The following is a 60,948-nucleotide window of genomic DNA, read 5'->3' on the forward strand; positions in this document are numbered from 1 at the left end:
TCTATGAACAGGATGACATCTGCAGCATCATCTAAATTTTTACAGCAAATATTATCCTGTAAAATACATTTAAAGGATCTAAAAGGTAAAACGATGTCGTGTTTAACCGCCAAAACCTGAACATCTCAGTCCAAGATCGGATGAAAACCATCTTAAATCCAAGCGACCCGTAATGACGTTTACACATACGACAACACTAATAACATGAAGGTGGTAAATTGATAAATCATGCGCACAAATTATCAATTTAAGAGCATGATTTACAAAATTGTGCACACTAATACGTTTTTTCTTCTTCTCTATGACAACTCCTGGGCTCCATACGGTCATGTTTACGTTTCACACATATTAGTCTTTTCTTAGCTTCCATACAAAGACATCAGACATCACGACTCGGCTTCAGAGCCTCCAAAACAAACTCTTTCTGTCAAATAAAGTGATTTTAATTCTGATTCAGAGTTTCAGGAAAGGGACAAAGTAACTGTAGGTACAATGACGATTATGATTAAAAAATAAATAGAAAATAATGGCAATTACAATGTGTTACAAAATATGTCGAATAGTTTACATATTAAAAAACTTTTTTTCTTCTTCTTCTTCTAGCAAATTTGCAGTTAAATAGTCCATAATTTCCAAATATAACATTATTGTGTTGTTCAATTGGCAAAGAACATTATTTATTGTTGCCTCGTCAAGGCAATGTTGGACCACAAAGGGTTCAGTCGGAAAATCATTCATAGAAAAATCGTCAGCTTCAAAAAGTGGTAAAAGTAAATAATTTCAATCTCGGCATCTTTAACTGCATTACACAATGTCAGCTGACTGTTTTTATGTCACACATACATTTGTATGATCTCAGGTTTGTTTTTTTTTTGGTTTTTTTTACAATTGCTTTATAGTTTTCTAACATACAGTATGTATACAGTGCCAACGATGATCCATTATCCAACTAATAACATTAAAATTACCATGATTAACAATTCATTTTGATACACACACGTTCTCTAATGAAAACAGCTGATTATACAGTACATAAACCCGTGTCATGATGGGTTATACATGTCAGACAATTTTTAAAAACATACAAATAGCTTTTCGAAATGGCAGAAAATGCCATGACACACAGCTGTACGCATTTACAGTATGCTTGAAAAAACCCCCAGAGAGGGTAAACCGACAGAGGGGGGGGGGGGGGAAGGTGGGAGTTTTTTATTTTATACATTTCACAGTGCTGAAGGATGTTGGAGACACGATGAACCTCAGCGCTCTCCCGTCTTCAGGTATTAAACATGTCTATTGTACATGTGGGACCTTTATTTTTTTTTTGTTTAACTTGTTTACTGTGTGACGAACTCACCCGCGGATTGTTTTACTCTTGATCCGACCGATCAGTACAAAGAAATAAAAGATTTGACTCACTTTTTTACTTGCCCTTATCTTACATAATTATTGTTTTATGTATTAAAGGAAAAGTCTGATGAAATTCTCTGATTTTCTTATCGTCAACAAATCCGATGAAAAGATCTTTAACATTAAAATTTATCTACTTACAAGTATTGTAATGTGGATTCATACGCCGCTAAAAATAGTCCCCAACAAATGCGCAAGTTCCTTCTATTTGAGTATTTAAAAACAATAGTTAACAGCTGTTTTAGGAAATTTGAAAATGAAACTATATATTTGTGAGGTGTTTTTAACAAGACTAACACAGTGTTGAGTCTTTTCATGGGATTTGTTGACAATAAAAGAAATGTAGAACATCAGCAGTCTTTTCCTTGTGGTTCCCAAACTTGGAGGTTGTATTGGAGAAGAGCAAAACATGGAGAAGTTTGTAAAAAGGACTGTCAATGAATCACCTCTGACTGCTCCAAACGTCAAAAACAAAGACAAGACAATCTGATGAGGTTTGATGCAGACTGTTGGGTAAATCTTGTGTCTCGCTGCTATTAAACCGACCTCCTCACACATCCTCACCTGATCGGGACCAATTAAGAACTCATAAGGTTTTCTTTACGACAGGCTGTCTAATAACCACCGAGTGACCTCATGATGTGATGAAGAGAGTTACATCATCGTCTCTTTATCGATTTAGTTACTAAATGGCAGCGTCAGCTCCTACTTTATCAAATATGCGTGTGATGTCGTGTCTCTGATGTTTCTCCCTGAAGCCTAACGTTTGATAAAAATGTAATAACTTTTAATAATAAAGCTCAAGATAGATACTATTTAAAAAAAAAGGACAGAGCCAGGCTAGCTGTTTCCATCCGCTCCCAGTCTTTATGCTAAGCTAAGCTAAGCTAGCCATTTCCTGTCTCTTGCTTCATACTTAAAGGTGGCCTGTGGAGTTTTTCTTATAAACAAACAAAAGTTATGTTTACATTCAGCGATACTCATCAAAATGCATTGTGTGTACTGCGTCTAATAATTTCCTTCCTTGTAAAACAAATAAAACAACAAATTAGAGGACGAAAACTCCGCAGGGTACCTTTAACTGGCAGCGAAGAAAGCCAAGAAGAAAGAAAGCCAATATTTCCCAAATTAAATTTCCTTCAAGACAAATAATTTAATTCAAAACGGGGTCAAGACATCATTCCTGTAGTATGAAAATCACTCGTTACTTTCGTTTTTGTAGTAAAATGTTACAAACAGGAAAGGATGTGTGTGTTTGTAAATGTGAAAGATCTGCAAAGGACAGGAAAAAGTTTGGGAACCACTGTGATAAAAGTGTCCGTAAACTCCTCGAAAACACATCCAAGCTTCTGTTATCGCCCACGTCAACTAATGAAAAATCTATAAATACGGAATCCTTCAGCCTGTGATTTGTGCTATAGTTTAAAAATGCTGGTCTGCAGAGTCAGTGCCTGTGTGCTGAAATAGTCTTCATAGTCAACAGAGAGTGTTCCTTCTTCTTCTAGACTGTACTGAATCAACTTCAAGGTACAGCAGGAAATGTCAACATGACAAAGATACACAAAAACACACACAAAAAAACACACACACACACTCACTCACACGCATTTATGTACACACACACTCACACACACACACATAGAAGTAGTGGGTGACAACAGAGACGGTGCTGTCTTCAACAGATGTGGGCAGAGTTACAGCGAACAGAGAAACAACAGACTGGACAGAAAAGATGGCTGAAAGCGTTTGAAAGGTTGTCAGTTGTTCTCGAACAGCGACAGCAGGTCGTCGCTGCTGTTGTTGGGAAGGTCGGGGGGGCCCAGGTACGACAGCAGCTCGTCCGGGTTGGTCAGTTCAGGAAGAAGCTTGATGACAGCCAAAAAAAGGAAAAACAGAGGAAGAGAAATTAGTTTCTTAAAGTTTCTGAAAACGCAAAAATTTTAGTTTTAAAAGTCTGGTTTTCTCAAAATTTGAAGAATTACACGTCAGATTTCTGTAAGTGTGAAGGATAAAACACATTTATCAAGCAACTCGAGAATAACCTTTAAGAGTAGCTCTCAGGTGATCACATGATTCATCACATGTACGCTCAGAGCAGCCAATCAGAGACAAGGATGTCATCATGTAACGTCTGCGAGGGTCCGAAGTGATAAACCCGACCCTGTAACTCATTTAATATGTTTCTCAACAGTTCGTAACAGAACCGATGTTGGCAAATTATGTACATGTGCAGGATCGAAACAAATATGGTCTGAATGTGCAATAAAATGTTCCCTTTATACAAGCTGATAAACACTATTAATACAGTTTTATATTCACATTAAGCATTAAGGGTCCTCTAGTTGTAGGTGGAAAAAATTACTTTGCAGATTAAAATTAAATCCAAATTATTCAAGCTGTGCACATCAGATATAACTAATGTCTTCTAGCGCTGCAACTAATTATTATTTTCATGATCAGTTAATCTGTCAATTATTTTCTCAATTAGTTGTTTGGTCCAAAAAATGTCAGAAAATGGTGAAAACTATCGATCAGTGTTTCCCAAAGAACAACATGACGTCCTCAAATGTTTTGTTTTGTCCACAACTCAAAGATAATCACTTTACTGTCATAGAGATTAAAAAAAAAACAGAAAATATTCACATTTAAGAAGCTCGAATCAGAGAATTTGGCCATTTTTTTCTTAAAAAATGACTCCAGACAATTAATCGACATCAAAATAGCTGGCAGTTAATTTAAAAGTAATCGATTAATTGCTGCAGCTCTAATATCTTCAAAGATAAATATGGTAGATATTATTATTTCTTTAACATTGTCACGTCCATATTGCTGTGGATTATGGTGATAAATGAGTCTACAGGTCTGAACATTCAGATTCAGCCTCACAGTTTACTTAAATAGCTCCGGTAGTGATTAACATGTGAAATAAACAACAAATTATACTTATAATGTAAAAATACAAAATAGGGATGAAATTTCAGGAAATTGGTTAAAATGGAAACAAAAATAAAACCAAACTGGAGCAGAAAATAAATTCTGCTGCTGCTGTCAGACCTCTGGAGCTCCCATAAAGTATTTTTAAGTTTTAAGAAGTTTGATAATTAGATTTTATTCTTAGGTTTGCAAGTAAAACTAAAATTTAAAGACTTTTTTCTTTCACTTGAGTCCAATTTTTTACTTTAATCAGTTTGATAAACACGAGGGATAGTCATGTGTGTATATTTACATAACTGATCACATGATCAACAGGATTCCACTCACATCTAACGAATGATCGGCTCCGTCTCCTCCGGGCGCTCCCGGGCCTCCCAGACCGAAGGAGCCATCGGCCTGCAGCCGGGAATTCTGGGTATTGGCGTTTCGCGGTGGCAGCGGGCTGCCGGCGTCACCGAGACTCTGGTTACCATGAACCCCTGAGCCACCGTGCTGCTGGAGGAGGCTGTGGGAGTGTTCCAGCCGCCCAGAATGAGGCCCCTGACGGCGAGGGAAGAGACACACAGAAACAAGAGCCGAAGCTTTATTTCACGACATTTTCACTTTAAATTCACAGTGAGTAAAACACGTGAGGTGTAATCTTCACCACGTTTGCTTCCGAGGCAGAACGCCAGAAGCGTGTGACAGTAGAGGACGAACACTTTGTTCTTCCTCTAACAAACCTTCAGCAGACAGCCGAGCAGCTGCGTGCGACAGGTGGTATGTGGTTTAGTGGTTCGGTATGTGTGTGAGCCGATATATATTCTCAACGCTGTCTCCTTCAGGTTCGGTTAAAGGCTCTCAACTCGACTCACAAGCCAGAAGGAAAAGACAGTCAGTGGTGTGTAACACTGACTAAAAGGCCCCTTTTACACCCTGTGAATGTTGGGTTTTTCCAGACAAAATATGAGAGAAATGTGGTGAAATCTTTGATACGTACTGAGGATTTGAAACCCTTTTCAAGTGCTAAACCTTTGGTTCTCAACCCTATCCGTTATCCAGGTCCCTCACCGCCCCCCCATCAATTAAAATGTGGACTAATTGTCTCCCCTGAATATTAATGTTGATTATTATTCCGTGTTACATCATTAAAAATCATCTCATTAGATGCCAAACAACAGATTTATTTAACTGGACAGTTGGAATATCATTATCATTAGTTTCTCATATGAATAGAAAGTATATTTATGAGTGTTAAACAAACGCAACGGTTAGAAATCTGACAGTCAAACTTTAATTAGGTCTCGTTATTGATCATGAACAGCAGCCAATCAGAAAGCGGTAATTTGGTGCCAAACAAGAAGCTTTCTTATCAATGGTTCCGACAGAAAACAAGAGCAGCCTACCGATGAAAAAACGCAGGAAAACCCTGAAGTCTAATGATCAAAATGTGAAAATGTGCATTTGAATGTTGGAATAAACTGGTGTTAAAAACAGACACCAAGAACCTCAACGCCCTCCTTTCAAAAATACTTCTTCCTGCGCCCCCCGACGTTCTCTGAATCGCCCCCGTTGATAAAACGCTACACTAAACAGTCAAATTACATTTATTGTTATTTACTAAAGAACCACACAGAGAAGAAATTAGAAGAAAAGCGGCACAGCTGTAAATGTTTGTGTGAAAACATCAGTTTTCACATCACAGATGATAAACAATGGCACTAAAACACAGATTTAACAGGTAGACTCTGTTGAGTCTCTGAGACTCTGTTATAGGAGGTCAGTGTGAATATCCTGAGTCGAGGACAGACTTGATTAATTTTTTATCCATTTACAGAAATATTTCGTCAGAGGAGTTTAAAAGTTTTACCAAATGTTATTCAATCACTGATCTTCTTGTTGAGCTGACGACTTCGGGCTATTCAAGTTTCATAAGAGCTCAACATCAGGTCTTATTTAGCAGCAAATAAACAGCGTCTGGGCTCGTTTACATCTGTAGTCTTTATAACTGCTCGGCTAAATTGAAAAATTGCAGTGGAACAATACTGATGGTAATCTGCAACAGGCTTAGTAAAGATCTGAGCAAAACTAGCAGCTCTGTGAGGCTGCACTTACACAATGACACACTGATGATTAGTAGCTGTAATGTTACAGTCGTTTCCCAAAACAGCTGGGCAGGAGGAAATGGTGCATTTCTTTGTGACTATTTTCAACTGTGGATGAATCCACATTTGGTGTTTTAATGGGTATTTCTGGCCGCAGGAAGGTGTGTGTGGGATTGAGTGTTCATTCAGTGTTTCCCCTATAACTGTACAGACCTGGCAGACCACCAGGCCGACGAGAACCCCCGCCAGGCTAAAATAAATCTTTCCTTAATACCAAAAATAAAGCCAAATATCCATTCATTCGGAAATCAATAGCATTTGGGGGTGTCTCTGTGCAGCGCTGTTCCAAAACGTGAGTCAACCTCTTTGTTGTTGCCTTGGAAACTCTTGGTAGGGTAGCTCCCTTAAAGGAACAGGGCAGCGCGTAATGTGTTTGCGTATCGAGTGTGCGGTTGAGCGAGCGGCAGAAAAGTGACGGTCAAAGCGAGCGGAGCAGAAGAAAAGTTTAGCAGTAAGTTGTCAGTCTGGTAGTTAATGTACAGTACAGACTGCAGTGTGTCAGTTAATAAACACTGCAGCTTCTCAAGACCAAGAAAAGTCACGTCTGTTGTTTCCCCAACTGCTGGAAAAGTGAAGGGCGTTAGCTCCAAAGTTGGCGACAATCGGTAAGCCTAATCGTCAACCTCTGGGGAAACACTGATTCATGTTTTTTTTAAATATTTTTTTCACAGAGGAATAAGATATATCAGACCTTGGATACACACTAGTAGATCAGTTCATTGTTGGTTTTAGTCTTTTTATGGGATGTAGGGGAACGAGGGTCAGGTAACTGTGACCTGTACCGATGCCAAACATGTCAGTCCACCGAACCAAAACAGGAGACATCTGGAGATATTAGGAAAGAGGCGGAATACCACACACATGCCTACTCAAATTTGGTAAAAGTCCAAAGAAATGAAATTGAGAAATGTCCTATTCTTCTTCAGAATTTGAGGGTGCCAAAGAGTCTGGCAGAACAGGATGAGACAGGATACAGGATGAGTATAAAAAGGCATGTCACATTTTGTAATGTTGGAATTTTGTCTATCTACGTTGTACCGATGTGAAATAAAAGAGATTCCCTGTCTGGCCCCTTCTGTCTCGACCATCTGATTCCTCTGTCGCCCACCTCTTTCTGCCACAACGGGGATTTTTTGATGATTAAAAAAAAAAAAGAATATCAGAAACATCGTTTGGTGTTTCCTCTTCTGATCAAATCAACAAACCTCTTCTTCTCATTCAGGCGATGTGTGCCTCAGTTTGAGTTACGTAACAGTTACGTCTAACTCTGGCTCTGTATGTGAAGTAAACTCTGCCTTCTGGCTGTGGTCTATTCATACTCTGGCTGTCATTGATGCTTACTCAACCATTAAGGGAAAATGTCCTGAGCGAACAGAAAAGGCTCTGAGCCTGATCTTTGTGACTGCGGCCGGAGGCGACGTCAAGAAAAACAAGAAGAGTATGTTCCTGCGTGTTTGCTCGGACACGGATGATGTAAGAAGAGGGTTTAAAAGGTGTTTCGGTCTAACCTGGTCAGACTGGTAGGAGAGTGGAGGAGGTGGTCCAGAAGAGGAATACTCTCCTAGTGTCGGGGTGCCAGGAGTGTTGGGGAAGTCTGTGAATCCCGTTTGGCTGGAGAAGCCCTGGCTCCCTACAGGACCAAAACAAAACAAATATTACAGAAATATCACAGTCGGCACATAAAAACAGGTCAGTATACACTTTTTTTTTCTCCTCCTGGATAATGGTGACCAGTGCAGCGCAGAGAGAAAAGAGCTTCCAGCTGTGGAGTTTAATAACAATACGACACAGACTGGGGGAGGGGAGGGTAGTCTTAGAAATATCGTTCTGGGTCACCTCCCATCTAAGAGCAGATGATCTGACTGAGCTTCACAGTGATTGTGTGCTGTATGTGCATATGTATACATACACTACAGGAGGTAGAGCGGGTCGTCCACTAATCGGAAGATCTGCGGTTCGATTTCCCAGCTCCTCCAGTCCACATGTCAAAGTGTCCTTGGGCAAGATACTGAATCCCAAATTGCTCCTGAGGGCTGAGTCATCAGTGTGTAAATGTGTGTGAATGATTAGAAACTCTTCCTGAGGAGCAGTTTGGCACCTTGCATGGAAGCATCCGCCATCAGCGTATGAATGAGTGTGTGTGTGAATGTGGCTTGTAGTGTAAAAGCGCTTTGAGAGGTCGGAAGACTAGAAAGGCGCTATGTAAGTAGAGTCAATGTACCATCTACACACATTATCTCAGTACACGTCTTCAAGCCCCATAAAACTTGGTTTCAAACCAACAGTTTTTCTCTATTACATAAATATTTAACACATTGTAGACAATAATTAAATTAAAGTTATCACAGAGTTATTGTTTATTAAGATTTCAACACTTAAAAACTTGGGTTTAGGTTAGGGTGGGTTAGGGTTAGGGTGGGTTAGAGTTAGATGTAGGGTTATGGTTAGGGTTAGGGTGGGTTAGGGTTAGGGGTACGGTTATGGTTAGGGTCAGGGTTAGGGTTAGGGTGAGTTAGGGTTAGGGTTATGGTTAGGGTCAGGGTTAGGGTGGGTTGGGGTTAGGGTTAGGGTCAGGGTTAGGGTGAGTTAGGGTTATGGTTAGGGTTAGGGTTATGGTTAGGGTCAGGGTTAGGGTGGGTTGGGGTTAGGGTTAGGATGAGGGTTAGGGTGGGTTGGGGTTAGGGGTAGGGTTATGGTTAGGGTCAGGGTTAGGGTTAGGGTGGGTTGGGGATAGGGTGAGGGTGGGTTAGAGTTAGGGGTAGGGTTATGGTTAGGGTCAGGGTTAGGGTTAGGGTGGGTTGGGGTTAGGATGAGGGTTAGGGTGGGTTGGGGTTAGGGGTAGGGTTATGGTTAGGGTCAGGGTTAGGGTTAGGGTGGGTTGGGGTTAGGGTGGGTTGGGGTTGGGGTTAGGGGCGGTTAGAGTTAGGGGTAGGGTTATGGTTAGGGTCAGGGTTAGGGTGGGTTAGGGGTTAGGGTTATGGTGGGTTAGGGTTAGGGCTAGGGTGGGTTGGGGTTGGGGTTAGGGTGGGTTAGGGTGTGGTTTCATCAATAAAATGAAATAAAATGATCACCAGTAGCTGTAGTGTATGTGTGCAATCATTTAAAAATACACTATTTACAATGAAAAGTAGCTAAAGCCTGCTCAAAAAGTCATACTTTTTAAGTCTAATTTGCATATCTGTGACATCATGACATAAGTATTTATATACTGTAAAAGTTTTTTAAAAATCTAATTAAACAGTTTCCAGATTCTACTTTGTTCTGTCTGTCTTGCTAACGCTAGCTAGCAGCAGTCTGCTCTATCTGTGCTGAAACTGATTATTAAACTGGATACACAGAACATGTTTCTGACAGTCAATAGCTGTGTGAGAAAACCTGTATTTTATGCGCAATGATGACAGTCTTACAGGTGATGCAGGTTTTTCATTATTTAAGCACAACTGTCTAAAAAATATGATGTTTCAATCCAGCATTTTGCAGAGAAACAAAAAATCGTGAATCCACCCCAAAGCTCGAAAATCAAGATTTCATTTTCATTCAAGGGTCTTAAAAGCTGCTACATCCAGTGAGAAAGTCTCTACGTCGGCGGCAGCAGCGCTCTTTCATCCTGATAGTTTCCCTCCTCAGTCCTACCTGGCCTGTTGTAGTCGGGGGTGTTCCTGCCCCCTGCTGTCAGACTCTGGTAAGGAGAGGACGCCGGACCCAGAGCAGCGATCATCTCCATCACGTTGGGCAGGACCATGTGACTCGGGCTGACTGTGCGGCAGCGTTTCAGCACCGGACCGTCAGGCTCTTCTTTTATGTGCAGATCCGGTTTGACGGGCACCGGCCTCCAGCCGCACACCGGGTCTATGGTGATCTCCTCGTAGTCAGAACTGAAGAAAGACGAGAGAATAACTTTTAAAAAAGTACCTGGACATTAAATAAAGAAAGACACAAACAGATACATCAGATTCACATCAACAGTTACTTTACTTACTTCTGGATGTAGACGAGAATCCCGAGCATGTACTGGTCCACCTCCAGCCCCTCTAGCAAAGCTGTTTTACTGTGAACCAGAGGAGAAAACTTGCTGGTGAAATTGTATGCAAAGCAGAGTGGATTTTGATGCTAAAGCCCATTTCAGACACCTCGTTATGTAAATACAATGACAATTTAACATGTCGTTCATGTCTGAATAAATGTCCAAAAAGTGCCTGAAAAAGCAGTAAAGTCGATGTGACCTCATAACATTTCTGTTTCAACAAGGCAAAAGTCTGAATTAAATGCCATCAGATTCATTTAAAAAAGAAAAACAACAGCAGCACAACATTAAACACACATTTAGATCTGCTTTATTAAAAGCAATATGATACGTTTAATACCCTGTTATCATCTCGTATACACAAACAAAAACAACAACAATCTAATAAACCATGAAACACTGGTGTACTCAGAGTAAAAAAACTGATTTTCATTCTGCAAGTTTTGTGAGATATGAGCTGTTTGTTGGGTTGTTTCATATATATATTTACTGCCTGTATTACTTGTCCTGTTTATGGGCAGCTTTATTTATTAATTGACTGAGTGTATTAATATAAAAGTATTGTGCAAAAGTTTAAAGCACTTTAGATGTTTAGATTCTTATCAATAATGTAACATCATCAGGGACGCAGCATGAAAACAACCCCAAACATCCAGCCAGAGTCATAAAGGACTATGTTCAGCGAGTGTTACTGTTGTTATGGAAGTTTGTTTTTTTTATATGTTGTCTGCTGTGAGCTGTTTGATTTGTGTGTCTTTTGTAATTGTGCGTGAGCAACCAAACTAGTTTCCCTTCTGAGTTAATCAAATTATCCATCAATCTACAGAGGAGGAAAAATAAAAACAAAACAAAAGTAAAACAGAGGAGTAATCAGAGCAGCTTTCTCTCTGTTTCTTATTAATATCCAGCTGAAGGCTTCACATAAAACATGTGAGCAACAGAAACTGAAGAGAGTTCCAACAAAACGTCTTGTTGTTCTTGGCTTGTGCACTGTCAGACTCTCAAACACTCATAACGGACAAAGAAAATTAAACAATCCGTCACTGATTCAGCCTGCAAGAAAACAGAAAACACTCTCCTTCCTTCATATCATTACTGGGCGTCATCCTGGACTCTACCCTCTCCTTCCAGTCACACATCAAATCTGTCACCAAATCCGCCTTGATCCATGGCTTCATCTCAAATCGTCCGGACTACTGCAATGGAGTCCTGTTCGGGGTACCCAGTAAAACCCTGGACAGGCTCCAATATGTCCAGAACTCCACTGCCAGGGTTCTTACCCCACACCGAACCCTGGCAGCACATCACCCCCACTCTCATTCACCTACACTGGCTCCCTGTGACAAATCCCTCCACTCCCGGGCCCCCCCAGTACCTTTCAGACCTCCTCCACCAACACACACCTTCCCTTATATATATATATATATATATATATATATATATATATATGTATGTATATATTCCATGTCTGAAAAGAGTTTAAAAAGGTGCAACGAATCCTTGATACGTACTTGCAGACAGGACATCTCCAGGTTCCTCTTTCACAATTAAGTTGCAAGTAGGACTCCAAGTCGAAACACTGTAAAAACACAGAAATCAGTGTGAGAGAAGTGATGTGCATGAATAGATGTGTAAGTGAATGTGTGTGTGTGAGTGTGTGTGTGTGTTTGAGACCGACCTGTATGTGTCTGCAGTCGTGACCTCTGGCCGGCAGCTGGATTCGTCTGAATGTGATCGGACACTTCAGAGAAACTTTGATGGCCGTCTGCTCTACTCCGTCCTCTCCGTTCAGACCGGGGGTCCCGGGGATTGTCCCGCTACTGAAATTTCTCTTTACTGAAACAAAAGACAATAAGGAGGAAACATAATTATCTCACTGATTGATTAAAAAATGTAATTCTGAACAACTCAGAGCATCTTCTGACAGGTCTCAGTAACGATCTGAACAGTCGTTCCCAAACTTTTAAAACTTTTTTAACCTCGGTACTTTGTAAGAAAGGGATGCTGATAATGTTGCTTTGTATACATGGTATCTATGGTGATTTTTTAGTCACATGACTAATCTAAACAGACAAAAACGTTTGGTGAATAAGACGCAGTGCACTAGAGATGGGTTGTGCGATGGACTTGCATTGAAAATCACTCTGGTCTGCAGAGTCGGACATTATTTTTCATGTATAACAGGGATACTATTAGTCAATTAATTGATTAGTCGATTGACAGAAAAATAATCATTGACAATTTTTCCAAGGAAAAACTGTTTCCTTTAAGGTGTTTCATATCACTGTAAATTAAATCTCTTGGGTTTTGGATTCTTGGTCAAACAGAACAAGTTATCTGAGACTCTGGGGGACTGTTTCACTGTGTTCCAACATTTTGTAGACTAAACGATTAATCGAAAAAGTGGTTTGATAATTAAAATAATTGTACCACAAGCAGCAAAATCGGTCACTTTAACTTCATTTTAATCATCATGTGACCTGAGTCGATGGAATTATTTTCGGTGCAGCGTTGAAAAGAACGGCACGACATATAAGCAGATATAACATATTACACAATAAATAATAATCGCTAATAATATTCCTAGATGATGAAGAGCTGCATGTAACAGCATGTAAGATGCAGTAAATACAGATTAAGAGGCAGAATTCAGAGTCTTTATTGAAACAGGAAAGAAAAAGCTGTTTTTAAACCTGGTTGTTCTGATGGACGAGACCTGCAGCGCCTCCCTGAGGACGGAGGTTGATACAGATAATAAGCAGGACGATATTTCTTTTGTCAGCTTAAATTCGTCGTCTCAGACGGAGTTGTGAGCTGAGATGTATCAGCATTTCTTTGATTTACAATAACAGATATTTTCATCGCTTGCTCTGATCATTTCTGACTGGAAACCTTTAAACCTGCATTAAAGTTTCATTTCTATGGTTTTGTTTTTGTGGTGAATCATTGTTAAAAATACTCAATATAAAAAGGAAATTAACAAATCTTTGCCCGTCCTGAAGGCTCCCACCTCAGGAACCAGTAGTGTTTTAAACATCTCATGCTCTTAAATGAAAACGCTAGATTTGGAACTCACTCTTGGTGATGCAGTGCTCGGCCGGCAGAAGTCTCTTTTTCATCAAACCCTGCAGGACGGACCTGACAGACGGCCGGTGGACCAGCTGTAACACAAACAGATGGGACTGGGGAGAGACAGGAGGGAGAAAAAAAAAAGAGTTTAACTGGGGTTTTATTAGTTTAGTGTAAGACACAAATATGTTGCATTGTAGTTGACTGTGCACCACAAACAGAGACAGTCAGGAGTCATTTCAAGGCTACTTACACAACAGCAGGCTGTTACGGTGATCTGCACGGTGTTACGACCCGGTTGACACACTTGTTTTAGGTACAAGGGCTTGTGGGATGTTTTGTTGTCGCCTCTCTCGATAGACAAAGGAGTGGCGTTAACACTCACCTGACACGGGAGAGACAGGATTCACACTTCATTTATTTTCTGTTTTTATAGTTTTTCCAGCTGCTGTCGAAGTTACAGTACGAGTTGAATCCAAAAAGCTATGACAACATGTACCTTTAACACTGTAACACACTATGGTAACTGGTTTTTTTTTAAATTTCCACTGGTCCTATCTCTGCATGCTGGACACCAGCACGTTCCAGGAGATATGAAATCTCTACAGTACGTGTAGGTGAAGACATATTTCACACAATTAAGCCTTTTGAAGACAAAAACAATGAAAATAAGTCCCAAAAAGCCTAAAATAACCATAAATACTCATTAAAGGGAAACTTTGGTATTTTTCAACCCTGTTTTACCATCTTTTTGTGTCTCAGTGACTAATGGGGACAACGATTTTTGAAACTGGTCCAATATTGAGCGAGAAACAGGCTGCAATGTAATCCTTCAGGGCGATAGCGCCCCGTCGATGTAAGTCCACTAAAAGAGTTTGTTTGTTTGGAAAGAACAATACAGAGAAATAAAACTTTTTTTCATTCTCAGCTAAATATTCAGCCATGACAGAGTTGGAGAGAGGAGTGTCGGGAGGATTTTGTTGCGTTGGAGTACAGAAAGTTTAGCTTAGTGTAATTTAAAAGATTTTCAAAGTAATGGCTGAATATTTAGCTAGATTTCAGAATAAGACTTCTCCTTGAGCGAGACACAATAACAAACAGACTGGATCAAGCAAAAGGTAAATAAAAACATTTTATTTCTCTGTATGGTTCTTTCCTAAATGTTGTCAGACACTTGTAATAACAATCTGAGTCTGTCAGTGGTAAAAACAGCTTTAGTGGACGTACATTGATGGGGCGTTATTGCCGCCGTCAGATTACACTGCAGCCTGTTTTGCGGCTGCCAGCTGCAGCACTCTCACTCAATACTGGACCAGTTTAAAAAACTGTTGTCCCCATTAGTCACGTAGAGACAAAAAGATGAGAAAATAGGGTCCAAAGTTTCCCTTTAAGAACCAGACACCATCTAGACTCAGCAGTGAGATACAGAGTAAAGAGGGTGATGTTTACTTGTACAGATGCAGGCCAGTTGGTGTTCATCTGTCTGTCTTCATGGTGGTAACACTTGAACTGCAGCTCCAGATCCGGTCTGCAGGGGGAGACACAACACAACTATGAGGGGGGGGGAGGAGGCTGGGTGGGGTTATCAAACATTCCTCAATTGTTTTTCTTCAAATTTGTGTCTTTATCACTCAGGAAGACAAACAGGGAGGGTTCTGCTGCTCTGAAAACACACTGAAGCCACATATTATGTTACACTGGAAGTTATAAAGAAGTCACAGCTTTGTATGTGTATGATTGGAAATCAGTGTTTGTACCTCAACATGAGTGTTTTATAGACAGAGTCTCTCAGCTGGAAGGCGTGGTTACTGACAGCCAGGTTGTGCTCCAGTCTGAACGGCTCTAACACGACGCCGTCACGTACGGGGAAAGTCAGACGTAGGTCGTCGCTGGGGTTACCTGGGAGGGGAAAAAGGAGGCGACGTTTAGCGAGTTTCCACCACAGGAACTTCTGAGGAACTCAGGAACTTCTGTTGTGTTATCTGTGTTTATGATCAGAGGAATCAAGGTTTCTGCAGCATTCACCAAGTTACACATAAGACACTTTTAACACTACAGACACTGCAATTAATAACTGTTTCACAATCATAGCGGCCAAAGTATGCAACTATGATGGAAAACCAGTAGAGACAATATGGCCAAGACTTATTAATTTAGTACTTTCCCAGCAGTATAAAACAATAATTCCTGATGAAAAATGGATCAAATTAACGTGTCCTGATTGTGAGCAGTGGCAGAAAATGGACAGACAGATTAACCAATTAAAAAATGATGAATTGTTTTAAAGTTTTTGCTAAAAGTTGACACTCCTAGCTACTGATGTGTAGATTCAGGGTTGCCATAGTCTCACATCTCCTGACCTACATTACTGTGCAAAAGTTTAAGCCACCCTAGACGTTTAGATTCTTATCCATTATGTAATACCATCAGCGAGACGTCTGATCGGTGACCCCGAGCATACAGCTAGAGTCATAAAGAACTATTTTCAGCAACAAGAAGAATGATGAGTCCTGCAACAGATGGTTTGGTTTGGCCTCCAACAGAGCCCTGATCTCAACATCATGGAGTCAATCTGGGATTAACATGAAGAAGCACCTGAGACGGCCTAAATAATAAATCCAAAGAAGAAGATTCTTTCTCCAGGATGGTTACAACAACCTACAACCTGCAAGTTACTATGAAAAACTGTGCTTTCTGCTGTTTACTCAACTTTGTAAGAATTTAATTGATAAATTAAAACCATTTATAGCAATATTTTTGTAAGTATTCTCACTTTACTTTTAGTTCCTAATGTCCACATTATGTTTATGATCATGATCTGCTGTTTGTCCAATGCGACATACAAATAAGCTACAATCCAAGATACAGTAGATCAAGGAGAAGCTCAGTTCCATCTGAAACAAGTAATACAAGTCTGCAGGAGTATGAAGTAACAAATACTGTAAGTGTCTAACTGATTACTTTTGTTTGAGAGAGAGAGAAGGCTTGAGAGATGGAGAATATTAAGTAAGTATTCGGAATTAAATGCTTTTTAAGGCTTTTCCAGACATGCAGATGCCCTGAGGGACTAGATGTGTCCCTACTCTGGGGGTAAAACTGTCTGATGGTTCAGAAACTATTGAGGCAGAGTTTGTTGGACTGAAAATGGCTGATTGATCAAACACAGACTCAACAGCTGCTACAACTTTTATATTTCTTCATCTACAAAATAAGCAAAAACTGTGAGTCACTAGTATCAATATTAGAACAAGAGACGGATGTTTATTGTTGGTTATTAATGTTTAAAACAAGGTGATGTCAGCTTTCCGACATGTTTTTAAAAAGGGAGAGATAAGAGAGTTTTAGTGATGTACTAAAGCAGAAATGAATTTGGACACAGATCTTCTGGAGTTTTCAGTCTCCTTTTACACATCTGCATTTCTCCTTCTCATTTAATCACGATTCAAAGTTCAAGGTTTTTATTTGTCACATATGAATCGAATATATGTTGTAAATCATGGCACTGAAATGTTTTCTGTTGTAGTTCAGTCCACTTTACAGGTTAATAATATTAAAAAGACTGAACTGATAAAACTTCAGGGACAAGAAAATGATTAACAGCAGCAGAAATGAATAAAAGGACAAAGAAAAAGAGAAAAAGAAACTTCAAGTATCATCTTGAGGTAGTAAGGTTTGAGGTGACGTGTTTTTCAGATCAAACTTCATGAATTTAGAGTCTAATTCAATCATTCAGTATTTTTCCTGAGTCTGTCTGTGTTTGAGTGTGAGGAAGTTGTCACCAGGTATTCATTACATCCTTTCAAACATCAGCGTTACGCAGCAGTAAACACAAAGAACAGACGACTCTCTGCTGTTGTTTCCTGCTTCTCGATGAGAAATCATATCTTTCACTGATGTGGTGGAAACACAAACGATATGTAAAAGGCATTTTAAGCTTATTAATAAAGATCTCATCCTGCCACACTGGAATGTGTGAGCGAGTATCTTTTTTCTCTCCCTGTAACTACAGGTTAGTGTTTCCTGGTCTCACCTGTAGAGGGCTGCTGGGTGTTGATGTTGGGTTTGGTGTCCGGGGGAAGGTAGGGGGGTTTCGTGTCCTGGCCCGGGGACAGGTAAGGAGGCATGGAGGTCCCCGGTGTCATGGGAGGCGTGGGATTCCCTCCCATCGGTGAACTGGGATACCCGGGCATCACTCCGCCCCGGCCTGGCTGAGAGACGGGAGACGAGGAGGACGTATGTTCACAACTTCAAAATCTACCGAGCCGTCGATCCTTTAAAAAAGCTTCTTCTGAGTTGAAGTGACTTACCCCGCTCACCGCAGCCTGTGTGAAGGCATTGTATCCTCCTGCTCCTCCAGATGGCAGGCCGCCCTGGCCGTTGAACGGCTCCGACTGCACAACACAGACAGGAAACATGACACTCAGCTAACGATCCGTCCATCTGGACCCAAAAGAGTAGAAATTAGATCTCTCTGCGTTCGCCAAGTTCTCAACAACCTTCATGAGAAACCAGGAAATTAAAAACCTGTTTGATGACTTGTTTGGTCACATTTTTATTTTTTTTCACCCTTTGATTATTTTGATCAAACATCACTAACTCAAAAGGAGAAAAGGGATGGACAACCAAATTACAAAATACTTAAGTTTACAAACATTATATACAAGAATAGAACAATAAAATTGACAGTTTTACAATTTTTTAAAAGCAAAAATGTCAAAGTTTTGCTGGTTGCAGCTTCTTAAATGTGAGAATTTAAAGCTTTTTTGTTTCATACTTGATTGTAAACTGAACTTTTTCTTTCTGGGATTTTAAACTGTTGATCAGACCGAACAAACATGTGAAGACATCAACATGAACCATGAACAGTAAAGAAATTATATTATATTTTTAACAAATTTTTTAATATTGGATTAATCAAGGACAAAAACAGCAGATTGATTAGTGATGAAAATAATCAATAGATGTTGAAAAGAGTCCGACAAATACTTGTTTACAGGAACGACTGACTATCATGTTTTCCTTTATATTTATCACATTCTTTATTATATAAGAAAAGAATATCAATTGATGAATAAAAAGCTGAAGGGTGTGCTGGTGAGATAATTGCCTTTATTTTCAGCTGTTTTCTCGTCTTGTTTTTATTGCAGAGCATCGACTGAACATGTATTATTTGTGTTGTTGTCTGGATGTTATTGTCAATATGTTTGTTGTTGTCTTGTATGTATAATCTTTATATGTTTACTATGGAAATAATAAAAAATACAGTAACACAAAAGGCCATTAAAGACATGAATAAAGGATGAGCTGCCTTCATTCACGACTCTCTGGACAGATTTACTGTACATATATAGTAAAGTATATCGTAATATATAACAATAAACGTCAACACAGAAATGCCAAAGTATGTTTTTATAATCTCTCACATCCTGATTCAGTGTTGGTTGGATGTAATCTGTGAAGCAGTGTGACTGATTATTACCTTATAATACTGCGGAGGGTTGGGCTGTCCGGCTCCGGGGGGGAACTGCGCCGGGTTGTGTGATCCGGAGTGTGCGTACTGTCCCATGAGAGGCATCCGGCCGGAGGGGTACGAGGGCGAGGGGGCGCATCGCTGCTGCGGACCGGCGGGGTACTGCAGAGGCTGGTTAGAGTACGCCGACATCCCGCCGGAGCCGTACTGCTGCCCCGGAAAACCCTGCAAGAGACGGAGAAGTCCGGTCATGACTGCAGATTATGGACAAAAAGGAATGTTTTATGTGAAATTTGGAAATAAAATACACATAGAATGCAGTCATTATATTTCTTTTTCTACAGCCGACATAAAATTAATCTGCAACTATTTTGATAATTGAATATTCATTTTAATCTTCTTTTTTCTTAAAGAAATTAAATTAAATTACAGTTTCAGCTTCTCAAATGTGATGATTTAATGCTTTTCTTTGTCAAACATGATAATAAAATGAATATCTGTAATATAATATTTGGGTTTTGGACAAAATACGACAGTAATAATAAAAAATACTCATCAGTTGCGACCCTAAACAGGCCATGACAGTGGAGCTGTTATCTGATTGGTTCTGCATTTGGACACATAAGATTTTTAACCTGATGGTGCCAAAGTTAGTACAATTCATCCTGAGGGGAACATGAACATTTGAACCAAATTTTATGGCGATCCATCCGATAGTTGTTGAGATATTTTCACTACAAAACCACAATCTTCAACCTGCTGGTGGCACTAGAGGAAAAGTCAGGGGAACACCAAAGTCTGTAGGATTTATCATCTGGGAACCATGAATATCTGTATTAAATTTCATAGCAATCCATCAAACGGTTGTTGAGATATTTCAGTCTGGATCTACTGAGTCCACTGATAAACCCTCTGCACACACACACTGACCTCTGAATGAAAAGGCCGTTTGAGGCCTTGCTGTCCGCCCGGATAACCTCCGTGCTGGGGCATCTTCTGCGTCTGGGCAGGGTGAGAGGGATACATGCCCGTGGTGGAAGGCGGAGGTCCGGGCCTGGAAGGGACCATCCCACCAGGGTTCATCCCAGGAGGGCCGCGTGGGCCCGAATGAGACAGGAACTGGGTGCTGTAAGAGGATGCTCCACCCATCTGGGAGGGAAAGGGAAGTACGACAGCGGGAGTGAAAACAAAAACACACCGCAGACGGTACAGAGAGTACATGAGGCTGAAAAACAGTTTCATAGGGAGGGAAAAGCAGCTCAGAACTTGTTTTTGAGGGTTTAATTTACATAAAATCTTCAGAACAAGTAAAGATTTGATAGATATCATCTCATACAGCCTGTATTTACTTTTAATTTAAGCTGGAAACATTATGTTTCACAGCTCTTCCACAGGAAACATGACAGTGTGTGCTTCTACAGTGACTCTTATTATGTAAATAAGTAGTCTATAGTATAAATAGTCTGGCAGGAGAGAGCAGTGTTAAATTATGTGATGTCTCTGCTGTTAATAAGAAGCATGTGTCATGAATCTGCTCCCCACAGCCCCGCAGCTACACATCACTGCTCCAAACAGGGACGGCAGCTTGTCTTAAACTGGTGAGAAACTGTTCTGAACTTTGACTTATGAGTCAAAAAGTTCTTATCAGCGCTGACTGCAGTGTTGTAAAATAAGGAGGACCACACCCCGGCGTGATTCATCGTATCCAAGGTTTGCTTCAATATATCCAAACATGTAACAAGAAGTTTACGTTAAAACATTTCCCCCTCGCAGTTTATTTATATTTGTGATATAACTTATAAAGTATATATGAACCATCTGTGGTCGTCCGATACAATGTTCACATTCTTTGTTTCCAAAAATGAGAACATAGAAACATTTCTATAAAGTTTACCAGCAAATGTATAATTGGTAATTTATATGTTTTGCACTTTTTTACTATTGAATCATACTGTCTTAAACATTTTAATGTTGTGTGTGTGATGGGACAGAAACTTTTAATCAACTTATCATCATAAATTTCCGAAACATGTACAGTTTGTAACAGCTGGTCGCTCCAAACTGACCTCCTTTTTTAACACTTCAGACCGTTTGTGCTCTTAATTCTAAGAACACATGTAATAAATTTACACGTTAACCTTTTTATGGCAACGTTTCTCTGTGTTGTGAGACACAGGTTAGACTTCCTGGATCGTGTTTCATTGTCGCGCCTCCATCACCGCAGCCTTTGCGACTTTTTCACGCCCTGCTGTTTTCAGTCTGAATCCGGACTTAAACTTTAAATTTTATGAATTATATCACAAATAATACAAATAGCGTATCTGATATTGTCAACATGACTATGGGGGAAATGTCTTATATAAGTTTTCTTTTTACATGTTTCAATCTCTCTCAACCCAACCGGTCAAAGCAGATGGCCGCCCACCAAGAGCCGGGGTCTGCTTGAGGTTTCTACCCGTTAAAGGGGAGTTTTTCCTTACCGCTGTCGCCAAGTGCTTGCTCATGGGGGAATTGTTGGGTCTCTGTAAATTAAAGAGTACGGTCTTGACCTGCTCTATGTGAAAAGTGCCTTGAGATGACTTCTGTTGTGATATGGCGCTATATAAATAAAGATTGATTGATTGATTGATTGATTGAATATATTGAAGTATGCAAATGTTGGATGGAATTAATCTTAACATGGCGTGTTCCTCATTTGACTCATTAGTTAAAGTTTAAGACTATTTTTAATTTCATACAAGTTTCATTTTTAAACCTGGTCTATTCTGTATAAACAACATCTATTTCCTGTCTGTCTGTTTTTTACCCGCTAAAAGTTTTTTGGGGGAATTTTTCCTTTTCTGCTCCTCATTGGTACCAAGAAGAGACACCACATCTCCCCTCTACTGGCCTCTCTTTACTGGTTACCAGTGGCTGGGTATCATTAAAAAGTTACAGTACCAGTACCAATACCAGTACCATTAAAGTGATACCGATACCAATAGAGTACTTCATTCAATACCCATCATGTGATTCAGTTGTGTAAAATGCCGCCACTCCTCCTCATCCAAATGATTTTTACACAAATACATTCTGAAAGTGTTCAAATTAATGAAATATTTCTTAAATTACTGTACAGTGAAGTATTATCACCACAGACTGTTTGGGTCGTAGCTGCTGCAGTAGTGAACCAATCACACGTCATGTTAAATTTAAGAACGCTTGTGATGATTGGCTGCAAGCAAAACCACACAAATAGTCATTTTTTTCTAGATTTGGGTACAAAAAGGATCAAATGCAGGTACGGTTTGACTGGTGAAGTGTTGATACTACTTGGTTCTGGGTTATTTTGGTCAATACCTTAAAAGGTATCAAGTATTGATACTCAGTCCTGTGTGTAATTGATTCTTTGATTGTTTTATTTGATTTTAAAGCGCTGCATGGACCAACACCAGATTATCTGAACTCCCCATCCTCTATTCCACCCTCAGACCTGCTGACCAATCACTGCACTTCATTTAAAACACTCCCAGTTAAAATCCAGAGGTTACTGGTCGTTTTCCACTATTGGCTCCAAACTGTGGAACAGTTTGCTTCTTATTATTAGATCCTCAACTGATATCTTTACAACCCGTCTCTCTGTTCTTCAGCCTTTTAATAGTCATCATTAAGACATGACTGCTTTATTATTTATTTCTTCTCTGTGCTGTGCTGCTGTGTTTTTATGATTTTATCCAAATTTGATTTATTCTATTCTACATTTTTATTAATTTTCTTCTGATCGTCTGATCTTCTCTTCTCTGTAAAGCACTTTAGTCAACATCTGCTGTTTTTAAATGTGCTCTATACACAAAGTGACTTGACTAATTCTAAGAATAAGTGGAAAATTACATAATTTTTGGAATTTTTACATAGTTAAAATCAAAATTTCCCTCTGAGTGGCTGGTGGAAACTGAAGTTGTGACAGAGAAGGTGAACTGAAGACTACTGGTCTCATAATGTTAAACAAACAGGCTTTAATAGGTTTTAAATATATTAATTTGCTGATTAGCCGAAAGAGACGCGTGAGATGTGGTTAAAAGACGCTGCTGCCCTCTGCAGAGACGTGTGCTCACCTGGCCGTAGCTCAGCTCCTGGTTCTGTTTTTCCTGTATGGCTGCAACAGTCGCCGTAGCGGTGGCAGTTGCTGTGGCAGCGGCGGCGGCAACGGCTGCGGCGGCAGCCTGGGTGAAGTCTGAGGGAGGACGAACGCCCATACCGGCACCTCCACTGTTACCAGAGTAACTGTAGGGAGAGGGGAAGACGGGGAGATGAGTGGGATGTGAACTTGGTGAACTGAGTGTACGAGTGTGTGTGTGTGTGAGTGTGTGTTTTGTCATGAGCGTGAGTCAGAACAGTGGGTGAGAGCAGCCACGCTGACATATGTTGATGCAAAAACCCCCGCAGCAAAAGCACGTAAGCATGTAATAAACAGTGTAGTCTAACATAAAAATATACAAGACTGTTCAATTATCATATTCAGGAGGTTTTCATTTTCATTCATGATGGGAGCATCAAAGCCAGGGATGAACAATAACGTCCCATGTAGGCTTTAATTTCACTCCAACAAGAACTGATTAGTGTTAAAAGGTGCAGGAACTCAGTTTTTTAGCTAAATGTTAATTATGAATGTGGTCTTTTCATCTGCTCTTAGAAACGTCATCAGCTGCTGTTTATTGCTCTTATTTTGTTTATTTTCTGGTTCGAATGCTGAGTTGTAGAACCAGTTTGTCAGTGTTTACATGCAAAAAAAGATCCTAATAGGGAACAATATTAGTTTTCCCAATCAATCAATATATTGTTTGGTCAGTGAAGATGCCGATCACAACTTCCTGATGCCTTTAAATTGCTTGTTTTGTCCAACCAACACTTTTAAAAATCAGTTTACTATCACACAAGTACAAGAAAGGCAGCAAATTCTAACAATTAAGAAGGCAGAACTACAGTATTCCCTACTGTAGTTCTGTTTACCAATTAATTCATTAATTAACCAATTATCACAATAGTTTGTTTTTCTGTCAACTGTAGCCCATAGCATCTTGGTATCTGGATTACCTGTGAGAAGTCTGTATAATTCCGATTTTTTTGTCGTTATTTGATGTTTTTAATGATTACAAATGTTTTTCACAGTATATCATATGTATTCCTACATACACCGTAAATTCTCACATTGTTAAAAGCCTTTATTAGCTTAACTGGCAGACAGGACCAAGACTTTATATCTAATTTCAACTGTTCTCAACTTAATACAAACTCAACACGTCCTCCATGTTGGCCTGTTTTAATAAATGACATCTTGATAAGTTCAGTATAAAAGTTCATTTTAACAGAACTATTTCCATCAGTACATCAAGAGTCATGTCAGGTGTTACACTTTAACCTTTTTCTCCAAACAATGTTTTGGGACCATGAATGAAACTAAACATTTTCAGAATTTTCACATGTAAAGTTTTGCAACCTTCCCTTCATAGGAATCCGGAAGTCCTGACAGATGATGTTTTGTTTTCACAAAATATTATCTTGTTGTTGGCATAAGATAAGAATCTTGTGCACACAAGATATTAACTTGTGCCATATAAAAAAAAAAAAAAATAACCACAAGATAATATCTTGTTCGCAGAAGATATTAATCTTGTGTGCACACAAGATTAATATCTTCTGCGAACAAGATATTAACTTGTGCCATGTTAAGAATATAAAAACCACACAAGTTATTAAACTTAATGATCTTCTGGGACTCATAATACATTATCTTTTATCATGAAAAAACACCAGGAAGTGTTCATTTCTGTTGACAATAACTTAACACTGATAAAAAGAAAAGTCTAAAACAGAAACAGAGCAGCAGAGTGGTGAGTATGACACGACTCTGTTGTTGTATTGATGGAATAAGTGCTGTGGAAACGGACATTATACTAAATTTACCATGTAAGTCGTCGTTGTAGGCTAAAGGTAATTCATTTAGTTGTTCTGGACATGCCCCTGGTATTATTTGAGACTCTGCCATTACTCAAAAATATGCTTTTACGTGAGAATTTACAGCCAATATGGAAGAAAAGTGATTCTAAATCCAGTTTCTTGTACCTCTAAAACATGCCGAGTTATATGCATTTGCAGGTGTATCAAGTAAAGTAAATTTTGTTGACATTTAGTGAACAGAAATGTGTGAAGTGTACCTCCCGCCGTAGGCTGAGCCCGGGTTGTAAGCGGCGCTGGGTCGTCCGTACATGACTGGCTGGCCGTATCCTTTCGATACGGCGTCTCCGTACGACTGCTGGCCCATGAACTGGGAGCCCATGCCAGCGCCCATACCAGGGCTTCCACCAGGCATCATGTGACTGCCAGAGCTCTCACCCGGACCCATGGGTGCACCAAACACCTACATGGGAAACAGCAGAGGTGTTATCACAGAGAACAGTCATATGAACCACAAAGTGACAAGTAAGTAGTATGACGTCAGTCAGACAAAGGGTATTTTGAGAGAAACAGAAGTTAAGAGCACACTTAACAGTCAGATTCAGAGTCACACTTAACCTATGACAAAAAGCTGATGCACAAGTACATCACTGTCATTTGAAAGAGACTGATATGTCTGTTTTATTACTGTGAGAACCATAAAATGTAAAATGTGTCAGGTGTTATGATGTGTAAAAGACTGACAGACAGTTCTAGAAACAGTTACACAAATTACTTCTCATTTTAAATAACTGACACCAGCTGATTTCAATTGTGCGATTACTTTTTTTTTTTTTAAACGTGTGTATTATATATGTAAAAAGTCTTAAAAACAGTTTTCCTGTCTCAGAAGGTCTGTGCTCGTCTCCAGACCTCCAGGAGCCAGTGTACGAGCTGCTCGCAAGTTCAAACTTAGTTTAGTTATAAAGTGTTTACTAATTAATTAAGGAGTACGGTATATTTAAAGTCCAACTGATATCACATTTAGCCTCTTTTTGCAGTAAAAATACTGTCAAAGTGTCTTTTAAATGTATTGTTAATCACTCTGTATTATTTTAAGGAAGAGAAAGGGTCTTTGGGGAAATATCAGAAATGATCCTTTTTATCTCAGCTGGCTGGAGAGGCATGTCGGTGTCTGAGTTTGATTGACAGCAGCTGGCAGACTACCGGTGTTTCTCCATGTGAACAGAAACAAACTGCTGTAGCTACAAGTCATGAACAGACAGTGTGTTGTTAGCAGTGGTATTAAAGTGTAAGAACCAAACCACCATCTAAGGGGCCCAAAGAGACATTTGCAGGTATGTTTACATGCTGTTTAATGTGCAGCAGCTGAGTAGTTAATTAGCTATCTAGCCTGCTAACTGATGTTAGCAGTTATTGAATGTTTGTTTGGTGGCTCATTCAACAAGCTAAAGTGTAAGACATGTTCATGTTTGTTAGATTAGAAGGAGACTTTAGCAGGAAAGCTAATGTGGGATGTTGTTCAGAGTCTGTGGCTCTTGTGTTGACTAACCCGATGCTATCAGGCTCAGTGTGACCTTCTGCTCTGCCTACAATAGCATATAAAATATTAGAAATATATTAAATATTAAAGCTGCAAAAATCAGCCAGTTAGTCTATCGCCACAAAAGTAATTGGCAATTATGTTGATAATCAAAGAATTGGTTTAGTCATTTTTAAGCAAATATGCTAAAAATTAGCTGCTTTTAGCTTCTCAAATGTAATGATGTAATGCTTTTCTTTGTCATACATGACAGTAAACTGAATATCTTTGGTTTTTGGTTTTATATACAGTATTTCTCCCCAGTCCAAAATTTTACTTTTAGCATTTTGATAAATATTTGAATCTTTATTCTCTGAAGCTGAATAAACACAAGCTATATTGATTGTTGTTTAGACAAAATAAGACATTCAAAGGCATAATTTTTGGCTCTGGGGAATCATACCATGCTTTGTCTGACATGTTACAGAGAAAACGATGAATCAATGAATCGGTGCAGTCCTTTAAAATATAAATGTCAGATTTTTTTCTCAAAAGAGAACACAAGTGATTTATAGAGCAGAGATGTATGCTGTAGTGGACAAACATGCAATTTAATTTCAGTTGGACTTTTAAGAGTAAAGAAAAATTATTAATAGATGTCTGAGTAAGGGATTTTAAAAAATATTTCTCTTAAGTCCAAATTTTTATTTTCAGTATTTTGATAAATATTTAATTTTCTACTCTCAGATGCAGAATAAATACTAGATACAGAATAAAGCTGCTTCTCTTCATGTTTCTGTTGTTAGTGGGTTTGTATAGTTACAGCACATAAAACATGGAGAAAAAAAAGAGTCCCATGGTATTGAGTCATGTGTTACCTGGCTATGTGTGGGATTGGTCACGCCCCACACTGTGGTTACTACAGAGAGAGATCCTGCGTGCTGATTGGTGCCTGGTTGCCAGGAGACTGGGTCATTTAGGAAGGGGCCGTCACTGCTGCAGAGGGACATGAAGCCGAGTTACTGCAATGGTTAGAAAGGTTCAGGAGAGCATTCATCCAGGCAAGATTCACAGTAAATCAATAACCGTTCAGCATCAAAATATCACAGAGCTCGTTTAATTATTTCCTCATATTAGGCCTCATTTGTACCGCAGCAGCGCAGACACAGTGTTGATTACAAAAGGTTAGCAGCACAACATTTACCTTGGTAGGCTAATAAGCTAATTCAGCTGCAGCATGGTTTATTGATGCGACAGTTGAGGTTACCCTCTGCTTCCTCCTTGTAAACCATTTCCTCAACAGGAAACTACCACAACAGCTTTACTGTCACACCACATTATTTGCAGGGTGACTGAAATTGAAATCTTTACCACAAGAACTGATGTTTTATTAATATTTCACTGCACGTTTTACACAATTTTTGGTAAAGAATCATAATAATTGACATAATTATTGCTGTTGTTGTTAAGAGATATTACTTTATTAGTACAATACAATGTAAAACTACACTTTACACTTTCCTACTGTTATTAATACATTGTCAACCTATATATTATATATGATTTCTATTTATTTAGCATTATCCTATAGTCTACAATTATTATCGTACTATCTCAGTAGACTATACTATGTATGGTCCAACATATTTCCTTCTTGTCACTTTCAGTATTGCTTGTCACTTTACATACAGTGCTGTGCTACATTTCTGTTGTTTCACTTTTTATCATACCATTTCTATAATTACTGTATATTCTATCATCCTATAGTTATTATTCTGTACCTATTATTATATCATATTATATTATACCACTCCACTTGCTACCTACCTTGCTCAGCAGAACTGCACTATGTCTTGCACATATACCTCATTATTGCACATTCAGCATATAGCTTCTTATTCCAATTTGTTGTACAGTTTGTTCTGAACTTACTTTTTGTATTGTCTTTAATTTAATTTTGATTTATGGGTAGTTTTTACCCATTTTTAGATTTTTATTCCTCTGCTTGCTCCATCCTTTTTGTGTTTCTGTTTCTTCTTGTGCTGCTGTAACACCTTACCCCCCCGTTCATTTAAGTGTTATTTTATCTTATCTTATCTTAAATATACAAGATCAAATTTATCTACTGGGTTGTTATCTCTTTCACACTTTTCTTCTACAATCGGCTACATTTTCTGAGGCGGCTTGTCGTGTCACATCTCTCTTTCATCGCTTTCTGGTAGAGAGACGGAGCAGTCGTCAGGCTTTGTGGCTGCGCTCAGTTAAAGAATGTCTTGGCTTGAGTAAACCTAATCACGTTGCCTCCAAAAAGGCTGAACGGAGAAAACTCAACAATCGATTGCCTTCACAGTTTGTAAGTCTGAAGTTGGCTGTCGGTTCATTCTTTTTTTTGTGTGTGTTTATGTGCTTTGTTATTTAACAGAAATCTGCAAAGCAACTGTTTGTGGCTCTTCTGCTCTTCAACTACAGGTTTAGCTGTGACAAGCATGCACTCGTGAATTAAGGCTGTTTTTAATTGAACAAGTAAAAATCTCAAAGCTGTTTAATCTGACTTCACCCAAAGTTTGTATTATCGTTCTTTGAGAAATTTGCAATGTAGTACAAAGTCAAGAGGTTGTGATATGTAGCACAACAAGCTAGTGAAGCTCTGTAAATGAAACAGCATTCCCGCACATGCTCAGTGTTGTCTACCTTACACAGAACTACTCTCCAGAGACTGAAAACGTGATCACTGTTTTTAGTCTTTGGGAGCCGTTTCTAAACAAACTAACTTGACGAAACCCTTCGTAATGAAGGAACATGTCACCCAGTTGATGTGTTTTTTTACAGTATTTTCACAACAACGTAGGGAGATATATGAGGCTTTGTATACATTTGTTTGTTGATAATAAGCAAAATATAGAAAATCACCAGTCATATCCTTTAAATAACAAATACTTTACAGTAAATTCAAGGTAAATTGCATCAATGCACCTGGCGAGGCAATCAGGTACCAGATCAGATGAAAAGATTTTCTCTCAAACTTCTCATGAATGTTAAATTGTACCATTGCTTTGGTTCATTTTCATTACATTTCATTTATATGAAAGCTATTACAAACTACTTTTTTTCCGTCCTTGTTATTTCTTTGTAAGTAGGGACCTATGATTATTGTGTTTCCCATAACCGGTCGAGAAAGTTAAGAATAAAGTCAACAATAACATAATGTAATAAAAGACTATCAGAGCACACTACTGTTAGTGTTCGCATAGTAATTTTCTCATCTTCTCTTCACGCATACAAAAATCTATAAGCTATTAGCCTCTCCTCTCTACAGGCAGGTCAGACTCAATGAATGGCCGGTGTCTGCAGATGACAAGAGGCTGTGTGTGGAGCTGAAATTGAAAATTATCCAGCTTTTATCCAGCTACAGCGGACAGGTTTATATAACACAGTGTGCACTCCGCTCTTCAGTGACTGGTGGTAACACTGCAAAAGGGCATTGACACTGATAAAGATATAACCACCAATGAAAAGCCGAGAGCAGAGGCAGGGGTGTAACTATCAGTGATAGGTCAATGCAATAGGGACCCTATGGGGGCTGCTAATTCTACCCACTTTAAGGGTGTTTTCAAACCTGTGTAGTTTAGTCACAGTTGAATTGGACTCTGGTTGGTTTTCCTCTTTGGCACAATTCGTTTGGGCAGATCTGAACACGGCTATCATACTCGAGTGCGGACCAAAACAAACACCCTTTAAAGGAAGTGTTCTCATGCCGGTCACAAACAAGTTCTTGAGCGGTTCATTTGTGGTGGGAACAAAATCAGACCTCCTTCTGACTGACTGCAAGGCTCCAAGTTTGAGCTAAGCGGCTCTCATAGCCATATTAGCATGCTGGGATGTGGATGAGTGAAATTAACAGTTGCTAACAGCTAGCAGCTAGCTGGAGAGTGAATCAAGGTCCGATCCGGATAGGAGCTTCTTCAGGACCTATTTCCTGTGTTTATGTTCTCACTCCCCCACCATAAACACGTCTGACCAATGACAGGAGAGAACGTTCTCACCTGGCTTTTAGTGATGCATTTTGGTTCACTTTAATGTTTTTCTACTTGTGAAAAGAAACAGAACCACATTTACCAACTCATCCACTGACTCAGACCAGAGCAAACAAACTACAGGTTTGAAAACGCCCTCAAAAGTTACATTCAAGTCCCAACCGGTGGAAAACATTATTAAAGCACATTAACAACAACTGTCTTTTCAACCATAACACAACTTTAGAATATACTTCATGAACCAGAGTCTCTGGTTAGTACAGACACAGTTGCTTACAGCTAATGTATAGTTGGTGCTGTTTGAGGTGAATAAACTTAAAACAGTCCAGTAGTCAAATACACGAGAATGAGGAAAAGCTCAAATTGAACACACCATGAGGATCTGAAGCCAAGTAACCAGTTAATCCTGCAATAGATTATTTTTTGGCCTCTTTGGAGCAGCAGAAACAACGACAACACTGACATATCATCAGCTTTTAAATTGATATGTTGAACTTGTTAGCAAACAGTTGCTTATTTCCACATCCAGCAGTTACGGAGAAACATTATCATTCATTTGGAGTCGTGTTTCTGTCCACCTGGTGAATGTAAGTCCAATATTTACTCTCTTTTAGCTCTGTTTTCCAACTCCTGAGGGAAATATCTGGCTCTTTAGCTGCTAAATGCTCCACTATGTTCACCAGCTAGTCTATAGCTAACTGTGTCTGTTTGCCGTTCGGTGCTGAACAGTTGCCTGCTGCGACCCAAACTACGCTATGAGAGCTCTGAGAGTGAAGCAAAACAGTAAAGTTACAGCCAGACAGATAAACAATGAGCTGAAACTCACTATAAAGCTGACATTGTCATTTCATAACACAGATTAAAAGATGCTTTAACCTTGCTTTGTGATTCAGCCCCCCCTCGGCAGCCACAACAAACCGCAATGCCGCCGGCCAGAGCAGGTGAGGAGTCACATGGTTCACCTGAGGACACTATAATGTGTTTACCTTTGCGGAGTGGGAGGCAGGGAGGGTTTCATGGAGTTGAGGGGGTTCATCGGATGAACGTGAGGATCATTAGAGAGCCCCTACTGTCCTCAAGTGGCAGCCCTGAGAGAGAGAGAGAGAGAGAGACAGACACATAAAAAAGCCGGTTACTCATAGCTCATTTGCTGCACAGCAACAATTTATCATCACTATAGCCCACACTGTGCGCACAAAGACACAGTGCCCTCCCACTCAGAGCCACTCGCTTTAATCTGTGTGTGTGTGTGTGTGTGTGTGTGTGTGTGTGTGTGTGTGGACTGTGCACATCAAAACGTTAGCCTATCACTGACTGCTGTAGCTCTGATACCTCTCAGAGGAGGGGGAGGGGTGCTGGGAGCTAAATTTAGCTTGCTGATTTCAAAAGGAATTTAAGAGAACAGAGATGTGAAGAGGCAGACTCCTCTCTCTCGAGCACACCGACTTACAATCACACACACACACACACACACACACACACACACACACACTTGTTCGCTGCGGAGACGAATCATCTTGTTCGTGCGATTTGGTTCGTTTAATAACACCCCTGCACGTCTCCTTCACTACCAGATGTTTTCTCATCCTCCTACCTCCCCACTAATGATTTTCTTTATCTGACGGGTTACCAACTGACATGCTCATTTTCCGACATCAGAGCTCACCCCCTCCCCCCCTCCTTAAAATTTCTTCTTCTCTTTGGTTTTTTTTTTTTTTTTGCACTTTGCAGATTTGGGTCAGACACCCCACATCTTTGCGAAGAAGATGGGAGGGATCACATGACCGCAATACCTAAATTCCCTCCTATCAAAAGGCGTCGTCAGCCTCCAGACAGCATCTATAACTTCCATCACAGCTGAGCAGCTAAAAACCACACAAAGACAAGAGGGGTTGAGGAAGAGGAGGAGGAGGGGAAGAGAGAGAGGGGGGGGGGGGGCATGTAAGATGTCTGTCTCTATCAGTACACACTGTACCTGCGGAGGAACGATTGAGACACGCTGTTCTCTCACACTCGCCTCTTTTGACCTCAGCCTCCTGACCTTTTCTTTACCCACGACTCACTTCCCTCTCTCTCGTCGTCATCCCCCCCCCCCGCCACACATGCCGTCATCCTGCTCTTCCTCTCTGTCTTGTCCTGTCCCCCCCCCCCCCCCCCCCCCCCTTCTACTTACCTCCCAGGCAGTAAACAAAAACAAAACAACCGGAGGCGACTCGATCAACCCTCGACTGACGCTTTCAGTTAGTTTGTTTTCTGAGGGCTGGTTTCAGCTTCGTGTGTGAAAGCAGATGAAGAGATCGGCTACATTTAATCCTAGTTTTATAAAAAACATCTGTAACAACTGTTTTAAACTAGAATATTGATATTACGCCAGTTTCACTTTGAGTTTTTTTCATTTTGCTTAATATTCCTTCTCTGCAGGGCTGCAACACTTATCAACAGATAATTAATCACAGACTGTTCTGATAATCAATTAAACATCTTGAGTCCAAAAAAAAATGTCCAAAATCTCTGATTCCAGCTTCTTAAATGTGAATATTTTCTGGTTTCTGTCGTTCTCTGTGTCAGTAAACTGAGTATCTTTAAGTTTTTTTTACTATTTTCTGACAATTTATAGACCAAACAACTTATTGATTAATCAAGATCATTAATCATTAATTACGTCTCTTCCAGTTTTAAATACACACACACATTCACACACATATTACTGTTATTATTCTATATTTGTATTGTTCTTTGATCATTTTTAGGGCTGTAACTGATGATTATTTTCATTATGGATTATTTCTCTTAATCAATTTGTCTATAAAATGTCAGAAAATTGTAAAAAAAAAAAATGCCCGTAATAAGTTCCTAACACTCTTCAAATGTGGTTTAGTCAAACCAACCGTCCAAAAACCAAAAAATATTCAGTTTATTGTCATGATGTAGGAACATGTCAGTGTAATTCTCACATTTTTGTAAAAAATAAATGACTAAAACGATTATTTGATTATAAAGATTGTTATATTTACTGTCACAACTAATCAATTAACTGACTTCCAGCTCTAATTATCATTATTATGATATTATTTTAATTCTGTCTATCATTTTATGTAAACAAAAGCCACTTATAGTTATTACTACTAATCTAAATATATATTTCACTGTATTCTCTACAGATTAGCAGCTGATTAACATCTGGAGCTAAAAAAGCCAGAATCAATTAAACTGATTATCAATTAAAATAAAGAGCTATAAACGTTGGAGCAGGTATGAAAGTATTAATGTGAAGTATGAACGAGGAGCCTGAGGGGAAGAGAGATTGGCAGCTAGTCAGTAAAGTCAGGTAGAGATGATTAAATAAAAAAAAAAAAAACAAACACACTTTACATAATTTATTAGCTGCCGGTCCGTCACGTAAATTAATCAACGCTCTTTAGTTACTTCTTTTGTTTTGTCATCCACTTATCTTAGATCTCATGTTTTAATCTATTGTGTCATAACTCATAGCGGAGCTGAAACGCTTACTGGGGTTAATCAGTCTGACAGGAAATTAATCAGCTACTGTTCTGATAATTGATTAATGGTTTAGGTCTTTTATCAGGGAACAAATGGAAAAAACTTTCACTGGTTTCTCAAATGTCTGAATATCTTTTGGGAGTGTTGATCAGCTGAACCGTGACATTTAAAGACATCATCTCGGGGCGTTCTGCAGATCAAGTGTTTGAATAATTGAAAGAAATAATCAGCAGATGAGCACATGATAAAATTAATCTGTTAGTTGCAGAAGTTATCAGTATTTTGTTCCATGATTCCTCAAAAACATTCATACAGAAGTCCATTTATTACAGGAAACATCACCAGATGATGATGCTGCAACTAATGATTATTTTCTAGATTCATTGTTTTGTCGATAAAATGTCAGAAAATAGAGAAAAATCTACGTTATAATCTCTTAAAGCTCAAAGAGACGTCCTCAAATCTCCTGTTTTGTTTGAAAGATATTCAGTTTATTATCATGTATGAAACAGAGAAGCTTCAAATTCTCACATTTGAGAAGCTGCAACTGAAATTTCTGCTTATATCTGATTATAATTTGACTTTCAAAGCAGTTAATTTTCTTGGCGATGGACTAATCGCTGCAGCTCTGATAGCGGCCGCCTGATCTAACTGTAACAGAGCTGAATGTGTGAGAGCTAACACGACCAAAAAAAACTAACTTTATCAATAGTTTTTGACTACAGTGAGATCTGTAAACAGCCCACCGAGCTGAGAACAATGTAATCCGATTCATTCCTGCTGTAAATACAAATGTGTCTTTGTGTTTTTTATCTTATCAGATTAACCCGCAGGAAACAGAAAGAACCCTGGAGGAAATAAAGACTTTGCTGTCTCAAACACAATCAATTTGCTCAAAAAAAATGAACTAAAGTTAACTTTTGTGTTTGCTAAGTAAAAGGGCGGGAACTTATGATTGTCATCATTATTGTTTTACTGTTAATCATTTAGTGAATGAAATATTAGAAACGACTTCATTTTTATCCGACCAACAGTCCAAAACACAAAGATATTCTGTTTACAATGATATGAAACACAGAAAAGAAGCAAATCTTCATATTTAAGAAGTGAACTAAGGCCTGCGGTGATTCAAAGTGGCTCAACGGCGCGATTTATGCAATATTAGCACCTCTCTTTCTTTTTTTTTGTGAAATTAAAGGTATGTTAGTCTGATTATGTGTCAGCCAAACGGAGCAGCGGTACCTGATGAACACAGAAAACACTTTAAATGGTGTTGCGAGTGGAAACAACGTTGACCAACAGCCCAGAGTCCCTTTAAACCTGAGATTTATGAACCGAGTCTGGCTGGACGCACCTGTAGATTGTACGATCAGCTGCGAGTTTAAACATCTAACCGAGACAAAATATTCACACAGATGATCATTTAAACTGCTGGTTGGACAGAACAAGACAACAAGAAGTTATGATGGTCATTTTCCACCAATTAGCTCGTGTAAAACAATAAAACAAGACTAGAAGGGCGTAGCCTCATGGAAAAAAGAAATAACGTTATCATACCACGGTTGGCTTGTCTATAGCGTGTTATCGTTAAGGTTCAAGGTTTAGTTTATTGTCATTTTTAAAGGACTTAAACAATAAATTGATCATCAAAATTATTTTATAATAATCAATGAATCGACTATTTGTTGAAGTGGATGTAGAGAAGGAATGCAGAGTTAATGAACTTCCTGCTCTCTCCAACAATTATTTTGGTAAATTTGATGATTCTCAACAGCAAAATGTATTGAAGTTCACATCTGTGGTTGTTATGAAGCGAATCTACCGACTGATCTTCCCACAATCAGTTATTATTTTCATATTATAGTTTATCTGTTTGATCTAGAGCTGCAACAAATAGCGGGAACATCAATGAGTCTATCAACGGAAAATGAATCAGCAACTATTTTAATCATTTCAGTTATTTTTTTAAGCATGTTTCATCTTCCATAGCGTGTGAATTTTCTTCTTTTCTGTTTCACATGGATGGAAATTTAATATCATATGAGATAAAGACATGTGAAATTCATCATCTCAGGCTGAAAGCAACAACATAATAAACTGATTACTGATAATGAAAATTATTATTAGTTTCAGTTCTAATTTAGTCATAAAATGTCGGGAAATAATGATAAATGTCCGTCACGTATTCCTACATCTCAAAGCTACAGATGCATTTCAGGTGTCTGTCCCAAGAGCTGAAACAATTAGTCAATCGATTAGTCGATCACCAGAAAATAATTTTTAAGCACAAATGCCGAAACATGACCTCAAACCAGCTTCTCAGTTGTATCTGCTGCTTTTCTTTGTCTCATGTGATAGTAACATGAATATATTTGGGTTTAAACTGTTGGTTGCAACAAGACTTTAAGAAGTTGTGATGGTCATTTTCCACCATTTTCTCACATTTTATAGACCAAACAATTAGTCTATTAATCAATAATAATCATTAGATGCAGCCCTATTGTCTACTGTTTAGTACTGATGCAACTTATTTGACAGAAAACAGAGAAAAAACACTTTTCCTTTCAATGAAAACTCATTTAAATAGTTAAGTGCTTGACTGCTAATATCTCTTCACAACACCGTTTAGAAATTAAAAGTTGTTTTTTTTTCCTAAATAAGCAAATCAGTGAAGAAGGTCACTGCCAGACAAGTCGGCCGCTGAATGAAAACATCTTGTGCGAAACAGCAGCTGACCTGCGGAGCACCTGTCTTTAATAAAGCTCTAATTAAAAGGCTCAATAGGATCGGAGAGATTACCAGTAGCCTCTCTTAAATACAAAAGAGCAGCAGTCACCGTGAGAGGCGAATGTCAACTCGCAACAATGACGAGAACAAGATAATATTACAAGACCGTCTCACAGCAGGAACTGTGAACGAGCCTGATAAATAAAAAAGGTATTACACAAACAGTAGAGTAATCAAGATACAGAACAAGGTCAGTTCAAATGAAATAAACATCATATTTGGTTTTGTTTACAGCACTGATATGAAATATTTTGGTAAATTCAGTCTCAACTGCAAAATGTGTTAAAGTTCATATTGATGGTTGCTGTCTAGTGAAAACCAGAAATCTACCTACAACCAGATATCTAATTATAGTTTGTTTGTTTTTTATCTAGAGCCATAACAGTCAAAATATCAATTAGTAGATCATTAGAAAAAATAATCATTTAAGTTATGTTTTAAGCAAATGTGAGAATTTTCTGCTTTATATCACTTTAAATTGAATATATGGAGTTATGAGACATCTGAGGACAAAATAATCAGCTGATTAGTGATAATGAAAGTAGTTGCAGCTCTAGTTCGGTCTATAAAAATGTTTAAAACTTGAACAAATGCAAAACACCTCAAACACCAGCAAACTGAACCCAGACCCTTCACCTCACTCTGCTGTGGAAGCATTTAATGCACTTTTCAGTCTTTTTTTATTTACCACCTTCTCTTGTCTCCTCATGTAAAAGCTAACTCAGCCTGGCTGCAGGCCAAGACAACATGTTATTGTACCCATGATACATTCAGGAAATCATGGCCAAAGGGAAAAACAGACACTGACTAAAACCTCAAAAAACCACATTGCAACAAATACAACAACCTCACGCATGTTAAAATGACTTTTGTGAAGAGGCTCAGCTTGCATAAGAAAAATTACATCTTGGAGATAAGATGATATTTCAAAACAAACCAACCACCTGCACACTAGTGATGTGGCGGTAAAACCGTTTCTATGATACCGTGGTGAAACATGCATAACAAACAACGATACCTAATCAATACCACAGACCGTTTTCATCACGTCATTACTGTGATTAGCATCGTTTTCAGAGGACACTTGTAAACACAGAGCAGCTCTCCTGCTTTCAACAGCAGTTCACCCCCAAAAATCTCTTACCTGTAGTGCTATTTATCCATCTAGATCTACACCCACCAACCATGAGCAGATGCAAGTTTCCCTCTGCGTGGTGAGATGCTTGGCAGTAGAAAGAAAATAGTTCCTACATGAAACTGCTCACAACAAGGTCCTGATTTCTTGAGTTTTTTTAAATGTATTTGTCACTTTGAGCACCACAAACTCACTGCCATCCAGTTCTATTATATTCAAGAGAAGACAGACATCTCTACGGCTGATATCTCCACAACTCGACACCAAAACGATCTACAAGGTGGAAGGATTTTTGATTTAGGGGGTGAACTGTCCCTTTAACAGTAGCCGTCAAACCCGCTTACGTGTGGCTAACTTACAGGTGTTTAGTCTTAACGTTCAGTGAGAGATAGTCCAAACTCCCTGTGTCGACACATCACGTTCTTCCTCACTGTCAGCTTCATCTCTGCTAAGGTTTGTTAGTAGTGATGATGAGGAGAAGATGTGCAGGGCTACTGGTCTGTAAGAGCCCAGTATGACTGTTATTGCATCCTGTTTTATCTGCCTTTAAAAAAGTTCTCCAGAAATCAATTTCATCAGGAAAAACTCACGAATTTAGAAGATATAAATGTGTGCATAGAATCTAAGAGACACTGAGCTGCATTTAAAGTGATTTCAAGCTTTTCTTTACAGAGTTTAAACATGTTATTTCTTACACAAGAGTCCAACAAAGCTGCAACACACTGTTCACTGAATAAAATCCAAAGGCAATCATGCTGTGAAGTCATTTACATTTTTTGCACTTATAGTAGGATTTCAGGAAAATATCGTGATAATACCGTGATTTTTTTCTTTTCTTTTCTTTTTTTTTTAACCTGTAATAATCGTAGCATGAAAAAATTTGTGCACACAATCTTGCAGCTTACTCCTTGCAAACAAAACAAAACATGCAGCAGAGCAGAACAAAGCATTTCAGCAGTGTGGTTACTGTGGAGGAGTCCATCCTCTTTCTTTCTCTTTCTCTCTGTCTGTATATGTGTGTGTTAATCATCACTAAAATATGAGAATAGCAGATGTTTTGTTTCACCTACCTGTCTGAGCTGCTGCTTCTTTAATAAACGCAGATTATAATGTTGAAGGCTGCGGTTGACCGTTAAACGCAACGTACGAGTTGGATATAATAATAATAAAATAAAAAGTATTCAGAAACGTGCGGGTGAAATTGCAGTGTGTTGGTATCCTCGCAGCGTTTAAGTGTATATGATCTATCAGAGCTGGAAACGGAGCTGTGGAGGGTCTTTAACACGCCGCTGGCTGGCTGGCTGGCTGGCTGGCACCGTTAGCCACCAACGGCTACTTAGCTAAGTTCGTGTAACGTTAGCTTTGTATCCCGTTACACTTGAGTACACGGTAACGGAAAAAAGCGGCACAAGAGCCCACCCGAGGTAGCTCTAATAATGACGGTTAGCTGCTTACCTTTTCGCTCGCCTCTCTGCTCCGGCTGCCACAGACGACGACGGTGAAGCCGCTTGATTGTAGACAGTTATGTTAGCTTAGCCACATTAGCTCGCTAGTGTCGCAGTCGGGCTATTAGCAACAAGACAAGGCTGCTTGATAGCCGCGTTGTCGAGCGTCAGTTACACTATTAATAACATTTTTTTTCTAGTTGTTTTCACACCGCAAGCCAGATGAGGAGTAAGTACACTAGTCAACACTTTAATATAATTATAATGCGACTCTTCTTTATGTTAAACTTCCGTGCGGTGTCACCTATAAACAGTGTTATTAACTAATAACTATGAGCGAGCTGACTAACTACCCGAGTCAATTACAATAAGCGTAGTACTGTTGCAGTCAGTACTTTTTTTTTTTTTTTTTTTTTTTTTTTTGGGCAGGTCATACATACATAGATAACCTGTCAGCTCAGTACACCTTCCTCATTGCACAATGACCCTCTATAATATATTCATGAGATCACAGGGCTAATGTCTCCCACAGAGAAAGGCATTTTCCTGTCCCTCCTCCTACAAGTCAGGCGGCTGACTGACTGCAGACCAGAGCAGCAGATCATTTAGAATAAGTGGAGGAGAGAGAGAGAGAGTGTGAGTGTGTGTGTTTATGTGTGTGTGTGTGTATGTGTGTGTTTGGTGGTGGGGGGGCATCTGGCATGACGTCACCCGTGAATGATCACGTATGATCCATGCATGTATGCATATGGTCTGTGATTTCCATTCACAAGCCATCATGCATGGGAGCGCATGTCGTCTGCAACACTTATATGTATGTATGTGTCAGACATGCCCACACACACACACACACACTCACACACATGCATGCATGCCCACACACACACACATAGACACACACACACACACACACACACACACAGGTAGTGTCAGTGTCTGTGTCACTTGAAGCCAGGTAGTGTTTTAGCAGCAGGACAAGCTGAGTGTTTTGGAGTCATTAGAGGTGTCTGCGGTATCTTGCCAGAGGGGCAGTGCAGCGTGGAGAATAAAAAGTCCAACCTGCCTGTGTTTTTCAGACCTCTGTTGCCCTGGAAACAGGTGCCGAGATTTCCCATTTCTTCATTTTTCTCTACACTATCCATATCACCCCCCTCCCTCCCTCCCACCACCACCACCACCTCTCCACTCCATACACTGCCGCTGCTGCTGCTGCTGCTGTCTTGCTGCTTCCTCCCCCACGACCTGCCGCATAGTACAATCACACACACATAGCACACACACACACACACACACACGTACACACAATTCCTACGTACTGCAGTCATTTCACAATGTCACAGGACGGAGTAACTGACTCCTCCGCCACATAACTACACGTTAAACCCTGAGAGGAGGGTGGTGCATGCCGCTGAAGTGTTGACCCTGCTTTGACTCTGAGGTTGAACAACCATCACTGCTGCAAATATCTGACCTCCAGGAGGAAAAAGAGAAAGAAAAAGAAAAACAAAAAAAAAACCAAGGAGACGGGGAGGGTTTTAAGGAGACAAAGAGGGAACAAGCGAGGAGTAGTGGGAGTAAAAGCAAAGCTGACTGCACTCTCTCAGATTTAAGAATGTGGCTCCTACTGTATCTGCTGTGTTTTTTGATGAAGGCGAGGATAATGAAGGGCATATGTAGTTTTATAGAAAAGCCATATTAATCCAAGCAGCCCATTTTTATATGTCTGTTCTTAAAAGTATCAAATGTAGAGTATTCATAATGCAGAACTGCCTCTGTCAGAGTGTTAAATTAGTCCTGAAAGTCTTAAAGGATTACATTGTTTTAACAATTTTATCTTGTGTGCTCAAGTTACAAGTTCAAACTTATCATTTTCTGGGACTTTGAGGGCTCTATATTTGATGTGGATTATTGTTATTGAAGCATTAAAATGTAAGCACCATTGTAATGTACCTGTAGCTGGTTGAGATTGAGCTAATTTGAGCTATTTTTACCCATGATCCACAAGTATTTTACTTATTTTACCCGATTAAAGGATGAAGCTGGTGATTTTCTGTACTTTTCTGCAGAGCCAAATCAACAAAGAATTAATCTACTTACAAGTATTGTGTGTATCCAAAGTCTGATATATTTTATTCCTCTGTGGTGTAGACCTCCGTTGTTGTCCAAAAACCATTAAAAATACATCACACTGCACTGGGTGACATGTTCCTTCATCATGAAGAGTTTGGTCACATTAGTTTGTTTAGAAATGGCTCCAAACACTTATAACAGTGATCATGTTTTCAGTCTCCAGAGAGTAGTTCTATGTGAGGCAGAAGCCACTGAGCGCGTGCAGGAACGTGGTTCTCTTTACAGCTTTGCTAGCTTGTTGTGCTACATATCACAACCTCTTGACTTTATATTACATTGTAAATTATTCAAAGAACTTAAGTGCAATGTCAAGAGGTTGTGATATGTAGCACTAGCCTTACACAGAACTACTCTCCAGAGACTGAAAACAAGATATATCAGGCTTTGGATACACACACAGTTCTTGTTAGTAGGTCAGTTCATTGTTGGTTCGGTTCCAAACATGAGATTTGTAGACTATAAGAGAAATATTGAAAATCGCCAGCTGTAGCCTTAAAGTACAACTTTCAGGAATTTGAGTATTTCTAATTAATCCAACTTTATACTTCCACTCCACTACATTTACTTCACAGCTATATCACTTTTCAAATCAAGATATTATGAGTAAAACAGGTGATTTTACATAATTAATTTAGATCATTTTGTAGAGATCTGTTTTCACTTTGATATAAAGGTTTTTTTTTTGTTGTTGATCAATGTCCAAAACGCCACATCCCCTTTGATTCAGTATTGTTAAGCAATAAAACATGGAAAATTCCAAGAGGAGTGAATCATTTTTACAAGCACTCTATATCTATATATATATGTGTAATAAATATATACTGTGAATCCATTAACTACTACTTCTATACTTTTACTTAAGTACATTTTTGAATGCAGGACTTTCACTTTTAAAGGAGTATTTTTATACTGTGGTATTCCTACTTTTACCGAAGTAAAAGCTAAGTTAAAGTTGAAGTTAAAGAAAGAAGTGGGCAGTAAAAACAAAAAAATCACTAAAAATGTTCAAATCGATTATGCTCAAGGGAATATGATGTAGAGTTAAGGCAGATGGTTAATCATATTGCACACATCTATTCCATATCTGTAAGTGTTATTTTGAATATTCATGTGTAAAAGTGCCGGAGAGGAGACACATGTGCTGTCAAGCATCGGCCACAGTTTCACAGCAGAGAGACACAGTAACACAGTCCCTGTCTCCTCACTTTCAGGCCTTTTTAAGTCATCCTTGTGTTTCTGCAGTGTTATGTGTGCATTCCATTGTAGTGACTTCTCTTTGGCAAGAGCCAGAGCATTCCTGGGAAATGGCTGACCCAGAATAACACTCAGACGCAGGATGACTGAGTGAGTGAGTGAGCGAGCGAGTGAGTGAGTGAGCGAGAGCGAGGTCCTCCACCCTTTTTATTGCTCAAGCAATTGTAAACTGCTGTTTCCTGACCTAACACACACACATGACAGCCACAGTGTAGATCCAAGAGGCTGCTGGGATAGGGACACACATGACTGTCATGAGAGCACATGATAGCGTTTTCCCTCAAGCTACTCCAAACCATACAAATCCTAATTTTCAATCATGCCATCAATGTAATTAACTCAAGTAGAGGACTGCAACTAATGACAGTTTTCATCATCGATTAATCATTTATTCTTTAAAATGTCAATTTACTGTCACATAAGACAAAGAAAAAGCAAATGCTCACAAATGAGTAAACTGGAACGAAGAAATGTTGGGTATATTTGTTGTAAAATGACTGAAATTGTTAAAAATTATCAAAATAGTTGTTCATAAGGTAAACTTAAGTATTGTACTTAAGAACAAATTTGTACTTAAGTACTTTATACTTCTACTCCACCACAGTTCAGAGGCAAATATTATACTTTTTACTCCACTACATTTATTTAACAGCTCAACTTTACAGATTAAAATTGTACATATGGATTCATTTATATGACATAACTACACAACAGCATATAAAATAGTAAAATTAGCTCCACTTCAACCAACTACAACAGTAAAATGCTACTTACACATTCATAGATCAGTAATAATAATCCAATATTATAATAGTATAAGTAACACAACTCACAGGTAAATATTGCACTTCTTACTGCAATACATTAATTTAACAGATTTACTCAGAGATTTAAATTTTACATGCAAAATTCATAACAACAATAATAATAATAATAACTTTGTTTGTGTAGAACCTTTCATGCAAAGAAAAACAATGTTAGGCCAAAAATAAAACTGAAAATCAACAATAACAATAAATAAAACATTTGATAACAATGCATTAAAACATTAAACATAGGAACAAATTATATAAATACCAAAGTTTAAACTTTAACCCCAATTTAAAAGCCAGATTCAACAGACATTTTCTATTAATTATTTTAAAAAAATAAAATTAAGGATAAAAATATAAAATATAATACTTTGGGATAGATTGAACCAGTAAAACAGAATATAAAATAGTGAAATTAGCTCCAACTAAACAAAATACAACAGTAAAATTACACATTTATGCATCAGTAATAGTCGTCCAATGATATGATAGTATAACACTTTTTAAATTTTCATGTTTGCATACTTTTACTGACATTTTGAACGCAGAACTTTACTTGTAATTCAGTATTTTTACTTTATTGTATTGCTACTTTTACTTAAATAAAGGATCTGAATACTTCCTCCTCCACTGTTCTGGCAGATGATTCCTTTTCCATGAAATTCTCCTGACAGATCTCTTTCCCCAGCTCGGCCATCTGCGTGACCCTCTGCTCTGGTGATCTGACAGTGCTGAGTATTTTTACTCCTGTTTCAGCGGGTTCAGAGCAGCTTGTCACAATTAGCATGAACTCCAATCATCTTCCTGTCCTCCGACCTCTGATTTTCATCTTTTTTTTTTACGTGTTACTCCTACGACCATCTGGTGCCACAGACTCAGCTTTCACTTCTATTCTGATCCCGGCAGTGAGTGTATGCAGCCGTGTGGATGAAATGTTCGAGGCTCCTCCACTGAATACTCATGTAGGTGCATTGACCCCAACATCTGGAACAGCTGGACCAGAGCTCTGCTGCTCTGCTGTTGCTGTAAGCCCCCAGATAGACTGTAGAGCGTGTAGTGGTGGAAAGTAACTGAGTACATTTACTTAAGTGCAATTTAGATTTACATTTGCTGAGCATTTTCATTTTCTGCTACTTTATATGTCTACTTTACTACATTTCAGAGGGAAATATTGTACTTTTTACCCCCACTACATTTATGAAAAGCTATAATTACCTTACAGATGAAGAATTTACATGAAAAAACACAACTAAAAGATTAAACCAGCAGTTCCTAAACATGTTTGGCTCACAAAAAATCAGTGCCAAGTTAGAATCTAAGGCCCAAAGAGGTAAAATGATCCAATATTCCACCAAAAATCAACATTAGAGAGAAAATGCAAAAACTGAAAACAGATTTGTGTATCAGAACTTTGTTTTTTTCTTCTTTCCTCTCCCATTAATCTTCTCACGACCCCTCAGATTTATCTGATGACCCTTTGGAGGGGCCCTGACCCCTAGGTTGGGAACCACAGGACTAAACTAGCTAACTGTATGTAAAGTAGTTGAAACTAGCTCCACCTCCAGCAGCTACAACAGTAACATGCTGCTCTAACACTGATGCTTCACTATTAATAATCTAATGATGTCATATATAATAATATATCAGTCAGAGGGGACATTTTTCATTAAGTCCTGTTTTAAATTTATTATTAGGCTTGTTTTTTTTATTATCCTGAACAACTATCATATTAAAATATCAGGAGGAACACAGATTATGAGTTGTGGTGGTTTTGTAGAAACTTATCATATCTTGCTCGTTGCTGCCATCTTGTGTTGAAAATATAAAACTAAACACTAAAAGCAAGTTTAAATTGAACATACATTAAAAATTAATCCAAATTTATGATGCATAACTATGCTTTTTCTTTTTTCCTTCCCGATCTATCATCTCAAAACCACTCAGATTTATCTTATGACCCTTATAAAGAAGTTTAAACTCGCTCCACTTCCAGCAGTTACAACTATAAAATGCTGCTTATACACTGATGCTTCAGTATTAACAATGTACTTTTAAAATTTATTAAATATATGAGTCACGAATCGATTTTCTGAAAAAACAAGTACTTTTACTTTAGTACTTTAATTAAATTTAGCTGGTGTTACCTCTATACTTATACTTAAGTGGGATTTTAAATGCAGGACTTTTACTTGTAATAGAGTATTTTTACATTGTGGTATTGATACTTTTATTTAAAGTCCTGCTCCACTCGAAAATATGTTTCCTACAGTTGAATGTTTGAGCTTCACTGTGCAGAATGATTTTGTTTGTTTTCACATTCATCTGCTGCAAATGGAAAATTTCTCTTAGCTCACTGAAAATCCGATTTAAGGGCATTTACGGGCATGATGTGTGACATCACAAACAGTTTGGAGCCAATTCTGCTCCAATATTCACAAGTGTGATGTGGAAACTTTAAACCTTCAGCGCACAAACACTGAGAATAGAAGCTGTTAAACTTCTGAAATGAAATATATTTGCATATTTATAGACTCTGGATGAGTAGATGTAATTTTAAGGATTTTAACACGATAATTGAACTTTTTTTTTCTTTTTTTTTTTGAGGTAAAAAACATATCAGACACAAATCTTCTTCTCTTTTAGTAAAGGCTCTAAGTACCTCTTCCAACACTGACTATAATACTGAACCTACAGCTGTTAAAACATGATGATCTGACGTCATTAATGAAATATAAAAGTATTGACAAAAAATGCACACTTTTGTAAACTTATTATATAATGATAATAAACTTCTGAAGAGGTCGTTCAGTGTTTTCACATTATGTCATATAGAAACAGTGTGTTGTGCTTTGCATCAGTTTCATTTCAGCAGGAAGGAGGGTTTAGTCTTTAATGTGAGTAGAAACGCTGTTTCACCGCTCCGCTCGCTTCACTTCAGTTTCGCTTTCTCCTCAAAGTGAAAGTAAACTTCAGTCCGTCTGTTTTTTAGCGTCTCGGCTGCGTTTTTCATTGATGACCCACGTAATTCACGATAATCCCGTTAAATCTGAACACAGCCGGCGTCAGCGGGGTCTCTGGTGAAAGGTGAGTGTTTACACAACAGTGTCAGACTAATGAGCTTCATTACGCAGGCGGGTCCGCGCGTAATAACAGGTTTTACTACACGGTGGCGGATATTTAGGCCAAAGCTTGAAGTCAGACCACCGTGAGCAGTTTAAAGTGTTAATCTTTTAGTTTGGTGCTTTTAAATATTAAACTGGAGCTATACTGGAACTATAAACAGTCTGGTAAGTAGTGGAAGAATACTCAGATCCTTTACGCAGGGGCGGATTTAGTGATTTGGGGGTGGAGGGGGTGTCTGATCTTTGGGTGAAAGTGAGTTAAGTTTGTGATATCACGCCGCCTCACTTCGATGGTGATAGTAAGAATAGCATGTTAGTATCTTTATTAAAGTGATGCATCACCCTCATGCATGATTCATTCACCCATGATGATGAAGATATGGAAAAATTGAATTGCATGGCAAAAATAGCATATTGTCAATATTTTTGAGGACAAATTCACAAATCATGTTTCAGTTTGCATCCTGTTTGGGGTCGTTGGCAAACTCTCTTCACCCTTTCTCTAACTGGGAATGTTGGTAATGGCAGTGGTAGAAGACTTGCTCTAAACCAGAGGCCGGTTTAATGTCAGACAATATTTTCACAGACCAGCATTTGAGGTGCGGCGGATAAATACAACAAACTAAAATGATACGACCGGCTTAAAAACTCTGGTATTTTGTATTAAATATAATAATAAACCTGAATCCACTGTGTACTCATATGCAACTTTATTAGCAGCATCCTCATAACATTGCGGCAACAATATAACATGAGGAACATCCTCTCTGCCCCCCTAATGCTCTCTGGTCGCTATGGTAACGTTTAAACATGCCTTCAAAATAAGATACACCACAAAAACAAATATAAAGTGCATGAAAAATACAACTCGACATAACGCTGAGCTTGTTTCTCTGCAACGAGACGGTCCCATCTAGGGCGGCCCGGTACCAAATGACCTACGGACCGGTACTGGTCCACAGTCCGGGGGTTGGAGACCACTGCTCTAAACTGTCTTTCTTAAAGGACCAGTATGTAAAATTTAGGGGGATATATTGGCAGAAATGGAATATAATACTCACAATGTGTGTTTTAATTAATGTATAATCACCTGAAAATAAGAATCATTGTGTTTTCGTTACCTTAGAATGAGTCTTTATATCTACAGAGGGAGCAGGTCCTCTTCTATGTTGCACCGCCATGTTTGTACGGTAGCCCGGAACGGACTAAACACTGGCTCTAGAGAGGTGGTGGAGCTTTTAATGTTATATAATGCTGGATAGTTTAATCAATAATAATGCATCATATTTTAATTGTTATATTTTGTGAGTAAAATCAATCAGAATCAGGTTTATTGCTAAGTAGGTTTGCACATATAAGAAATAATTTACAATAAAAGAAAAATGTAAAATATATTGTAAGTGAAAGGAGCTGCTGCAGGTTTAAAATTTTAAATGTGAAACAGACAACAATGAGATGAATGTACAAGATATTCAACAGTCGACAGTATGCAGTGTGAATTATTATGATGATAATAATAATACAAGTTACAAAGTTCACAGGTGTGGAAATGCAAGACTGTGGGATGTTATATTAAAATAACAGTATATGTCAGAGGGGGGGCGGTTAGAGTCCGTGTCAGTAGGGGGTCCAGGGCTTTGTTGATGAGGCTGCAGACGGGAAGAAAGTGTTCTTGTGGTGTGAGGTTTTGGTCCTGACAGACCGCAGCCTCTTACTGGAGGGACGTGTTTCAGAAACTGCAGCGTAACCAGTAACATTTATCTGTCAGGTAAATGCAGCAGTACAGTGTTTTCCTCTGAAGTAGAAGTAAACTGTTGCATATTTTAAGTGCTTTGGGGGCCTTTTGTACGTTATTTCAGGGTTCAGTTAGTTAGAATAGTGACATAATTTCATATTTTTAATATCTAAACATAATGAATCTATAGCTTCTTGGGCCCCAGGCAGTTGCCCACCTTGCCTGATGGTAAAGTCCATCACTGCCTTTACTTACGTGAAAGTAGCAACACCACATTGTGAAAAAGTGTTAAGTCGAAGTCCTGAATCCCAAATTCCACTTGAGTTCAAGAACAGAAGTTTTGTCGGCTAAATGCACCGGGACATTGTGCCTGCAGGTCTCTGCTCTCAGGGCAGCTCCACAGGAAATGACAGGAAATGCCACCAAATAAAAATAAAACGCCTGAGAGGATCCCGCCGCTGCCAAGAAGAAGAAACACACAGAAATATCAGCAAATACACGTTACTGTTAACGATATTTATTAAATATGTCTGCCAATGCAGTAACATTATAGTATCATATAAATTCTTTAAATGTATATATTTAGTCTGTCAACACACCAATATAATGAATAACAATACATATTGATTCAATAATTATAGGCTATCAATGTTATTTAAATATTGAATGTATATTTATTGATTGATTCATAACCAAATATAACCTATAACTCATTGATTCAACAAACAGCTTATAGTTTGAAGTCTCTCACAGACACAAACACAGACAGACTATTGAACTGTGATCAGGTGAATTTAATATGAAAAGCTGACAATCGATAGCTTATTGATCAAACTGTTTTTGCTTGTATTTACAACCTTTAAAGACTGTAGCCTGCATATTTCTACTGATATAAGAAATCTGCCAAAAAGAACTTTATATTAATACAACATATATAGAAAAGTTTGCTTTGTGTATGTGAAATTGACTTAATGAGCTAATGCTAGTCACTGTTAGCTTAATAGATAACCTGACTTGGTAACATCTGTTAGTTACAGTGATTTAGATTTACACAAACTGATAACATAATGTTTTAATAGCATAACTAGTATGATGATTTAATGTTTTGGATAAAGCACATTTGTCAGTCACTGTGGTGTAGAGGAAGCTTCAAATAATGAGCAGAACGGGTGTCGTTCAAACTGGACATTTGACTGTTTTGTCATCTTCTGCATGATCAGTTAATATGTTTTTTAATCGGTTAAATTATTATCGATAACTGATTAATCATTGACATCCCTAAGAGAAATAGGAAGAAGCGTAGATGGAAATGATCCCTCAAATGTGGTTGTGAAACACTTGACAGTAAACTTTATTGTGTAAAATGACATCAGTGCACTGAAACAGTAACTTTACTGGGAATTTAATAATTATAAATAACTATAAATAAAAAAACCACATAGAACAAAAAAACATATACAAATATGTATTAAACTTGAAATAAGAAAAAAGATCAAATATACATAAAATGATGCTTATATAACTTTAAAAAATAAAAAAAATATCAGCGAATATCAGCCAACATATATACCGATATCGATATATCTGTGAAGGGCCAATATCGGCAGACCGATATATCAGTCAGGCTCTGTTCAGTCTGAGTCAAAGACAACTCTGTCCACACAAAGCTTAACTGGGTGTGTATATATACTGTAATATTGTATGTCTACCTGCAGTATATCCAGACATTATAGTCACGTGTGCAAACTGTTAGTTTTATGATTTCAAACAGTCAGTATCTGGTCCGACCTGTTGATCCTGCTCCTCCACGCTGTCACCTAAGAAAATAAAAGCTCTTCACCGCAGACGTACATTCACTCACCTTAAAGGACGTGTAGTGACTTGATTTCGACAAAACAAAAAAACAGATGTATTTATTTACCACCGTGTACCAATACAGCCTTTGCTATACACACACTTACACCAATAACTTGCATGAAAACAAACAAAAAAAAAGGCTTAAAGATTAGCCTCTAAACAACGGTCAAAAAACTGTGTGCTTCTCCCGGTAAGCAACACACCTGAGGAGTAATTACCTCTTCTTCTACATATGCATTTCCATATGCTGCTGTCCAATACGCCACCTACTGTGGCAACCAGGGAATGACCTTAACACACACATAGATACAAATGGCTCTAACAGGAGGAGTTCACCATTTTTCAAGCCTGTCAAATGACGAGTAAACAGTTTTTTCTTGCCGTAAACTGACCATTAGAAGATCCCTTCATAATGCAGTGATGTTGGACAAAATCCACAGTCCTCCTTCTGTGCAAAAAATGTATTTAAAAGTTTACCTGAAGCTAATATGAAGCTTCAGCATCCAGATGAGTCAAATCAAGTAGATATCTTTCAACGTTACAGTCTTTTTAGTGCCAAAGTCCCTCTTTTTGTTACTATACTTCCACCTGCAGCTCAACAGGGAAACACTGTCTGAGGAAACACAAAGAGGGAATTTGATGCTGAAAAGACTGTAAATGTGTCAGATATCCACTTGATATGACTAACTCAGACTGCCAGTATGAACATGAGGAATGATTACAGCAAGGAAAAACCTCTTTCACTGTTCATATGGACACCTGACTGCTGTTTTAAGACACACTTGAGTAATTGTGAACTTGTCCTTGTCCTGTCTCTGAATCCCACAGCGATGGCGGGGCATCATAACAACCGCAATGACAGTTCCCAGATGAGCGCGATTCTTCAACATGAAGACCTCTGTAAAAACTGTAAAAAGGAGAAAATTGAGCAAGAAAAAGAGCAAAACAGCAAAGACGTCACGAGCGAAGCCAGCTCCTCCTCCTCCTCCTCCTTCCCCTCTTCCTCCTTCTCCTCCTCCTCCACCTCCTCCAGACCCTCCGGTAACGGGGATGTGAGAGATCGACATGTAGAGCGGGATGAACCGGTGCCGACACAGCGGCAGGACGACGCTCCGTCATGTTGTCAGCTGGATGATCTGAAGCGACTTCCACAGTGTCAGAGCAAACTGGGACGTCTGACCTTCAGCGGTTCACACACTGTCCTCATAGATGTAAGAATTCGTCCTCTCCAGTTATACTCTGTCCCTTCCCTCCTTCTGTCTGTCTCCAGAGGTGGGAAGTACTCAAATACTGTACTTGTACTTTACTTGAGTTTTTCCATTTGATGCTATTTTATTCTTCTACTTCACTACATTTATCTGACAGCAAATCACACAGGTGGAAGAAGAACTCTTCATGTACCAATACAGCGATATAAAAATGCTCCACTACAAGTAAACGCCACGCAAATCTTACTTATTGATTAGTTGTTTGGTGTATAAAATGTCCAAAAATGGTGAAGCTGACATCCTCAAATGTCTTGTTTTGTCCCGACCAACAGTCCAAAGATATTCAGTTTTCTGTCACGGAGGACTAAAGAAACCAGAAAATTTTAGAAGCTGGAATCAGAGAATTTGGATATCTTTTTCACTGATTATCAAAATAGCTAGTGATTAATTTTTCTGTCAGTCAGCTAATCAATTAATAAACTAAACGTTGCAGCTCTATTTCAACACAGAAGTTATAGTGCTTCACAATAGAGCATACAAAACAGAAATAATGTCAACAAAAACAACAAAATCAATATTACTGTTATTAGTAAACATCAGTTTAAAAAAGTGAGGGAACATAAGTGAGTTCTGAGAAGTTTTTAAAAGTTTGGGTTGAACTGTTGCAGGTTGGGAAGCAGCAGCAGTGTGTAGTTTGGATTCCTTGACTAAGTAGGAGACATTTTCAGATGGTTTCATTTAATGAACCTTTCAAACGATCCAATATTCAAGATTAGACAAAAAGTCCAAAAAACTGAAAACAGATTTGTGTATCAGAACTTTGTTTTTTCTTCTTTCCTCTCCCATTAATCATCTCACGACCCCTCAGATTTATCTGCTGACCCTTTGGAGGGGCCTGACCCCTAGGTTGGGAACCAGTGGACTAAACTAGCTAACTGTATATAAAGTAATTGAAACTAGCTCCACCTCCAGCAGCTACAACAGTAACATGCTGCTCTAACACTGATGCTTCACTATTAATAATCTAATGATGTATATAATAATATATAATAATAATAATAATATATAATAATATATCAGTCACAGTGGACGTTTTTCTGAACATGTAATTTTACTTTTAAGTACATTTTGCGATAATACTTTACTTATGTAGAAGCTGGAATGCAGGACTTTTACTTGTAATGGAGTATTTTTAAATTAAAGTGTTGGTACTTTTACAGTAGTAAAGTATATAAAATTCTCGCAAAAAGCAGTTGTTGTTGTTGTTGTTGAATATAACTATTGATTTTTTTTTTTTACCCAGGTGCTTGCTTTCAACCAGAGAGCAGGACTTAGGCCCCTGAAAGGGAGAGACTTGTGGCACAGTAACTTTGTGAAGATGCCGTGTTCCTCTCACAGTGTCACGATAGTCAAGTCTCCAGTCTTCAAGGTGTGTTTGAGGCTATGCACAAGATAAGTTCCTTTTGAAAGAAACCAAACCTAGAAACCAAAAACCGAGATATTTGTTCCAGAAACCGACTTGAACTAGCCAGCTGCACACCAGTAGGTGCAAAAATATAGTTTCTCCTGAGGAAATAATGGATTATATCAAATTAATTGAAATGAAATTCCTTCCTCTGAGATTAAGGGGATCACAATATTGTGATTTATCATAAAAATGAAAAACTTGGCACCTGACTGTAGTTTTAAGACAGACTTGAAAAACTGTAAACCTTTAATTTTAATGGGTGGGAAAGTCAAAGAGAAACTTTACTTTGCACTTTAAAACTGCAACTATACTGTTTTGGTTCACTCTCAGCGCTCTCATAGTGTCGTTTTCTGAGAAAAAGCTCTAAAAAGCCACTGTACACTACCTGCACCAAACAGCAAACAGACACAGTTAGCTGTAGACTAGCTGGTGAACATGGTGAAGCATTTAGCAGCTAAAGAGCCAGATATTTCCCTCAGGAGTTGGTAGAGAGCAAAAACAGAGCTAAAAGAGAGTGAATATTGGACTTACATTCACCAGGTGGACAGAAACACGACTCCACATGAATGATAATGTTGCTCCGTAACTGCTGGATGTGGAAATAAGCAACTTTTTGCTAACAAGTTCAACATATCAACTTAAAAAGTGATGATATGTCCCGCAAGTGGCCAAAAAAAAAAAATCAGTTATTGCAAGTTTAAAGAGACTTTTTTCTGAATGAATCTTTTCCTGTGATAGAATCCCACCCAGACGTCGCGGTGGGAAGTGATCTCCAAAAATCTGGGCAGCCTCGCCAAGAAAACATCAGTGGATGTGGATGATGTGGCGGTACGTTGGCAGCCACAGACAATTTATCATTTTTGCACATTTTTAAACAGATTTTTGTCTCATCTGTCTCCAAGAAATGTGAAATATTCAACGTTTCAAACTCTCTCACTAGGAAGCTATCATGAAATATAACCAAAAGTATAAAGACAAGTGGTCTTTTGATGCCCTCGCCAGCTTCGTAAAGGTCAGTGTCTACGTGTGTTCACTCCAAATAATTGAATCTTCAGTTTTGTGATGCTCTCTAGCAATATATTTATAATCCTTCACAGGCTGTCCCGAAAACGGAAAACTACTTCGACAAGTTGTTCCCTAAGATCGCGGCGTTGGCCCTGAAGCTTCCTGATTATGTACAGAAGGTATGAAACTTACTGGAACCCGTGAACGTAGCGTTTGTTTCATATTGATGGTGATGGTGATGAAGTGTGTTTTTCATGTTTTCAGGCCATCCCGCTGCTTCAAAGGGGACACACCTCATCCATCACTCTGTCACAGGTTCAGATATCCTGCCTGCTCGCCAACGCATTTTTCTGCACTTTCCCTCACCGCAACACCTCCACACCCAACTCAGAGTACCACAACTACCCAACCATTAACTTCAGCAGGTTCGGCAACACAGTTCGATTGCAACCTTTAAATACTCTCTGCATCGTGTGTTCTTGTCTGTGAGTTCACTCTTAATTCTCATTCTGCTTGCAGTCTGTTTGGGATTTGGTCAGACCGGAAGAAGGAAAAGCTGAGGGCCATCATGCATTACTTTAAAGTGGTAACAGATGAGCGTAAGTCTCTGCTGAAGCTCCTCTACTTCCTGTTTGTCAGGTGCATCAGTGTAAATCTGTGACTGTTGTTGAATTCGTTGCAGACACAAAACTGAGAGGATTGGTGACGTTTGAGAGGCGATACCTCCGAGACACAGACAAGCCCGACTGGAAAAGGTAATAATGATTTTAACAATAATCTTAACTTATAGAGTAGTTTTCAAAACTTTTGTTACAAAGTGCTTCAGACAAGACAGCCAATTAAAATCAACACATTATAAACTGTACATAGCATTGAGCTTAAAGACGTTTCCAACATCATCATGTCAAAATGATGAAGCATTTGCATGCTGATGTTTAGCAGGTATTGTTATAGAAATCTTGAGCTTGTCAATTCAGAAACTCCAGGAGATATGGATGTCTTCTGCAAAAAGATTTATTGACAAACACAAACTTGACCGATTAAGGAGACAGCAGTTACAAATCAAAGTGTCGTTGTAGTGAAATGTGACAGCAAGTCTGAAGGGAAAGAGCTGAACCGTTCTCAGTTATTCAGGCAGCACCCAGGTGACCTCGTCTCCAGTCACAACATCACTATAAGATTGTTTACTTTAGTGCTGTCTCTATGGCAACAGTCATAAAACCAGGTCAGCTTGACCGGGAAGAAAACAGATGTCTGTCGCTCACTGTCTGCTTGTCTAAAGAGTGTTTCAAACATGACACATGAAGGAAAATCCCTTCAGAGTGTAATGTTTACCATGTTCATCATCTTAGTTTAGCATGTTAGCATGCTAATCTTGCTAATTAGCAGGAAACACAAAGCAAAGTACAGCTGATGTGAATGTCATTAGTTTTGAAGGTATTTAGTCATAAACCAAAGTATTGGACAATTAAAAATTTTGATAAGATGGTGGCGCATGATAAAACATAAAGGGAACACCAAAGTGATTACAGTTCATCTTAAAGGGGAACATGAATATCTGAAGCAAATGTCAATGTAATTCTTCTTATTATTGAGATATTAATTTCACCCCTGTTGCTCAGCTCTAAACACAAAGTACTGCTGAAGCTGATGTTCAGCACCAGTCAAAAGTTTAGACACATTTTCTCATTCAAAGGAATTAGAAACTGTGTCCAAACCGACCAGACTGGTGCTGTAAATGTCACTAGATTTGCAGGTAGTTGTAATAAACCAAAATATGGGATGAAGTGAAGCTTTGACCTTATGATGGCGCTAGATGAAACATCAGAGGGTCATCAAAGTTATAACAATTCATCTTGAGGAGAAGATGAGTATCTTGAACCAGATTTAACGGCAATCTGTCTAATAGTTGTTGAGACCTTTCACTCAAAACCACAAACCTGATGGTGGCCTGAAAGGAAGAGTTGAGGGATCAGTAGGATTCATCCTCTGAGGACCATCAATGTCTGAATAAAGTTTAGAGTCAATCCATCCGGTAGTTGTTGACATATTTCACTGAATAAGTGTAAAACTTTGACCTGCTGGTGGTTTTATAGAAAAAGTCAAGAGATCATCAAAGTCAGTTTATTAATCTTCTGGGGAACATGAATGTTTTATCACAATTCATCTGATAGTTGTTGAGATATTTCAGACTGAATCAAAGTGGTAGACGGATTAGAGCGGCAACTAACGATTATTTTCATTATTGATTAATGTGTTGATTATTTCCTTGATTAGTCGATTACTTGTTTGGTCCATAAAGTGTCAGAAAATGGAGAAAGATGTCGATCACTGTTTCCCAAAGCGCAAGATGACGTCCTTAAATGTCTTACTTTGTACAGACCAGTCATAGAGAACTAAAGAAACCAGAAAATATTCACATTTAAGAAACTGGAATCAGAGAATTTGGACATTTCTTTCTTAAAAGATGATTAATCGATCATCAAAATAGCTTGAGAGTCATTTGTTAGTCGGCAACTGATCAATTAAATGACTAATCGTTGCAGCTCTAGGACTGACTGACCGACAAACAGACAAACATCGCTGCTAGCATAGCTAATAAAACCGACGTTCTGTGTTCAAAACAGAGTTGAGTTGAGTTCTTGCTGGTGTAAATCAGTCTTTTCTGAATTGTTTTTGTTGTTGTTTGTGTTGTAGTTCTAAGTCGACGATGCCTAAGCTGTTTGTGTCATGTGGCGACATCGAGACTGAAGGAGAAGGCATGCTACAGGTAAGAACTGACCCGAAGCAACGATGATCAGCAGGTTCAGTCCAGAGTGGACTTTTGACTGCTCCTGTGTGTGCAGGTGGATTTTGCTTCCAGCTGGATCGGTGGAGGTGTGCTGGGCTCCGGTCTGGTGCAGGAAGAGATCCTGTTCCTCATGAACCCGGAGCTGATTGTATCCCGCCTCTTCACTGAGAAACTCGGGGACAACGAGTGTCTGATCATTACAGGTAGAGATGAAATGATTAGTCGATTAATGGATTAGTAGATCGACAGAATGTTGAAATATCTGCCTAATTAACCAAAATTAGGTCATTTATCAGACCTATAAAGAAACCTATATAAGAAAAAATGTCAAACATTATCTGGATTTAGCTTCAAAACAAGACATTTAGCGACATTATGCACTGGGTGACGTGTTCCTTCATCACCATGCATCGTGCCAATTACGCTGGATCGCAGTTGAAAAAACTCAAAGCCAAACTTCTCTTTGTTGTTCAAAAAATAAGGAGTCAGAGTACTGATCATCAAAAATGTACTTTAATGTCAGGCAATATAGGAGAGCAATACAGTGTTCATATGTAGATCACCCTAATGCTCTGAGTTTCGCAACTCAGGGCGTTGTCTTAAATACCCTTGGGTCGGCATAGGTCACGCCTAGTGTCCGTCCTCTTTGTTCTTGGCCAATTACACCATTATCATTTCTTTACATCACCTGTTGTTGGCCCAAAATCTCTAAAATAGGTTTTGGCCTGAACTGGTCATATCTGGCATGACCAGTTCCATCCAGTTATGCTCTTTTTATTTTTTTTGTAACTGCTAAGGATCATATTACACCATTACTGTCAGATCTTCCCCTAGCTCTATTTTTTTTTTTACAGCTCACTCTTGTCATTTTACACCCTTATTTCTTGATCCTCCTCAGAGATTATTTTTAAAAAATATGAAGTTTAATGCATACACATTCAAAGTGAAGTTTAACACACACTTAAAGTGAAGTGTAACATAAACATGCCCTTTAGTTTAGCCAATGCATTAAGTGAGATTCTTTTAACATTATGCACCCTTTCATTGATTGTATGTGGTCTGTGAGGTTATATATTTATTACAATGACAATTTAACACACTGCTACTTATTACTTATGAGATGCAAAATGGAAAAGATCCTAATGGCACAGGGTGGTCATGAGTCTTCATGAAATTACACCACACATGAACACACACACTGTAGTTTATTTTCAATCCCACACACACCGTCCTGCTGCCAGAAATACTCACTAGAACACCAAATGTGGATTCATCCGCTGGTGAAAATAGTCTCCAACAAATAGACTATTTCCTCCTGTTTGAGACATGTTTATTAAAAACTGCAGTGACCAGCTGTTTTAGGAAATTACTGAGCTTTTTAAAAATATAACTTAATATTTATGAGCTGTTTTTAAAGATTTGTAGGACTCATACAGAGTAGGGAAGTCAGAAAGTATTGACTAACACATTGTTGGTTTTTGGTCTTTTCATGTGATTTATTATTAGCAGCCTTACTGTATAATATCTCCGTCTCTCAGGCTCTCAGCAGTTCAGCGGTTACTGTGGCTTCGGTGACACCTTCGAGTGGGCCGGCCCTCGTGACGACCACCACAGAAGGTATGTGCATGTTCTTTATGAATGTGTATTTTACATTTGAAGTTATTTATTTATTCGTTTTCTCAGAGATGTGATTCGGTCCTTTTAGGGATGACTGGGATCGGCTGCAGAGGCAGATCCTCGCCATCGACGCGCTGCACTTCAAACACAGAAGAGACCAGTACACTTTGAACAACGTTACACGGGAACTGGACAAGGTGAGGCTTTTCTTTGTGTGTGTTTGTCAACAATAAATCACAATTTTATCATACGACATATTAATCATATAATAAGCTTATAATACAAAACATTGTGATAATACATTACATATATAGAATGAATTAGCAGTATATCATCATCATCAACTACTAGTAACAACATCATAAATCATTTTAAGTTCATTAAAATGAAGTAAAATTAAAAAAAAAAGAAATAAAAATAAAATTGAGAAAGTGCATTTTCATTTACGTGTATAAAATGTATAAAAAGGAAATGCAAGTGTATAAAATACATTTAAAATGTCAATATCAATAATAATAAACTAAATAAATGATATCAATAATTATATTTAGTCAGATTTTTCCGCTCAATGCAACTGAAGTTTTGATGCTTTCAGTGTGTTTTTAGTTAACAAGGATCTTTTTAATTTGTTGTGTAAAGTGTCCTTGAGTGTCTTGAAAAGCGCTCTATAAATTGAATGTATTGTTATTATTATTATTATTAAAGCTTGTAGGAGCCATTTTCAGTTGAATGTATGTTTGTGTTGTTTATGTTTACACCTCCGACCAGGCGGCGCTTCCTTGTTTTTGGTTAAGTTGTACTTTAAGGAAGTCAGGTTGATCAGTTTCAGGTGTGTTGCTTATTTGTTTAAGAGTCATACAGTCTTTGATCGTGCTCCACCGTGCCTGGTTTTTTATTTAGTCTGATTATTTTGTGTTTATACTTTATGAACAGCTGGTGAGCTGTAACATATTATACAATAAATCAGAACTTCTGCAGATCTGAGACATTTACTGGAAGGATGAAAACGACAAATCTCACAACAGCCCCTAAATGGCTGTTTAAAGGAGTTAAAACTCTAACTATAAAATGTAATTTTTATTTCTTTCTAAAAATTATTTATTCATTCTGCATGACTGAACATTCTGCACTGCTGCGTACCTTTAATACTTGCAGTATGTCTGGAGTATTTATATTATAGTGTTTTAAGAGCTGCAATGATTAGTTGATGGACTGAAAATTAATGAGCAACTATTTTGATAACAGATTCATCGTTCTGAGTCATGAATATTTTCCAGTTTCTTTAGTCCTCTGTGACAATAAACTGAATATTTTTGGGTTGTGGACAAAACAAGACATTTGAAGATGTCAACTTGGGGTTTGGGAAACAGTGATTGAAATTTTCTGACATTTTATGGACCAAACAACTAATCTTTTAATCAAGAAAATAATCATCAGATTAATCGATAATGAAATAATCATCATTTGCAGCACTAGTATTGTTTGGTGAGTGTTTCTTTATTGATGATGCAATAAAATGCAAAAGAGGGACATGTGTTGGTTTTGATAAAATTCTGTCTCATTTATATCATCTTTGGTTTTCACTTTTACATGATTTTATTGTGTCCTTGAAGGCATACTGTGGATTTAAGAGTCATGGGCATAGCGAGCCGGACATCGCCACGGGGAAGTGGGGTTGTGGAGCCTTCAATGGAGACCCACAGCTCAAAGGTACACCTCTTCTCCATCTATCCATCTATTGATTTCTCACTGAAGAACAAATGATAGACTATGTAAGACTTTGCCTTTGCTTTCTGTTCATGTTCAGCTGTGATCCAGTTGATGGCAGCAGCGAAGGCCAATAGAGGAGTCGCCTTCTTTACCTTTAGGGATGAACACCTGAAGCAAGGCCTGGAGCAGACCTACAACCTGCTGGTCGCAGAGGGGATTACAGTTGGTGAGTAAAAAAAAACATTAGGAGTGTTGAATGTTCCTCAAGCTCTGTACTTTGGTTTGATTCATGCTCAAACTTCCTTCACAGGGAAGCTGTACGGACTTCTGAAGAACTTCTGTGCAGAGCAGCGCTCTGATGGATTTCACTTGGATCTGTTTGAGTTCATCAAGAACTCTGTCAGATGTTCCCGGAGTCTGCTGTGAGGACAGAAAAATGTCTGCTTTCTGAACCTGCACTAAAAACTCACGGGAAAGTTTAAATCACAGAAATGAAGTATCTACTTAATTATCTATTGTCTATAGAGAGAGAGCATGCAACAAATGTTCCAAGCTGGAATTAAAGGACAGGTTCACAATTTATCAAGTGTGTCTTAAAACAGCAGTCAGGTGTCCATATGAACAGTGAGAGAGGTTTTCCTCGCTGTAATCATTCCTCCTGTTCATACTGGCTGTTAAAAGATCCTTCAAATGTGTTTTCAATGTATGTGATGGAGGCCAAAATCCACAGTGTGTCCTCACAGTCATTTAAAAATTGATGTGAAGCTTATATGAGGCTTCAGCAGTCTGAGTTAGTCATATCAAGTGGATATCTGACACATTTACAGTCT

At 38.6% G+C, this 60,948-nt stretch overlaps 2 protein-coding genes across 7 annotated transcripts; one reads left to right on the top strand and one right to left on the bottom strand.

Annotated features, from left to right (window-relative positions):
- Positions 1–1,659: 1,659 nt before the first annotated feature.
- On the bottom strand, positions 1,660–40,204 carry zmiz2 (zinc finger, MIZ-type containing 2). Of its 5 annotated transcripts, none has more exons than XM_042395282.1 (20): positions 39,420–40,204; positions 31,528–31,629; positions 27,386–27,500; positions 25,246–25,448; positions 23,146–23,314; positions 19,982–20,200; positions 19,061–19,276; positions 17,889–17,972; positions 17,612–17,789; positions 15,339–15,480; positions 15,031–15,109; positions 13,835–13,966; positions 13,589–13,694; positions 12,191–12,348; positions 12,024–12,091; positions 10,468–10,536; positions 10,122–10,363; positions 7,997–8,118; positions 4,672–4,884; positions 1,660–3,287 (listed from the first exon to the last, which is right to left on the bottom strand). In XM_042395282.1, exons 2-20 carry the CDS (start codon positions 31,575–31,577, stop codon positions 3,168–3,170), a joined length of 2,685 nt encoding a protein of 894 aa, XP_042251216.1. In that variant the 5' UTR covers positions 31,578–31,629; positions 39,420–40,204; the 3' UTR covers positions 1,660–3,167. The 5 variants fall into 5 exon arrangements, with proteins under 5 accessions (XP_042251216.1, XP_042251218.1, XP_042251214.1 ...); XM_042395284.1 differs by having other exon boundaries at positions 1,660–3,275; positions 39,420–40,203; XM_042395280.1 differs by having other exon boundaries at positions 27,386–27,503; positions 39,420–40,203.
- Positions 40,205–46,502: 6,298 nt separating this feature from the next.
- Positions 46,503–60,724, top strand: pargl (poly (ADP-ribose) glycohydrolase, like). 2 transcript variants are annotated; one of them, XM_042395433.1, is made up of 16 exons: positions 46,503–46,689; positions 51,148–51,530; positions 52,831–52,956; positions 53,734–53,823; positions 53,936–54,007; positions 54,093–54,179; positions 54,265–54,425; positions 54,520–54,599; positions 54,683–54,755; positions 56,698–56,770; positions 56,847–56,994; positions 58,330–58,408; positions 58,497–58,605; positions 60,022–60,118; positions 60,216–60,344; positions 60,429–60,724. In XM_042395433.1, the coding sequence occupies exons 2-16, from the start codon at positions 51,150–51,152 to the stop codon at positions 60,542–60,544; spliced, it is 1,821 nt and encodes a 606-aa protein (XP_042251367.1). In that variant the 5' UTR covers positions 46,503–46,689; positions 51,148–51,149; the 3' UTR covers positions 60,545–60,724. The 2 variants fall into 2 exon arrangements, with proteins under 2 accessions (XP_042251367.1, XP_042251368.1); XM_042395434.1 differs by lacking the exon at positions 46,503–46,689 and adding an exon at positions 46,732–46,892.
- The last annotated feature ends 224 nt before the right edge of the window (positions 60,725–60,948 follow it).

This window comes from Thunnus maccoyii, chromosome 19 (assembly GCF_910596095.1).
Source record: "Thunnus maccoyii chromosome 19, fThuMac1.1, whole genome shotgun sequence".
In the NCBI taxonomy this organism is placed as follows: Eukaryota; Metazoa; Chordata; class Actinopteri; order Scombriformes; family Scombridae; genus Thunnus; species Thunnus maccoyii.

Bases quoted from the DNA above. Each gene is read 5' to 3' on its own strand.
- zmiz2 (XM_042395280.1), bottom strand. From the start codon at position 31,577: ATGAACCCCCTCAACTCCATGAAACCCTCCCTGCCTCCCACTCCGCAA. The intron at 17,790-17,888 runs GTAAGTCACTTC...CCCGTCTCTCAG, and splicing joins CACAGGCTGCGGTGAGCGGG to CCAGGCCGGGGCGGAGTGAT. The intron at 13,967-15,030 runs GTAAACATCACC...CTCCCGTGTCAG, and splicing joins ACTGGCCTGCATCTGTACAA to GTGAGTGTTAACGCCACTCC.
- pargl (XM_042395433.1), top strand. From the start codon at position 51,150: ATGGCGGGGCATCATAACAACCGCAATGACAGTTCCCAGATGAGCGCG. The intron at 58,409-58,496 runs GTATGTGCATGT...CGGTCCTTTTAG, and splicing joins CGTGACGACCACCACAGAAG to GGATGACTGGGATCGGCTGC. The intron at 58,606-60,021 runs GTGAGGCTTTTC...GTGTCCTTGAAG, and splicing joins TTACACGGGAACTGGACAAG to GCATACTGTGGATTTAAGAG.